The sequence below is a fragment of the Callospermophilus lateralis genome, chromosome 17, assembly GCF_048772815.1.
Source record: "Callospermophilus lateralis isolate mCalLat2 chromosome 17, mCalLat2.hap1, whole genome shotgun sequence".
NCBI classification, from domain to species: Eukaryota; Metazoa; Chordata; class Mammalia; order Rodentia; family Sciuridae; genus Callospermophilus; species Callospermophilus lateralis.
Window position 1 is genome coordinate 58,577,973 of NC_135321.1, and position 71,327 is coordinate 58,649,299.

The window sequence follows — 71,327 nt, forward strand, 5'->3', positions numbered from 1 at the left end:
TTCCTCCCCTGGTGTGATGAACTGGGCTGGGAATGTAGGTCTCTCAGCTTATCCCTCCACCCTCAGGATGTTCCCTCTAGTTTCCCTACATCCCAGCCTCCTTTCTCCATGCCACACTTTTCCATCCATCCCCACTCTCCGGCATCACTCAGTAGAGGAGAACGAAGCTGTCTTCAGAAACACTATTTCCAGGCTTACTTCTAGAAACCTGATTAATGTCAGAGGGGCCTGAAGGCTCAAAAGCAGGTCTCTATCCAACTGAGACAGGGGGGCTCAAAGTTGTCAATAGGTACTTGATAAAAATTTGTGACCCTGATTCTGATGGCATGAAACCTGGGCCCTATGAAGAACCATGGAGTTTGATTGCACATGACAGACCACAAACGACTTCACTTCCAATCACTTTTGTGCATGTCTGAAGTCACGCCATTTCTTCATCTCACAAATGGCACTAAAATTTGGGCTCCTTGCTATTTAAGTATTCTCCTTGGTAAACTTCCACATTTTGTTGATTGGCAAACCATGTGATGTGTAGCCTTCTTTTTTCCTCATTGATTTGTAGGAGAACTGGATTACATTACATTTGGGCCAGTCACACTCAGTATTGGTCAGGCTGGGGTCAGGGTGGGGCCAATACTACATATGGGAGGGTCAGAGCACTGCATGAGTGGGGGGTGGGTCTGTCTTGGGATGAAGTCAGGACTTGCAGCCTGCTGGGTCCCTAGTGAGTTGCGGTCAGAACTGTAGGGGTGAGAGGTATAAAGGTCGGCCTTGTCTTCTCATCAGGAAGCCTATACAGGAAGACCACAGCCATATTGGGGATCAGTTGAATAATATTATCCATCATCATTCTTGAGTGGAGAAAGAAGCTGTCTAGGAAAAAATTGTTTCCAGGCTTATTTCTAGAATTTATTTAATTGCACAGGGGCTTGAAGGCTCAAAAGCAGCTCTCCATCTAAATGAGACAGAAGGGCCCAATGTTCTCAATAAATTGATAAAAAATTGTGCCCCTGTCTGTGGTGGCCTTGGCTGCCACAAATGCCTCACAGTCACTCAGAGTGTTTTGCTTCCATAGCAGGTCCTCCCCAGATGACTCCAATCTGCAGTGCTCAACAGGACTCAACCCTTTGGGACCCTTCAATGGTCCTTAGTGTGGAGTGCAAGGAGCCCCTGCCCTAACCATGCCTAAGCAGACATACTATGGGTATCTTGGAAGGACACTGTGCATGCCTGAGTTCACCTTTTAAATCAAAAGCAGTGGAGAACTGCAGGCACTGCTAGGTGCAGTTGTCAGATGATCTCCAGGGAACTGATGGAAGTGGCTGGCTACTGATCCCATGAAGGCAACATGGCAGTTTTGATCATTAGGAGCTGAGGGTCCCTGACATTCAATCTCAGAACTAGTACCACTAAGATCTGAGAGCCACCAGTTCCTCCTCAGACCTCAGAACTGTGAATACCAAGGGAGATGTATTTGCCTCATTGTTATTTCTCTTCATAGCAGGCCCTCAGATGATTGGTAAGGGAGATGTTTAACAGCCAAAGATCATGGAGGGATACACAGAGAAGATCCCCTAAACCAAGAGAGGCATTTCCCATGGGGTGATGAGTTGGGTTTTGGAATCTTGTCTGTTTTCTCCCAGGATTAGGCGGAGGACTCATCTAAATCTGGAAACAAGACCCAATAGATGGACACTTGTGCACCCTGGGTCCTAGCAACCCCAGTTATCACCTCTCAGTTCTCACTGCATGGAGGTGCACAGAAAACATGGCAGAAGGCAGAAGCTGGAGATTTTTTTTTTCCTACCATAGTGCCTTTATTCCCAGTTACAGTCAAACAAGGTACAGCTTCCCACCCAGGATTGAACATTGTGACCCTCCCCTCTCAGTACCTCCCCCTACCCTCTTTCTACATTTACTATACCCTCCCACTCCCTTCATTTTTCTGAGAACCCACAGGAACTGTCCTATGTGATGAAGAACCTTTGGACCTTCCAAAACAGAATGAAGCAAGGTGAGATCTTGCCTGAGGGGCAGACACCCCAGAGGCCACTGGTCAACAGGACTGTCCTCAGGGCCTCTTCTTCTTTAGGTTGCCTGATGATGTGCACTTCCTCTTCAGAGGCTGTGAGGTTTTAGCCAGCTCCAGATCCACATCTTGCCCTCCAGTGACCTGGAGGGGAGGCCCAGTGCAGGGTGTGTTTTTCATGAAGCATGTGCGTCCAGTGAGAGCACTCTTCATGGCCATGGCACCTGGAGGAGGGTGGGAGCTGAGGAGACCTCTCTGGGGAGGTGGGGCCTGGATTGCTTGATCTACTGAGCACAGGGTTTCTATTGGAGGGGCCTGGCTCTGGGACAGTTCCCAGGGCAGCAGGCGGTGCTGGGAGATAAGGAGGAAATCCAGGCTTTGGAGGTCCTCGTCCACACTGCAGCTATTGGCTGTCTTAAGTGGCTGCCAAGAAGAAGAGGATTTTCTGGGACCCACTACACTTTTGTTCCCCAGGTTTGAGGAGGAGGATCTGCGGTTTGGGGGAGGATGGTTGGAGTGAATGGTCCCCAATGAAGAAGACCCGTGACAGCCTTGGAGGATAGCAGTGTCCTTTGAACCCAGCAACTCTGGCTCGATGGTCCTGCTCCTCTTCATGACCTGGGAAGCCACCTCTGTGGACCTGTCCTCCATGCTGGCCCCTTGATTAGTGTGATGTTTCCGCTTCTCTGCACCTTGTTTTGCAGCTGCCTCGGAAGCTCTTGTGTCCTGTTGGGACATATCATGACCTTGAGGCACCTGCAAAAGTGCTTCTTCACAAGCTGAAGGAGGATATGGGCACTGGCCAACTCTTCTTCATGCATGAAATGGGCCACAGGGATCAGGACAATCATATTTCAGTGGGAAGTGGATCTGTTACTCATCTTGGTCTCATAAAAACACACTGAGTGTCTGCTGGCCACACTCCTGGGCTTCCTTTCTGCTTGATATCCTGAACCCTTTCATGGCTCTCATGTCTCTTTCCTTTTTTTTTCCCCATCGTACATCCTGTATCCTGGAACAGACTCACTCAGGGAGCCATCACAGACAGCATAATGATAACATCCTGTGGGCCACATGAGTAAGGTCCTGTGCCTTCCTCATCTACCTGCTATCCCTTGCTCCCCTCTCCACCTGTGGTAACTCCCTTTCCTGTATACTTGTGTCCCTTTGTCTCATAGTCTGCCATGTATTGCTCTGTGCCTTGGTGTCTGTTCTGAAACCCTGGTAACCCTCGTGTCTCTATCTCCTTGTTCTACCTGGTGTCCTTTTCTTCTTGTCTACCTCTTGTTTCTTCCCAACCCCTGTTATTCCTGGTGTCCCTGCACTTCTTTATCAGGTGTCCTTGCCTCTCTTCTGTATCACCTACCCCTGGTCTACTGGGAGACCTTCCTTCTGCTTTCTACCTGGTCAGTAGTGAGTCCTTCCTGCTGCTCCAGTTCTTTTGTTAGGGCCAAGATATTTACATATGGTTTGGAGGAAAGCATTTCTTGCAGGAAGCGAGGATGAATTATATTCTCTGCCTGGGATGAGAAGGAAGAGAGTGTGAGTGACCTTGGGAGGAAATGGCCCCAAGTCAGGAGGACTTCTAGGAGAAAGAGGAAGCAATAATAATCCCATGCTCATTTGCACCATGGGGTTGTTATATCCCAAGTACCAGCTACACCCATGTATGAGTGCACACGTGTGCATGCACATTCTCTCTCTCTCTCTCTGTCTCTTTCTCTTTCTCTCTCTCTCTCTCTCTCTCTCTCTCTCTCTCTCTCTCTCACACACACACACACACACACGCACAATAAATCTGAGATTCTAAGCCAGGAAACTCAATTCCATGAGTGCCAAAACCTTATATACACCAAGATTGTAGGCCCAGCTCACCTTGTTGACAAAGTTCTCATCAACATAGCTCATGAGACTTGGATCTGGGTATAAATCATCCTGTTGCTCTAGTTCTTCCTCTCCCAAGTTTGCAGCAAGCTCTTCTGTAGACAAGTAGGAGGGCTCCCACGTGGCAAAGTTCGTAGGCCCGAATAGCTCATCCATGATGTCCATGTACTCTTGGATGGCTTCAGGTGGGATCTCCTCGGGCGCCTTGTTCTCAGGCCCTTTGGTCTTGGCCACCTTGTTCCTGCGTGCCTTGGACTTGCGTGCCTTTGTCTCAGGCACCTTGGTCTCTGGTGCCTTGGTTTTGGCCGCTAATGAGCGGGCAGACCATACCTTAGTGTTGGTCTTTCTGGAGGTGCACACTAGGACCGGGAGGACCAGAGTGGTGTGTGAGTGAGGATTCCATGTTCATCCCAAACACTTGGTAGTAGGCAGGGTTCAGGGGTTCAGGGGACCTAACCTGGTATGCCATGCATGAGGACAACCTGACCCAGGAACCGAGGGATATAATAGTGCACCAGATGCAACATCTAGGAGAGTCAAGTGGGAGGACATTTGTAGTGACTGGTATTGCATGCACTCTACCCTACCGGGACCCAAGTCCCAGGCAGATCTTGTGTTGTTTCTTTGGATAGACAAGGAGAGAAAGGAGATCTGTACTTGGCCCAGTCAATACACAGTTCATAGCTGGGTGGCAGGGACCTCAGGTGTTAGGGGCTTTTTTTCTTGTAAGAGGGAATCTCCAATACTGAAGGAAAAGTTCTTATTTGGGACAACAACTTGCCTTGGCCTTTTTCACTGTTTGGACACTATCATGGACTACTGTGTGAATGTGGGTACCCTACCTGGCTGTTGGACAGCCTCAGGGACTGGAGGCCTTCGGATTTCCAGCCTCGGAGTTGCAGGAGGAGGTCGGCACTGGAAGACCCCTGACAACTGCATCCTTGGATCCTCCATCTCCTCTGCAGCCTCAAACTCCATGAACCTTGATGGGATTTGGGTAAGGCAGGCACAGGCTGAGCTGAGAATCAGGTTAGCCATACCAGGCAGGTGCTGGTGTGGGATTCTAGGCGATGGAGTATTCTAAGCTACCAGTCAGGAGCTAGTGGCAGGAATGTGGAGTTGCGTCCTGGAGTAGGTCCGGCCAGTGACAGGAGGGAGCTGCTACAAAGGAAGAACTACAGTTCTCGGGAAACACTACATCAACTAGCACCTTAAGGGAATCAGATCTGAGGGACCCAGGCAGGGCCCCTAGCTGATCCTTGTTCTGGCTCTCTCCTGTTTCTGCCAGGAGGAACGACATCATCAGTTTAGTTGTAGAAACTGGTCAGGGATGTGATTTATATCAGGGAACACCAGAGGTCCTGACCCAATTCAGGGGTACCGAGGCTGGGACCTTGGGCCCTGAAAGGATCACCTGGGAGACCAAATTACAGGCAGAGTCATGTGGAAGTGAAAGCTAAGCTGAGAACATTGGGTTTCTTCCAAGGAGGGTGGGTTCTTCCCTTCCCTTGTTAGAAAGGCTGGGATTACATAGAGCAAAGGCTGTAAGGACCAGAGACATGTCCTGGGGCCACCTGAGGTGGTGGCTGGCCCTGACAATGCACTCCCCACCACCACCCTCTTCTGGAACATCAGGTTGAAGTAGTGGCAACTTTGATGAGTTATAATGGACCTCACCCTAGAAAGAGGTACCAGTTCCCAGGCAGGTGGCCCGAGTGAATCTAGTGCAACTTTTCCCCTCTGCAGAGCCAGCAAAGCAGCAGCAGACCCTCTGGCTGGGCTGGTACCTCCTCCCCATCCTGACCCTGAACCTCAAGGCAGAGTTGGAATCAAGAGTATGGAGCCTGGAGTTTCTGGGATTGTTGCCGAGAGAATGCCCAGGCCTCAAGCTAGAAGGAGCCACTATTTGGAGAGCTAGATGCCTCGGAGCCAAAACATAGGTAGGTGACAGTCTGTACCAGACCTTGCTGTGCAAACCATGATCCCCCATCAGTAGGCTCTGGGCCTTGAAAACTGGCTCACTTTTCTGCAGTCTCATAGAAGACCATCCGATCAAAGTTGCTGGTGCGCTGCCATTCCTGCAAACCCTTCCTCAGGCCCTCTTCCATGGTCATGGTGGGCTCTCGTCGGGACAGAGACCGAAGCACTGGGCTGGAATTCATCAGGATCAGTGTCCACAAGGTCACCCTCCTTTATCAGTAGACCAACAACCTAATTTCCTACCTTTGTTTTATTTGCCCCATGATGTTCAACTCAAAGTATTGACATTGGGACTCCAGGATACTTATACAAAAGTTTAACACCAAGGGCTGCATTGACCAGCATGATTGTGATTGGATTCCTCAAATATGATTGAGGTGTACTATGTGATGAATGTTTTTGTCCCCCAACATTCACCTGTTGAAGCCCTAACCCCCAATGGAATGGTATCTGGACACTGCATTTAGTGCTTAGAAGGTTAGATGAGATCCTGAGGGTGGCGCCTCATGAGGGCATTAGTGTTCTTCTGGGAGAAGGAGGAGACACTGTGAGGACACAGGTGAGCCAGCTGTCTTTTCAAGCAAGGAGAAGAGAGAGCAATCATGGGATTTTAGGTCAGTTACCCTTTACCTGGGAATCCTGACTAAAGAACTGTGAGAAAGGAATGCCTTTTTGATTTTTCACAAATTTTCCATAGCATCATGGTGGCCCAGCTGACTGAAGACAGGGCACAGAATGGCCTGGGAGCAGTTACAAACTGGGGCAAAGTTGAACATGCCCATGCAGTATCCAAAGACAGCTTCCCCTCGAGTGTGACATCACCAGAGGGTCCTGATCAGGAGTTCATGACAATGTGTATGGGTAGCCATAGATTTCTGTGTTGGAGCCAGCACCACTAAACCCACTTGTGGTTGGGATGTCCCTGGTGCTGAGAACAATCAGGTCTATGGTGGAAGGTGAAATGACTGGGGGAGGCATGGAGTCAGAGAGCCAACTTCGATTCCTGGCCCACATTACCCCCAGGAACCTCCTCTGACCTTGAGTCCTCCATGTGATGGTGATGATCATTGGAGACAAAGATTGCCTGCACTCACAGGGCTGTGATAGGCACCGGACATAAGGCACGTTTCATTCCCTGGTCTCAGCTTGTCCCCTCACCCTCAGGACCTTTCGTCCATTCCCCTACATCCCAGCCTCCTCTTTCCAACCCATGCTTTTCCTCCTGACAGAGCTCAAGGGGGAGCCTGAGGAGAACACTCACATGAGGAAGCAGGAAAGTGCTTCCACATCAGGAGTCTGAGGAAGTTGCCTGCGGACCAGGGTCTTGAAGCGCTGCCAGCGCCGGAAGTTCTCATACACGCTGGGAGGTCTGCTGGAGTCATCTAGTGGCACTGCAGCTGGGAAGGTGGGTAGTGTGCCCTCCCCGTACACTGTACCTGGCCATTGGCGTGCATTCATTGGGAACATGATGGGGGCCATCTGGGCAAATGGTCGTGGTGCTGGAGGGTGAAGGCCCAGGTGCCAGTGGATCCCATAGTTTTGAATCCCTCCACTGTCTGAGGCAGGTACAGTGGTCCTCAGGGCAGAAGGTGCTGTGAGGAATGGAGCAGGATGCTCCACACCCCCACAGAAGGCCCCTGGGGCCCTCCAGTTGAGGGGTGTCTGAGTGTGGATAATGTTCTGAATATGAGGAGGCCCCACTGGCCTCAGTTGTGGCCCATGTTTTCCAAAGGTGGACAGCCCTGGCACATATGACTGTCCAGGGTAAGTGGACAGCACTAGAGGGTTACCCTGGGAGATAGGTGCAGTCACCCTTGGTGCCAGGGGCAACTCCCAGAATGGCTGGTGTGTTGGCACAGGGGCAGCTGGAAGAAAGGGTAGGCCCCTGAATGCAGACATGTGGGCACCAGGATTGAAGTTCATGCCTGGTCTCCGTGATGCAGATGCTGTGGAGGCAAAGCAAAGCAGAGAATGGGGGAGGGAAAATGACAGCAGGATTGAGGACCCCCAGTTTCTTACTCAGTGGAAATCTGCGAACAAATGCTCACAGCTCAGGGCCCTTGGAGAGGGAAATTGTGCAGTTTGCAAAAGTCCCTGAGTGAGTTTCATGTTCCGTTCCTTTAGTCGTAGTTCTACCCAGAGAAATCTCATTTTCAGTACACCAGGATTCCCAGTTGACTGTGACACCTCAGCTTTTTCTGATTCTGAGAGGCCCCTTGTGCATCCTTTTCAGACACTCCATTGGCCTCCTAGGTGACTCCCTAGAAATGGATCAACTTGACTCTATTCAGTGGCACCATGCTCCTCCTCATTCTCACCAACAGGAAAGGGACCTTCTCCAGGGCAGATGCCGGGACTTTAGGGTCACTTGTGAAGGTGACAGCTTCTAAACCTATTCCCCCATCACCTCCTCAGCCTTCCTTTTGCTAATACTCCTTCTATACCCCTCCACTTTATTCCTAGGCATCCACACACAAACAAGAAACACCTGATTTAGATCTCTGCCTAGCTAGAGGCTGAGGAATTCTGTAGTTCACCCAGGAGCACATCCTGCCCAGCATGTGGGTGCTTCTCCCAGCACTTCCCACACCAAACACGAATGGGGGACAGATCCTGGCCATCTGTGATCCTAGTGCTCACTGGTTGCTGCCATAATGCAGGGAGCTCCTTTCCCAGGGAAGAGGTCTATGTGATAGACACTGAGTCCCGGAGATCCTCTCCTGGGCTGACCAGCAAAGGTTACTGAGGTTTATGAAGTTGATGGGATGGTGAGGATTGGGGTTTTCCAGAGGTTTTCACAGACACTGGTCATTTTTTTATTGGGCCTGGGAATTAGAGCCATTCTGATGTCCTTTTCTTTTGCACTCCTAATAATGGGAAGGAAAGTGTCCCAGAGACTCAGGCCTGCACCAGCTGCTACCTGTAGCAAGGTTGTTGGGAGCACATTCCTGTTCACCAGGACATTATGCTGAGTGAGGTCAAAGAATGGGAGGTGTACCACACTTCAACACTTGCATGTATCAATCAGGACAGCTGCCTAAGTTCCAATGACAATATGAGTAGAGCCCCTTCCTAACTGTGTGCTAGTCTCCTTCCTGTCTTCAAAAGAACCCAGTCATCTTCAAACGTGATCCTGGAAAATGAAGAACACCCCACATGTGCTCCCTTATCATGGAGTACCAACCAAACCATGAAGATAAGCAAAAGTCTTCTGTGTTGTCTTGAAAACAATGAGCTGAGGCTACACACACAGAGTGTGAAAGTGATAACGATTCAGAAGATCCCCCAGAGGCCCAAATCTATGTTGGCTAAGGTTTTCTGGGTTCCCTGCCCTTCTGGAATCAATGACACCTGCTGTCTGAAAGGAAGGAGAAGTTTTCCTGGGCAGGAAGTCTGTGAGGGACCCTGGACTATGGCAGTTGGAGTGCCCTGCAGCCTCACCCACAGAGACTATATCGCACTGCATCTGTGGTCATTGAGATCCCCATTGGGCAGTTTTCTAGCTAAGAACACTTCTGACCCCTGCCCACTTATGATCTGAGACTCCCAGTCAGTCCCCTCAGAATGATATCCCAGGCAGCTTCCATGTGTCTGAAGAATGGACACAGGGCTCAGCATCTTGACTCCAGGAAGGCCTCACTGGGACCCCATCTGTGACTGCCTAAAAAACCATGCAGTGACCTGTGTCCATTCTACAAGGAATCAATCCCGTGGCCTCTCTCCTTTCTGCTGACCCAGTGTACTTCCCCGGATTAGTCTGGACCTGGGTCTTAGGAGCCCTCCTCCCCATGAGCAGTATCAGTCTTCCCAGGGCTTCCTGGGCCATGTCAAGTGTATTGTCTAAGGCTCTTTCCTTCCCTTACTTCTGTTCAATCAGTTGACCACAGGGTAAGTGCTCCATTCTTACTCCCAAGGGTTTTTGGAGTGACTGCCCTCAGATAACAGACCCCTGACTGTCCAGGCTCACCTCCTTCTGAAGGCCAGGCAGGACACCTGACACAGTGTCTCACAGTCTCCACAGTGGGAAACGTCAGTACAGGACCCAGAGAGTGACCTGTCTGTAACAGATGCTCAGGGTCCAACTGAGCCAAACTGGCCAAAGTTTAAATGTAAACCACAGTGGAATGTTGGATCCAGACATTCTGTAGCGGGGGAGGGGCCAAGGAGAGCTGGCCTGGGTGGAGGGGGGGCTGGGCAGACATTCCAGGAAGAGCTCTAATAGGTATAGAAGAACTTTGAGTTCCCTTCAGGCAATTCAGGGGTGACACAAGTGGTGTGTGCCTCCGGGTCATTTTGAAGTAGTTTCTAAAATCCACAGGAGAGGGGTGTGACAGGTGACCCTCTCTTTCAACAACCAAATTGTCTTTGCTTCCAATGATGGGCAGGACCAGTGAAGCATGGCTCTCCTGAGCCACAAAATCACCGGTATACACAGTCAATACTCTAAAAAACTGTGGGGTATGGATTGTGTTTTACGTATAAAGTGTTTTTTTCTTGTTGTTTTTGTTGGTGATGATTTTTTCTTTCTCCCATCCCTGGCTTGCAAAACACACACTTTGGTGTTCATGAAATATTAACACCTTATTATAAGTCTTTTCAATAAATGGCAGGAGGGGGGCAAACCATGATATTCAGGCACTAAAAAGAAGCTTCTTTCATTCTTTCTTCCCTTGTTATTTCTTTTGAAGCATTGATATAAAATATGCAGTGCAGAAAACTCTGTTCTCATTCCACAGGTTTTTTAAATTTTTTAAAAAATAATCCTACGCTGTAATGAATGCTGGAGACCAGATTTTCAAAGCAAATTTTATTTGCTAAACCAAGGTCGAATTCAGGGCCTTGTATACTCTTGGTCAGTGCTTTGCCACTGAGCTTCAGCCCTTACCCATGCAATCAGTTTGCACTGCTTCAAACTGCTAGACCACAGGTGCTCATATGATAACACTAGTCAAATTCAATTTGTGCAAACTGGCCATGGGAAGGAGCACAGGGTAGAGCGCTTCCTTAGCTTCCAAGGACTGCAGCAGGGTGGTCTCTACTGTAGGCATGAGCAGTTTGTAACTGCGAAGATCACTTTGTCATTTCAGGCGCTCCCACTGAAAGAAGGACCAGCCCAGACGCTCTTTTTGGGGAGCCTTCTTGCCAGAGACACCTTGCAGGCTTCCCTACCCATTTCTTCCTCCTGCAGGGCCACGGGTGTCCCTCCTGCATCCCTGGCGCCTGAGCACATGCTTGGATGGAAGGGCGCGCGCACAGGCTGCCATGCAAAGGCTCCAACGTCCATTGGGGCTCCTGCTGGGAAAGGCACAGGCGCGAGCACAGACAGCAGGTTCCCAAGGCCAGCGGGCCTCCCATGGTGGCATCCAGACTCAGTCCCATAAGCCTCTAGGTACTGGACCCGCGAACCTCTTCTGTTCCCACTATGTCCCTGCCCGTTCCTCTGGCCCCTGTGCCTCGCCAGGCAGCCCAGGCCCGGCCTTGCCTCCCCAGGGATGCAGGCCGCTCACAGCAGGCCTGGCAGTGAGGGGTGAGATGGCCAGTGCGGCGCCCACGTGGAAGCATCCTCCATCCATGTCCCTTGCAGCCTGTGTGAAACCCGGCTCCAGGGCACCTGTTTGGTGCCTGAGAAGCGCGGTCCTGGTCAGCAGGTCTGAGGCTCCTGTAGGTGTCTGACAAAGTGGTGACTGTCATCTTCTTGTTCCGCCTGAAACCTGTGAATGTTGGGGACACTGTCACCTGGCATCCGGGTTGTTAGCTGAAGGATGCTTATTTCCCTGTCCTTAGCAACTTTGCAGAAGGGAACACACTGAGCCAAGTGTGCTGAGTCTGCTGTAGTCACCCCGTGATTGAAGGGTCATCGTAGGTGGGCTGTTGGGGGGCTCGTCTGGACAGAGCACCTAAATGATGATGGGAGAACCGGGTGACCACAAGTCGTGTGCAATAAAGAGAGTCATGTTGTCTTATTAATTTGTGGTGCTTGTATATGGCGGCAGTGAAGTTGATGATATGGTCTCACCTATGCGTTGGTGGGCTGTTGGGGGCCCCTGTGGATATTTCTGGGTGCCAGGAAGTTTTCCATCCGTTTTGATAGGCGTGAGATCACGGGGTGGTTATTTGGGTGAGAACATGAGACGCTGCGCTGGTCCTGGAGGGTTAGTAGGGGTTCAGAGGGCTCTGGTTGTTTTCGCTGTTCCTTTGATGGGGTGGTGGGGTCCCTAATGTGTTGATGTGCATTCGTAATTTGGATCTTGCTCTGTTTCGACTGCCTGACGAGAATGTGGTATGTGTTCAGAAGTGTGGGTCAGATGAAGTGGTGATGGTCATCTTCTTGTTCTGTGTGGATATCGGAGATCAAGGGAAAGTCAGCTCTGGTTTTTGTAATATTTTACTTGTGGTGGTCTTGTACATATATATAGTTTTCCCAAGAACACACCCTGGGGAGTTTGGATACATATGTGTTTGCATATGGGCTATGTTACGGAAGGCATTTGGGTAGTTTTCTCTGCACTTGCAATGTGATTATTATAGTTGGGAAATGGAGGAGGGATATTTGTACATTCTGGACATCATGTTTTGGTACAAGGGATTTTGAATAAATTTCATTTTTATTACCCATGCACATGTACTTGAGTGTGTGAAGGCTGGTCAGTTACTAATTTTGTGGAGCAGTAGGATGAATATATTCATTGTGTGGTGTGCAGATGGCAGGCTTCTGCATTTGGGAAGACAGAGTTATTTCTTCATATTTGGGGTGTGTGAGCTTGTATATGAAGATGAGATACCTATGGAGAGTTACTTGCGTATTGAGTTTGTATTAACTACCCCACCTCAGGTGTGTGTGTGTGTGTGTGTGTGTGTGTGTGTATTTGTCTTGAAGTAGTAGCAATAGTTGTGAAGAGGAAAAATATTTAGGTGTCTGTTAGTAGATATACTTTAGGGACATGGCAATTGATGTCTGATTCCTGGGGCCTTATATGTATGAAGTAGATGAGACCCCCCCGACAGTGAAAGGTAATCTGTTTTAATCAAAGTCCACTGAGTGGATATAGGAATTCCCACCCCATGCCCAAAACAAAAACTTTCACAGTAACATTTAACTGGTGTTTGGCCCAAACTGCTGGGTATTTGTGCCTAGCCAAATCAGTACATGGAATTAACTATTACAGTAACATTGAATAATCTTTTTTATAGAATCCAACATGTCTCAAGGTGGACAAGCAGAAAATTAAGTTTGGCTGAAACAATTTTCAGAGAAGTTCAGGAAAGACAGTTATGATATGTGCCTGAGAAGCAGAGAACTGACTGATAAACTGAACTACTACCACTTGGAGTTGGCTCTCTCTTCCACCCTCTCAAGAAATGTGCTTACCCCTCCCAAAGAGATAACAACCAAAGTGTTCATTCACTGCCAGAGTGTAGTCAGAATCCCATATCTCTGTATGATTCACACCAGTCCACATGTGAGACCCAGTTTGACCTTGCTTAAGTCACAGCTGTGAATTCCAAATACCAGCATACAGTGTTAGGCATATGCATCCTGATGTAGGAAGTATAGAATGAGGTATGTGTTATGATTTGGATCTTAAATATCCACGAAAGGTCTACAAACATTTCCTCATAAGCTTCTGGCAATATTGAGAGGTGATGAAACAGTAGGCGGTGGGTCCTACTGGAAGGAGGTTGCATGGTCGTGGACATGCCCTTGAGGGGGATATTGGGACCCTGGCCTCATGCTGTCTACTTCCCAGCTGCCATGAGGTGAGCAGCATTACTCCAATATGTGATCTCTGCCATGATGTTCTGCCTCCAGGGAGTCTCCAGAACCATGAAGCTGACCAAGTATACATAGAAAGAAATCTCTGAAATGTTCAGTCAAAATAAAGTTTTCTTCCTTGTAATTGGTTTACCTTACATATGCTTTCAAAGCCACAGAAAGATGACTAATGTAATGAGATAGATTAAAGATCAAAATGCCTGCTCTATAACACTCCTTACATATTGCAGGGCAGATAATTTAATGGTATCCTTTAGGAAGTGGAGTTTATTACTCAATTTGACAAGAGTTCTTTCACATTGTTGTTTATCTCAATTTTTGTAGGGCTCTTGGGTTTTTTGTCTGAGAAAACTTTCTGTTGTCATCTTGGATTTTCCTTTTTTTAAGTTTTTTTTTTTTTTTCCTGTAGATGCCGATGGACATGATTTATTTGTTTGTTTGTTTGTTTGATTTACACTTATGGCTCAAACCCAGGGCCTCACACATCCTAGACAAGCACCCTGGCACTGAGCTACAACCCCAGCCCCTTGGCCTTTTCTTAAGTAGACATTGAACAATATGCCCTTATCTTTCTTAGAGTAATTAGGTTTCTCATCCAGAGTCTTGCATCTAGATAATTGGGAATACAAGTGTTGTTTTAAGTCTCAAAGATATTTGAACCCAGACTGGGCACTATTTTGATAAATATTTTCTCACAAACAATTTTCTTAATTCCTACAGTTATTCCTTAATCACTCTCCCTGATTCCATGTCATGCCCATGGTAACCAGAAATAAATTCCACCCCAGAAAGCCACTATTCTATTGAGCAAGTCATTCATGATACAGCCAGTAAACAATATTCACCCTTGTAATTTGAATTAAAACACATATATGTGTATAAGTAGACATATGAATCTATACATACATATGTATATATGTATGTGTGGTATCATATGTGAAGTACAGATAACACTGAAAGTGTAAACAAGAACCACAAGATGTAATAGAGCTTTGTTTCAAGGAATAAGGGAAAGTAAATAAGGAAGAATTGTCAATATACAGAAGAGGGCCCTGAGGCCTAGATTCAGAAGTAAGCACAAAGTGCACTGCTGCAAGAAAATGTGGCCTTCTCCAGGTAGATGTAGGCTGATGTGGTGATGTGCAGAGGGGACATTATTTGGAAGAACTGAAGAACTCTCAGATGAGTAAACCTGCATGAACACTTGTTTGGGCTGCTTACAGAGGAAGTTGTTCTCTTAGTGCCCTTTCTGCATGTTGTTCACCCACTAAGCATTAAAACCTACATATCCTGGTATATATGGGGCAGGAATCAAATTCAGAATTAGCATCAGGAGAGAAGACGTTCTCAAACATCTTAGGCTTCTTTGGATTAAATTTGATGCAATCACAAATAGGCAGAGTACAACTAGCTCCCTTAGTATTAGCAGTTCTGTGGTTGGAGTACCAGTGGCTCTCAGATTATAGCATTAGCAGGCCTCCCCATATGTTCCTGGCACCCTGAGACAGCAACTTTCTATCATGGAAAGCCATCACCAAAGTGCTTCAAAACTTCATACATCTTTAAACCTCTTGAATTCAGTAAAGAGAGATAAGTATTTATGCACTGTTTTATGATGTCTTAATGTGTCATTTCCGTATTACATCATGTGAAATGCAACACTAGACAACCTTTCTCACACTGCACAATTGTCTTTAGAATTCATGAAAATGCAGGGTTGTGAGTTGAAGTTTTATCTCAGAGGTGTGTAGAGCACTCACCTAGCATGCATGAGGCACTGGGTTTGATCCTCAGTACCACATGAAAATAAAATGAAGATATTGTGTCCATCTGTAATTAAAAAATAAATATTCTAAAAAACGCATGTAGCTAGTCAGAAATTGTTTTGCACTTGGAAATTCCATTGGTTCAATTTCACTTTTTCCTGAGTAAAAAATATTTATTGTCTTTATTAATTGGAAGGAGAACCAATACTATTGGTCAAGTTTATGCTAATTGGGGTTTGGAAAAGTTGTGCAGTGGGCATCCCCACTGTGGGCAGGATTTGTTGCAGAAGGATAGCAGATCGGCCTGCCTCAGCTCACTTTGGTTTTGGCCTGCCAGGCTCAGGTCTTCCTGAGGCAGGGGTAGAAGAGTCAAGGTCAATTAGATGGACTTATCAGAGGTTTGAGAGGCATTAGAAAAAATGGTACCAGTGTCAAGAAAGAAATTAATTTTCCGTTCCTTGACAGTCAAGGTCATCCTGGGCTCCTGTACAGAAATAAAACAGTCTGAATAGTTGGAACCTAAGAAGGATTCCCTAGGACCCATCATTCCTATTGTTGGACTGTTTGAAGTGAGGGATTTGTCCACTGGTCTTTGCCTGTGTGCGTATTCTAACCACCTGTGATTCACTTCAGTGACAGGTTAGGGTGTTGGTGGCATTGCTCTGTTTCATGGGCAGTCTTTCTTGTAATGTCCCTCTTGGCCTCAGTTCTAGTCAGCTAAGTTTGGAGCAATACCACTCTGGGGACCTTGTCTACTGGACTTAGCCATCTGTAGGGCTGTCATAAGGGCAGTTCCCTTTCTTTTGTTCTCTCTCTCTCTCTCTCTCTCTCTCTCTCTCTCTCTCTTTCTTTCCTCTCTCTCTCCTCATCTTCTTCCTCCTCCTCCTCTTGGTCATGATTGTAAAACACCCAAGTGGCATTTTTTAAGAGACTATCTAAAGTGTTGTCTCCGTTTTGCAGTTGATTTTGTAATTTTTTCCTAATGATTATGAATTTGTTTTTCAGGTTGTTATGCTGGGGAAACAGGGGACATTGTGGTATATTTCATTAATGCTTCCCTGAGGTTTTCTGAAATGTTTGTGGAAGTTTCTGCATTCTCCAGATTGTTTGGAATAATTTGGAGATTTAGTATGGGTTTTCCTAAAGCCCTGTACCACACAATTCTGAAAGTACTTTCCCTTCCATTGCCCCATGTGACCATCTGTATCCCATTTTTGATCCTCCTAGAGAACTGCCTATTGCTTTGTTGGCTATGTTTCTTCTGAGTCCATTTCGGTTAGAAGGAGAAGGCCTCCTGGGACTTGCACTATATATCATTCATCCCCAGAGGATTCAGCCACCCATAAAGCATCCTAGTGTTCAGTGCTAGAGAGAATTTGGTTCATTAACATCATTATGTCTTTCCAAGGTAGGTCCAAATTTGGTTAATGCCATAAAATATCTCTGTAGATTTATCAAGGTCATCCTGGAATCTTTCTACGTCACTCTTAATTTTTCTCAAGTCTTGCAGAGAAAAGTGACGTGTATTATAATGAGTCTTTTGGGACTCTTTCCTATGACTTGTAGGTATAGGAAGGAGCTGAAGTGCATTCCTCCTGATTTTCTATTTCCTCAGGATGTTGGGGCTCTGTTGGCAAACCCTGAGTAAGGAGGGTATAAGTGCTTAGAAAAAGGCTTTTCTGTATTTGATCCTTCTCTAAGAGAAACTGCTTTCCATTTTAGCCTTTCCTGTTATATTTGCCATTATACTCATACTTAGAGCCAGTAAAGTTCTATTCTATTTGCTGAAAACATTGGTGCTAATATAGCTTGAGAATCTTTGGATTGCATTTTTTTAGTGTAGCCAAAGGTGAAGAATCTAATTTACATTGGTTGCATAATTTTGGGTTGTGTCTTCAGGAAGAAGGAAAAAAAGCTTGTTATGTATAGGGTACCTGGCCACTTTTTTCTCCCTTTTACAATTTATGTTTAAGTGTAAACTGGATTACAGTTTATACTTGCCTCAGGAGGCTATTTTTCCACATCCTCCAGGTGGTATTCAGGCCAAGATGGGCTCAGAAAAATACCAGACACTTCATTAGGGTCTGAGTGTCAAAGAAATACCAATGTTTCAAAATACTTCTTCAGGAGTCGGGTGCCAGGTGGAGTATAACCCATCTAAAAGACAAAGGGGAAGAAGACCTCCTTTGGCATCCCTCCATTGTCATATTGAGGTATCCCTCAGTGCCATGTGGACCTGAAAGCCATGAATGACCACCCTTTGAATCCTGCTAGGTGGAGTAGTTTCTCTTAGCACCACAAAGTACTATGATCCTCAAGACATGTGTGACCACATTCTGAGGCCTTCATAACATATTAGTTGTGCTGACCAATGCATTATTCAAAATTCCTTTCCTGTGTCATTTCCCTCTTAAAAGGAGTGATCTTCTGTTTTTCTGTACTGTTTGGCCATACAATGTGGAGGCAGTATACACAGAGTTACATGTCCTTGAGGATCCTAGTTATTATGCTAAAAGAGAGCCATGTCCCTCTAGGTTAAGTGCCCTAAAGGAGATTCTAGTCTTTCCTAATATATTTGTTATCATACTCATTCTTAGGGCCCTTAAATTCCTGTTGTATTAGCACAAACATGAAATCTAATATGGTTTAAGAGACTTTGAATTGTGGATTGTCATGCTGTGTCTCCTTCTTTTTGGGTTCTGAGCACCAGAATCCCCTCCATGCTGTGGGGAAAAAAAAAGTTTCTTGGCTCTCTCCCCTGGTGGAGGCAAAGTTATCTGAAGTCTAGACTAGGAGAAGGATGAACTGGCAGGGTTCTTCTCTGAACAGGCAGGGTTTGGAAACCCAGAGAATGGGACCTTGGTCCTGAGTGAAGCTCACCAGAGACAGCATGGGATTTGGGTCCTAACAGGTGCACTAAGGATTGAAAATTCCTCAAAACCTCATTCATGTGTTCTATTGAAACAATTGGGGTTGAAATGAGTATAAGAAATCAGAATCTACATGATGTTTACAGCGCATGTGTGAGAGAGACACAGAAAGGAAAAGAAGGGAAGAAAACTGGAGCAATAGACAATGTGGCTCACCCTCTGGGGATTAGTGTCTTACTGTTTTTCAAAGACCTTGGATCAGACTAAGACATTGTGTTAGGATCCAAGATACACCAGGTAAGGGACCCCTTCCCACCATTGAGTCCAGTCAGTCTTAAAGTGGAAAAAAAAGCAAACACTTAATGGATCCATTGATCTGTTGTATTCCTCAGAGAGAGGTTGAAGCTGAGCTTGACCAACATTCCTACTTTAGTGACAAAAGATATTGAACAAGCCTCCTCCAGTAAGTCTGACACTTGTGGCTTCAGACTAGCGGGTGCTCTACTGAATTTTAGATGGGTGACAGACATTAATTATTTTTGAAAGAGAGAGTTATTTCTAAAAGGAGTATAGAACTCCAGAAATGAAGGAGACAGTTTGTTGCTCCATTTCAGTCACCCTCCATAGAAGCCCCAATTTGGGCACAGAAAGAAGAATCTTGATTTTCTACCCCTGTTAGCAGGTGAAACTGGGTTTTTTCTGCTTCCGCTGGCAGGTTAAGTCTCTGTGAAGTGCAGTTTTCTGCAGCTAAGAATTTGTGCTCCTCTCAAAGGTGGGTTATACACTTCTATATAAATGCAGAACCCAGTGGCTCGCCATCAATTCCTTTTCCTGGCATCTTTCTTGCAAATTCAAAGAATGAACTCTGCAGACCAGGAAGAGTGAGTGTAACAGTAGGATTTATTGAAGAACATGTATCGAACTCCTGCAGTGCAAGAGGGGACCTGATAGCTGGCTTTCTCTGACCAAGTGTGCTAGTCTAGGGGTTTATATTGCCCTTGCATCACTGTGATGTGTCCAAGCTTATGCTGGTAAGGCTCTGGAAAAAGACAAATGCTATTGGTCCCAATTTATGCTAACTAGCATTTGGAAAAGCACTAACACTATGATTTAGCCCCAATCTCACTCTGTATTTCCTCACTTTCATTTACTGTATGCTTTGGGAAAAAAGAATTTGAGTCATTGAATTGTGCATGCTTAGTGTTGTGTCAGGAACTTCAGGGCCTGTGTACAGTGTGCTTCTGCAGTGGCCATCACCCATGTGTGTAGGTGGGGATCTTGCAGGGTGATGGATCAGCTTGCCCCAGCTCACCTCAGTTCTTGAATGATGCTCCAACGTAGGTGGTCCATCACTCCCCTGTTTTCTAAAATTGTTATCAGTGATCTGTAGGATGCTTGTCTGGCTTGCCATCTGGGGAGTAATGACAACAGGCAGAATGTATCTTGACTGTGTTGTTAGCTGAAGTTTCAAAGGGGGCCATGACTTCTTTCCCTGGAAAACAAGCCTTGTCCACCTATGCAGGAAGCTTTTTGTGATGCTGAATATTTCTTCAGCCTGGATATCTAGCCTCTTCCACAGGATCAGAAATAAGCTATCTAAGTAAAATGCCATCCCCATTGCCAATTCTAGAAAATTCTATGATGGTTTAAAAGACGGAAGGCTCCAAACATCTCTCTTACATGAGACAGAAGAGAAAGGGCCAACACTTTCCAAGAGGCATTTAAAGAAAACTTTTGGGGCTTGGGTTGTGTCACAGTGATAAAATACTTGCCTAGCATGTGTGAGGTCCAGAGTTCAATAACCTGTACCACCAAAAATACAAAAAGGAAAGAAAAACATTGGTTTCCCTGTCTTTGACATTCATGGCTGTCCCAATTATGTCACTGTGACCTAGAATTATATTTGGTCAAAGTATATTTGAGATCACTCCATCCTTCAATCTCTTTCAATGATACCACCATTTTGAATCTCGTTATCCTTTTTCGGTCTGCTGTATGAGGAGCCTCTTCCTACCCATACCACAGGGAAGTCCCATGGTTTCCTGGAAGGATACTGTGTGTGCTTGAGCCCACCTTGTTTTTCTTTTTAAGTAAATGAGCTTCCTTCCCAATCTCCTTATGCAAAAAGTGCCTGTAACACTTACCCTTGTGGTGCAGCATAACTCCTACTGAGGCCTCAAGTACATTGTTATATTCAACCTATGCATGCCTTTTATCTCAAGTAGAGCAGGTAGAGCTGATTTTACTAAGAACTGGTTACAGGAAAGGCTGCTGGCACTGAAAGCAGACCTGGAAGGTCACCCTGAGGACAGTTATGAAAGAGAATGACAGAGAGCAATGGAGAGCTGCTAAGAGCTACTGGGTCTGGTTGTTGAAAGAGTTCCAGGGAACTCTCAGTAGCTACTCGCTCCTCCTGTCAGAAACACAATGGCAGAGCTGCTCTCACTGGACACTGAGGGTCACTGTCATTCACTCTTAGGGGTGTGAATGCTAAGATCTGGGATATGTTGGCCCTGGAAACTCAGAACGGATAATATTAAGGGAGGTGCACTTTTCCTATTTGTGGATGCTCTCCAGATGGATGTTTGAATCCTCAGCCAATTGGTAACAGAGATGGTTAGGGGACACAGTTCATGAAGGGATGTACAGAGAAGGCCCCTTAAAGTAACTGAGGCTATGTAAACAACATAATGACTGGGTTTCTGTTAAGCTTTTGTTCTGTTTTTCTTCCAGCATCAGTGGAAGGTGCAGGCTAAATATGGAGGCAAGGGCTTGGCCCTGCATCTGTGCACCCTGAGGAATGGAATCTGCAGATACCTCCTCCTTTCAGTCCTCACCCCACAGAGTAGCACAGACACCACAGCAGAAGGCAGCAGCCATGAGAACATTTCTCTACTAAATGCTTTTTCTTCACTCTTGACAGTCAACTCCCGCCATGTATAGCTTTGCCCCAGGTATGCACCTCTCTCCTTCTCCCTTCCCAGTTCCCACCTTTGGCCTTCCTCCTACATTCCCAGTGCCCTCTCCTTGTCCTCCCTTTCCTGAGGACTAGCAGGATCAGTTCTGAATGACAAGGATCTTTGCCCCTTGTGTTGCAGGATGTAGTGAAGGTGAGATCTCACCAAGACCCTGCCTGAGAGGTTGGCTCACCTGATACCTATCCTACTGTCTTCAATGCCTCTTCTTCTTTCTCTGGGGTCTGATGACTGACATTCCTCTCAGATGCTGGGCAATAGGAATCAGCCCCAGAGCCATATGTTTCTTTCCAGAGACCTGGAGATGAGACCCAGAGTAGGATGTCTTTCCTGCATGCATTGGGTGTCAATCTGTAGTTCACTTCATAGATTGGCATCAGGAGGGGGATAGAGATGAGGACTCTTCTTTTGGGCAGAGGAGCCTGTAGTGCTCAGCCTCCAGGGATGAAGGGGCCTTTGTGAAGTCCTGGGTCTGGGACAGTTGCAGCACAGCAGAAGGTGCTGGGAAGCCAGGAGGATGTTCGGGGTATGGAGGGTCATGGTTGTCCTCACTAAACACATCTGCTTTCTCATGTGGCTCCTGTAGGAGAAGTTCTGCTGGGACCCACTGCCCTTCACTGGCCCAGGCTTAGAGAAGAGATTCTGTGGTCCAGGGTAGAGTTGAGGACTGGATGGGACTCATTGAGGAAGACTCACAACAGTGCAGGAAGATACCAGTGTGCTTTCATTATTGGACCTAGGGTTATGTGACCCCTGGTGCGCCAGATCTCCATATAGGACTCATGTTCAGTGCTATCACTATGTCCCTCTATACGTTAGCTGGCAGGTGATTTAGAAGCACTTTCGTTTGGGTACAACATAACTTTCAGGCACCTACACTGATCATTTCTACTTTGAGGGCAATAGTTGCATTTTCACCAGCTACAGAACAGAAATGGCGCATGCTCAGTCTGTATTGGGTATCAGGGTAGACAGAGGGACGTGGGGGATGTGTAAAAATGAACGGGAGGTATCACCTGTCTTGGCGTTAGACTGAAGTTCTGATGGCCATTCTGCTGAGTGAGTCCTTCCTCCTGGTCCAGCTCTTTGGTTAAGGTCAAGATATCCATGTGTAGTCCTATGAAAAGCAACACTTCCAAGAAATGGGGGTGTGGAAATTGAAGCCTGCGCCTGGAGAAGAAGAAATTGTGTGTGGCCTTGGTAGGAAGGGTCCCCAAGCCCAAGACACCTCTGGGACTTGTAGGAAGCATGGATGGTGTCTTCTACTTCACACCATGGAGTTGCTAAGTCAAGACCATGAGCTACCCCACCCACCAGACAAACAGTGCTGAGAATGTAAAGAATAAAACATAATTCCATGAGTCCAGGCTGACATTCCCAAAGTCTTGTAGACACCTGGTTTCCCAGCCCAGCCCACCTTGGTGAAAAAGTCCTCTTGGAGCACAGCTCATCAGTCTAGGGCAGGAGATTTAGATCTTGATACAAATTGTCCCCTTTTAGATGTCACTCCATTTCATTGTCTTCCAGGTTTCCCATGGACTTCGCTATGGCCAAATGTGGGCCTATCCACATGGTGAAGTTGGGAAACCCCACCAGATGTTCATGATGTCCATCTATACAGTTATGACTTCAAGTGTGATCTAGTCAGGAATTTTGGTCTCTGGATACCTGCAGTATTAGACTTCTGGTGGGTGAGCCTCAGGGCCAGTCTTTCTGGAGGTTCACACTAGGACAGAGGGTAAGAGGCTGATGCGTACATGGTTGTTCTAGCTGTGCTCCATCCATTCAGTGAAAGAAAGTGTTTAAGGGATCTACTCTGGTCCAGGATGGCCCTGCACATTCTGACATCAGGAACCATTAGAGGAGACTCTGCACCAGTGGGACAACGTATGTCATGTGGGAGGACATTTTGAGATACCCATATTCGATATACTTGGGCCACATGGACTCATGTCCTAGGCAGACGGTGTGTTGACTCTTTACATAGGCAGGGGGAGAGAAGATAGCACCTTGGAATAGGCTATATCCACTTCAAATCCAAGGGCATCTGGAATCCCAAATGCTCAGGGGCTGTTCCACTGGCAAGAGAAGTGCCCTATTCTGAAAAAATGTTCACATGTGTGCTATCACACCCCATTATCACCATTTTTTTAATCATAAATTTTTATGGGAATGTGTTTAGCTCTCTCTTGCTGCACAATCTCAAAGACTGGAGAATGTGGAAGATTGAGCCTCTATGGGATTGGATGTGTCTGACACTGGAATCTATCATCAACTGAAGCTTTGGGTCCTGTATCTCTTCAGCCTCAAAATCCACAAACCTGACAGGTATGCAAGACATAGGATTATTTTAAAAAAAGATTTCTTATTGGAAAACTCAAGCTGTAGCTTCATAGCAATGAGGAGCTGGTAGCAGGCATGGGGAGTAGTGCTCAGACCATGGGATGGGCTGGTCCCAGGAGGGATTATTTCCCAATGCAGAAACCATTCTGAGTGCTCCTGACATCTCTTAGCACCGGAAGAGAACCATGTGGTCCTTAGTGAACCAGGAACATTCCTTTAAGATCCTCCCACACTTATTCCAGGCTTCTCATGTCCCTGCCCTGAACCACGCAGAAAAGCCAAGCATCAGCATCTGGTCAAAGATATGATTTATGGAAGACAACTCTCTCTCTATTAATGGTGGGGTTAGGACTATATACCAAGAACCCAAGACTCAGGAGAGGTCATGTGAAAGTCCAAGCTGTGCTGAATGTAGTGGAACACCTGGGTTCCCACCCCAACCCACCTTCCAAAGAGGGCTGTATTTCATATGTTTGAATAGTGAGAATTACATGAATTATGATGCCAGAGGTGTGTGTTTGGGGCATCTGAGACACTGGCATTCCATGATCATGTTTTTTGAACTCTAAATCTTTCTGAAACATCAGGGTGTTATTGTGGCATTGTTCATGAGCAGGGGTGATCCATATGCTAGAAGATGGTTTATTTTCCAGGTGGTTGGCCAACCCCAAGGTAGTGAAACTTGTACCCTGTGAACAGACCTCACTGATGGTGGACACCCCCTGAGCTTGCCTGGTTACTGCCCTCCACCCTAACCCTGAACATCCAGGCAGTGGTGGAACTAAGAACATTGAGGCCAGAGCTTCTATAACTATTAGAGAGTGTCTAGCACTCCAGGTAGAGGAAAGTAATGCTTGGAGATGTAAGCAATCAGTGGTTTTCTCTGTGGTGGCAGATGCCCTTCCTGGCTGGGTGATAAGCTCCAACAGAGCCAGCTGTTCAACGCACGTTCCCTAGCACTTAGGCCTAGCCCCAGAGATCTGACACCCTTTCTGCCCTTTCAAAAATCATCTGATCAAAGGTATGCATTGACATTCCTGAAGAGCCCTCCACAATCCCTCCTCCAGATTCATGGTAGGCTCCAGTCCAGATAGGGGCCAAAGCACTGGCCTGGGTTCATCAGGATCAGTCACAAGCCAAAACCCACACTTCACTGCAAGTTGACCTGACCCAACACAGGCCTTGCCTTTGCCTCTTCTGTTCAGTCACTTTGACCACCCCATGTGGGCTCCCTGCATCCAGGACATGCTCTATATACTAGAGAGAACATCAAGTACTATACTGGAATCTGATTTCTCTTGAGTTCTTGATGTTTTTGTGTATTGTGACCTGAAAGTTTTGGCCTGCAGAATGCATGAGTGAATGCCCTAACCTCCATGAGATGGTGGCTTCAGTGGCTCTTAAGATTTTAATGATGTCATCAGGGTAGATTTCCTATGATAGTACTAGTGCCCTTCTAGAAAAAGGAAAAGATGCTAAAGCTCTCTTAGCCCTAGGAGGTCACAGGCAAGGTAGCCATTTTCTCAAGCCTGGAGGGGAAAACTCACTGGACATTAAATCTCACACCATCTTTCTGGGGTTTCCCAAATTCAGAACTGTGAGAGATGAATGCCTGTGGTTTCAACTTCCCATTCTCTAGCAGTACATATGGCAGCCTTATTTGAGTGAGACAGAGTACAGAGTGCCCTGGGGGCAGGGTTAAAGCCTGAGACAATGATGTACATGTCCACGGAGGATTCAAATGGAATGAGTACTCACTCATGTATTCTGCACCACCTCAATTACCTAAACAGAAATTCCTCGGAACAATGTGTTTGGGTGTCCAGAGAGATCTATACTGGTGCCTCCCCCCGTATCTCTGACACTAGCTGTGGTGTTGTCTGCCATGAACAATCAGATCAATGCAAGAAGGTGAAAATACTGAGTGAGGGATAATCATATGGAGTCAGAGAACCAATTCTAAATACTGGCTCACATTACTTCCAGGAACCTCCTGTGACCTTACATCCCCTGAGTGATGGTGATGCTCATTGAGCACCAAGATTGCTGCACTCACAGGATTGTGATGGGCACCTGAGATAAGGCCCATTTCCTCCCCTGGTGTGATGAACTGGGCTGGGAATGTAGGTCTCTCAGCTTATCCCTCCACCCTCAGGATGTTCCCTCTAGTTTCCCTACATCCCACCCTCCTTTCTCCATGCCACACTTTTCCATCCATCCCCACTCTCCAGCATCACTCAGTAGAGGAGAACGAAGCTGTCTTCAGAAACACTATTTCCAGGCTTACTTCTAGAAACCTGATTAATGTCAGAGGGGCCTGAAGGCTCAAAAGCAGGTCTCTATCCAACTGAGACAGGGGGGCTCAAAGTTGTCAATAGGTACTTGATAAAAATTTGTGACCCTGATTCTGATGGCATGAAACCTGGGCCCTATGAAGAACCATGGAGTTTGATTGCACATGACAGACCACAAACGACTTCACTTCCAATCACTTTTGTGCATGTCTGAAGTCACGCCATTTCTTCATCTCACAAATGGCACTAAAATTTGGGCTCCTTGCTATTTAAGTATTCTCCTTGGTAAACTTCCACATTTTGTTGATTGGCAAACCATGTGATGTGTAGCCTTCTTTTTTCCTCATTGCTTTGTAGGAGAACTGGATTACATTACATTTGGGCCAGTCACACTCAGTATTGGTCAGGCTGGGGTCAGGGTGGGGCCAATACTACATATGGGAGGGTCAGAGCACTGCATGAGTGGGGGGTGGGTCTGTCTTGGGATGAAGTCAGGACTTGCAGCCTGCTGGGTCCCTAGTGAGTTGCGGTCAGAACTGTAGGGGGGAGAGGTATAAAGGTCGGCCTTGTCTTCTCATCAGGAAGCCTATACAGGAAGACCACAGCCATATTGGGGATCAGTTGAATAATATTATCCATCATCATTCTTGAGTGGAGAAAGAAGCTGTCTAGGAAAAAATTGTTTCCAGGCTTATTTCTAGAATTTATTTAATTGCACAGGGGCTTGAAGGCTCAAAAGCAGCTCTCCATCTAAATGAGACAGAAGGGCCCAATGTTCTCAATAAATTGATAAAAAATTGTGCCCCTGTCTGTGGTGGCCTTGGCTGCCACAAATGCCTCACAGTCACTCAGAGTGTTTTGCTTCCATAGCAGGTCCTCCCCAGATGACTCCAATCTGCAGTGCTCAACAGGACTCAACCCTTTGGGACCCTTCAATGGTCCTTAGTGTGGAGTGCAAGGAGCCCCTGCCCTAACCATGCCTAAGCAGACATACTATGGGTATCTTGGAAGGACACTGTGCATGCCTGAGTTCACCTTTTAAATCAAAAGCAGTGGAGAACTGCAGGCACTGCTAGGTGCAGTTGTCAGATGATCTCCAGGGAACTGATGGAAGTGGCTGGCTACTGATCCCATGAAGGCAACATGGCAGTTTCGATCATTAGGAGCTGAGGGTCCCTGACATTCAATCTCAGAACTAGTACCACTAAGATCTGAGAGCCACCAGTTCCTCCTCAGACCTCAGAACTGTGAATACCAAGGGAGATGTGCTTTGCCTCATTGTTATTTCTCTTCATAGCAGGCCCTCAGATGATTGGTAAGGGAGATGTTTAATAGCTAAAGATCATGGAGGGATAAACATAGAAGATCCCCTAAACCAAGAGAGGCATTTCCCATGGGGTGATGAGTTGGGTTTTGGAATCTTGTCTGTTTTCTCCCAGGATTAGGCGGAGGACTCATCTAAATCTGGAAACAAGACCCAATAGATGGACACTTGTGCATCCTGGGTTCTAGCAACCCCAGTTATCACCTCTCAGTTCTCACTGCATGGAGGTGCACAGAAAACATGGCAGAAGGCAGAAGCTGGAGATTTTTTTTTCCTACCAAAGTGCCGTTATTCTCAGTTACAGTCAAACAAGGTACAGCTTCCCACCCAGGATTGAACATTGTGACCCTCCCCTCTCAGTACCTCCCCCTACCCTCTTTCTACATTTACTATACCCTCCCACTCCCTTCATTTTTCTGAGAACCCACAGGAACTGTCCTATGTGATGAAGAACCTTTGGACCTTCCAAAACAGAATGAAGCAAGGTGAGATCTTGCCTGAGGGGCAGACACCCCAGAGGCCACTGGTCAACAGGACTGTCCTCAGGGCCTCTTCTTCTTTAGGTTGCCTGATGATGTGCACTTCCTCTTCAGAGGCTGTGAGTTTTTAGCCAGCTCCAGATCCACATCTTGCCCTCCAGTGACCTGGAGGGGAGGCCCAGTGCAGGGTGTGTTTTTCATGAAGCATGTGCGTCCAGTGAGAGCACTCTTCATGGCCATGGCACCTGGAGGAGGGTGGGAGCTGAGGAGACCTCTCTGGGGAGGTGGGGCCTGGATTGCTTGATCTCCTGAGCACAGGGTTTCTATTGGAGGGGCCTGGCTCTGGGACAGTTCCCAGGGCAGCAGGCGGTGCTGGGAGATAAGGAGGAAATCCAGGCTTTGGAGGTCCTCGTCCACACTGCAGCTATTGGCTGTCTTAAGTGGCTGCCCAGAAGAAGTGGCTTTTCTGGGACCCACTACACTTTTGTTCCCCAGGTTTGAGGAGGAGGATCTGCGGTTTGGGGGAGGATGGTTGGAGTGAATGGTCCCCAATGAAGAAGACCCGTGACAGCCTTGGAGGATAGCAGTGTCCTTTGAACCCAGCAACTCTGGCTCGATGGTCCTGCTCCTCTTCATGACCTGGGAAGCCACCTCTGTGGACCAGTCCTCCATGCTGGCCCCTTGATTAGTGTGATGTTTCCGCTTCTCTGCACCTTGTTTTGCAGCTGCCTCGGAAGCTCTTGTGTCCTGTTGGGACATATCATGACCTTGAGGCACCTGCAAAAGTGCTTCTTCACAAGCTGAAGGAGGATATGGGCACTGGCCAACTCTTCTTCATGCATGAAATGGGCCACAGGGATCAGGACAATCATATTTCAGTGGGAAGTGGATCTGTTACTCATCTTGGTCTCATAAAAACACACTGAGTGTCTGCTGGCCACACTCCTGGGCTTCCTTTCTGCTTGATATCCTGAACCCTTTCATGGCTCTCATGTCTCTTTCCTTTTTTTTTTTTTTTTCCCCATCCTACATCCTGTATCCTGGAACAGACTCACTCAGGGAGCCATCACAGACAGCATAATGATAACATCCTGTGGGCCACATGAGTAAGGTCCTGTGCCTTCCTCATCTACCTGCTATCCCTTGCTCCCCTCTCCACCTGTGGTAACTCCCTTTCCTGTATACTTGTGTCCCTTTGTCTCATAGTCTGCCATGTATTGCTCTGTGCCTTGGTGTCTGTTCTGAAACCCTGGTAACCCTCGTGTCTCTATCTCCTTGTTCTAATGGTGCCCTTTTCTTCTTGTCTACCTCTTGTTTCTTCCCAACCCCTGTTATTCCTGGTGTCCCTGCACTTCTTTATCAGGTGTCCTTGCCTCTCTTCTGTATCACCTACCCCTGGTCTACTGGGAGACCTTCCTTCTGCTTTCTACCTGGTCAGTAGTGAGTCCTTTCTGCTGCTCCAGTTCTTTTGTTAGGGCCAAGATATTTACATATGGTTTGGAGGAAAGCATTTCTTGCAGGAAGCGAGGATGAATTATATTCTCTGCCTGGGATGAGAAGGAAGAGAGTGTGAGTGACCTTGGGAGGAAATGGCCCCAAGTCAGGAGGACTTCTAGGAGAAAGAGGAAGCAATAATAATCCCATGCTCATTTGCACCATGGGGTTGTTATATCCCAAGTACCAGCTACACCCATGTATGAGTGCACACGTGTGCATGCACATTCTCTCTCTCTCTCTCTGTCTCTTTCTCTTTCTCTCTCTCTCTCTCTCTCTCTCTCTCTCTCTCTCTCTCTCACACACACACACACACACACACACAATAAATCTGAGATTCTAAGCCAGGAAACTCAATTCCATGAGTGCCAAAACCTTGTATACACCAAGATTGTAGGCCCAGCTCACCTTGTTGACAAAGTTCTCATCAACATAGCTCATGAGACTTGGATCTGGGTATAAATCATCCTGTTGCTCTAGTCCTTCCTCTCCCAAGTTTGCAGCAAGCTCTTCTGTAGACAAGTAGGAGGGCTCCCACGTGGCAAAGTTCGTAGGCCCGAATAGCTCATCCATGATGTCCATGTACTCTTGGATGGCTTCAGGTGGGATCTCCTCGGGCGCCTTGTTCTCAGGCCCTTTGGTCTTGGCCACCTTGTTCCTGCGTGCCTTGGACTTGCGTGCCTTTGTCTCAGGCACCGTGGTCTCTGGTGCCTTGGTTTTGGCCGCTAATGAGCGGGCAGACCATACCTTAGTGTTGGTCTTTCTGGAGTTGCACACTAGGACTGGGAGGACCAGAATGGTGTGTGAGTGGGGATTCCATGTTCATCCCAAACACTTGGTAGTAGGCAGGGTTCAGGGGTTCAGGGGACCTAACCTGGTATGCCATGCATGAGGACAACCTGACCCAGGAACCGAGGGATATAATAGTTCACCAGATGCAACATCTAGGAGAGTCAAGTGGGAGGACATTTGTAGTGACTGGTATTGCATGCACTCTACCCTACCGGGACCCAAGTCCCAGGCAGATCTTGTGTTGTTTCTTTGGATAGACAAGGAGAGAAAGGAGATCTGTACTTGGCCCAGTCAATACACAGTTCATAGCTGGGTGGCAGGGACCTCAGGTGTTAGGGGCTTTTTTTCTTGTAAGAGGGAATCTCCAATACTGAAGGAAAAGTTCTTATTTGGGACAACAACTTGCCTTGGCCTTTTTCACTGTTTGGACACTATCATGGACTACTGTGTGAATGTGGGTACCCTACCTGGCTGTTGGACAGCCTCAGGGATTGGAGGCCTTCGGATTTCCAGCCTCGGAGTTGCAGGAGGAGGTCGGCACTGGAAGACCCCTGACAACTGCATCCTTGGATCCTCCATCTCCTCTGCAGCCTCAAACTCCATGAATTTTGATGGGATTTGGGTAAGGCAGGCACAGGCTGAGCTGAGAATCAGGTTAGCCATACCAGGCAGGTGCTGGTGTGGGATTCTAGGCGATGGAGTATTCTAAGCTACCAGTCAGGAGCTAGTGGCAGGAATGTGGAGTTGCGTCCTGGAGTAGGTCCGGCCAGTGACAGGAGGGAGCTGCTACAGAGGAAGAACTACAGTTCTCGGGAAACACTACATCAACTAGCACCTTAAGGGAATCAGATCTGAGGGACCCAGGCAGGGCCCCTAGCTGATCCTTGTTCTGGCTCTCTCCTGTTTCTGCCAGGAGGAACGACATCATCAGTTTAGTTGTAGAAACTGGTCAGGGATGTGATTTATATCAGGGAACACCAGAGGTCCTGACCCAATTCAGGGGTACCGAGGCTGGGACCTTGGGCCCTGAAAGGATCACCTGGGAGACCAAATTACAGGCAGGGTCATGTGGAAGTGAAAGCTAAGCTGAGAACATTGGGTTTCTTCCAAGGAGGGTGGGTTCTTCCCTTCCCTTGTTAGAAAGGCTGGGATTACATAGAGCAAAGGCAGTAAGGACCAGAGACATGTCCTGGGGCCACCTGAGGTGGTGGCTGGCCCTGAAAATGCACTCCCCACCACCACCCTCTTCTGGAACATCAGGTTGATGTAGTGGCCACTTTGATGAGTTATAATGGACCTCACCCTAGAAAGAGGTACCAGTTCCCAGGCAGGTGGCCCGAGTGAATCTAGTGCAACTTTTCCCCTCTGCAGAGCCAGCAAAGCAGCAGCAGACCCTCTGGCTGGGCTGGTACCTCCTCCCCATCCTGACCCTGAACCTCAAGGCAGAGTTGGAATCAAGAGTATGGAGCCTGGAGTTTCTGGGATTGTTGCCGAGAGAATGCCCAGGCCTCAAGCTAGAAGGAGCCACTATTTGGAGAGCTAGATGCCTCGGAGCCAAAACATAGGTAGGTGACAGTCTGTACCAGACCTTGCTGTGCAAACCATGATCCCCCATCAGTAGGCTCTGGGCCTTGAAAACTGGCTCACTTTTCTGCAGTCTCATAGAAGACCATCCGATCAAAGTTGCTGGTGCGCTGCCATTCCTGCAAACCCTTCCTCAGGCCCTCTTCCATGGTCATGGTGGGCTCTCGTCGGGACAGAGACCGAAGCACTGGGCTGGAATTCATCAGGATCAGTGTCCACAAGGTCACCCTCCTTTATCAGTAGACCAACAACCTAATTTCCTACCTTTGTTTTATTTGCCCCATGATGTTCAACTCAAAGTATTGACATTGGGACTCCAGGATACTTATACAAAAGTTTAACACCAAGGGCTGCATTGACCAGCATGATTGTGATTGGATTCCTCAAATATGATTGAGGTGTACTATGTGATGAATGTTTTTATCCCCCAACATTCACCTGTTGAAGCCCTAACCCCCAATGGAATGGTATCTGGACACTGCATTTAGTGCTTAGAAGGTTAGATGAGATCCTGAGGGTGGCGCCTCATGAGGGCATTAGTGTTCTTCTGGGAGAAGGAGGAGACACTGTGAGGACACAGGTGAGCCAGCTGTCTTTTCAAGCAAGGAGAAGAGAGAGCAATCATGGGATTTTAGGTCAGTTACCCTTTACCTGGGAATCCTGACTAAAGAACTGTGAGAAAGGAATGCCTTTTTGTTTTTTCACAAATTTTCCATAGCATCATGGTGGCCCAGCTGACTGAAGACAGGGCACAGAATGGCCTGGGAGCAGTTACAAACTGGGGCAAAGTTGAACATGCCCATGCAGTATCCAAAGACAGCTTCCCCTCGAGTGTGACATCACCAGAGGGTCCTGATCAGGAGTTCATGACAATGTGTATGGGTAGCCATAGATTTCTGTGTTGGAGCCAGCACCACTAAACCCACTTGTGGTTGGGATGTCCCTGGTGCTGAGAACAATCAGGTCTATGGTGGAAGGTGAAATGACTCGGGGAGGCATGGAGTCAGAGAGCCAACTTCGATTCCTGGCCCACATTACCCCCAGGAACCTCCTCTGACCTTGAGTCCTCCATGTGATGGTGATGATCATTGGAGACAAAGATTGCCTGCACTCACAGGGCTGTGATAGGCACCGGACATAAGGCACGTTTCATTCCCTGGTCTCAGCTTGTCCCCTCACCCTCAGGACCTTTCGTCCAGTTCCCCTCCATCCCAGCCTCCTCTTTCCAACCCATGCTTTTCCTCCTGACAGAGCTCAAGGGGGAGCCTGAGGAGAACACTCACATGAGGAAGCAGGAAAGTGCTTCCACATCAGGAGTCTGAGGAAGGTGCCTGCGGACCAGGGTCTTGAAGCGCTGCCAGCGCCGGAAGTTCTCATACACGCTGGGAGGTCTGCTGGAGTCATCTAGTGGCACTGCAGCTGGGAAGGTGGGTAGTGTGCCCTCCCCGTACACTGTACCTGGCCATTGGCGTGCATTCATTGGGAACATGATGGGGGCCATCTGGGCAAATGGTCGTGGTGCTGGAGGGCGAAGGCCCTGGTGCCAGTGGATCCCATAGTTTTGAATCCCTCCACTGTCTGAGGCAGGTACAGTGGTCCTCAGGGCAGAAGGTGCTGTGAGGAATGGAGCAGGATGCTCCACACCCCCACAGAAGGCCCCTGGGGCCCTCCAGTTGAGGGGTGTCTGAGTGTGGATAATGTTCTGAATATGAGGAGGCCCCACTGGCCTCAGTTGTGGCCCATGTTTTCCAAAGGTGGACAGCCCTGGCACATATGACTGTCCAGGGTAAGTGGACAGCACTAGAGGGTTACCCTGGGAGATAGGTGCAGTCACCCTTGGTGCCAGGGGCAACTCCCAGAATGGCTGGTGTGTTGGCACAGGGGCAGCTGGAAGAAAGGGTAGGCCCCTGAATGCAGACATGTGGGCACCAGGATTGAAGTTCATGCCTGGTCTCCGTGATGCAGATGCTGTGGAGGCAAAGCAAAGCGGAGAATGGGGGAGGGAAAATGACAGCAGGATTGAGGACCCCCAGTTTCTTACTCAGTGGAAATCTGCGAACAAATGCTCACAGCTCAGGGCCCTTGGGCAGGGAAATTGTGCAGTTTGCAAAAGTCCCTGAGTGAATTTCATGTTCCGTTCCTTTAGTCGTAGTTCTACCCAGAGAAATCTCATTTTCAGTACACCAGGATTCCCAGTTGACTGTGACACCTCAGCTTTTTCTGATTCTGAGAGGCCCCTTGTGCATCCTTTTCAGACACTCCATTGGCCTCCTAGGTGACTCCCTAGAAATGGATCAACTTGACTCTATTCAGTGGCACCATGCTCCTCCTCATTCTCACCAACAGGAAAGGGACCTTCTCCAGGGCAGATGCCGGGACTTTAGGGTCACTTGTGAAGGTGACAGCTTCTAAACCTATTCCCCCATCACCTCCTCAGCCTTCCTTTTGCTAATACTCCTTCTATACCCCTCCACTTTATTCCTAGGCATCCACACACAAACAAGAAACACCTGATTTAGATCTCTGCCTAGCTAGAGGCTGAGGAATTCTGTAGTTCACCCAGGAGCACATCCTGCCCAGCATGTGGGTGCTTCTCCCAGCACTTCCCACACCAAACACGAATGGGGGACAGATCCTGGCCATCTGTGATCCTAGTGCTCACTGGTTGCTGCCATAATGCAGGGAGCTCCTTTCCCAGGGAAGAGGTCTATGTGATAGACACTGAGTCCCGGAGATCCTCTCCTGGGCTGACCAGCAAAGGTTACTGAGGTTTATGAAGTTGATGGGATGGTGAGGATTGGGGTTTTCCAGAGGTTTTCACAGACACTGGTCATTTTTTTATTGGGCCTGGGAATTAGAGCCATTCTGATGTCCTTTTCTTTTGCACTCCTAATAATGGGAAGGAAAGTGTCCCAGAGACTCAGGCCTGCACCAGCTGCTACCTGTAGCAAGGTTGTTGGGAGCACATTCCTGTTCACCAGGACATTATGCTGAGTGAGGTCAAAGAATGGGAGGTGTACCACACTTCAACACTTGCATGTATCAATCAGGACAGCTGCCTAAGTTCCAATGACAATATGAGTAGAGCCCCTTCCTAACTGTGTGCTAGTCTCCTTCCTGTCTTTAAAAGAACCCAGTCATCTTCAAACGTGATCCTGGAAAATGAAGAACACCCCACATGTGCTCCCTTATCATGGAGTACCAACCAAACCATGAAGATAAGCAAAAGTCTTCTGTGTTGTCTTGAAAACAATGAGCTGAGGCTACACACACAGAGTGTGAAAGTGATAACGATTCAGAAGATCCCCCAGAGGCCCAAATCTATGTTGGCTAAGGTTTTCTGGGTTCCCTGCCCTTCTGGAATCAATGACACCTGCTGTCTGAAAGGAAGGAGAAGTTTTCCTGGGCAGGAAGTCTGTGAGGGACCCTGGACTATGGCAGTTGGAGTGCCCTGCAGCCTCACCCACAGAGACTATATCGCACTGCATCTGTGGTCATTGAGATCCCCATTGGGCAGTTTTCTAGCTAAGAACACTTCTGACCCCTGCCCACTTATGATCTGAGACTCCCAGTCAGTCCCCTCAGAATGATATCCCAGGCAGCTTCCATGTGTCTGAAGAATGGACACAGGGCTCAGCATCTTGACTCCAGGAAGGCCTCACTGGGACCCCATCTGTGACTGCCTAAAAAACCATGCAGTGACCTGTGTCCATTCTACAAGGAATCAATCCCGTGGCCTCTCTCCTTTCTGCTGACCCAGTGTACTTCCCCGGATTAGTCTGGACCTGGGTCTTAGGAGCCCTCCTCCCCATGAGCAGTATCAGTCTTCCCAGGGCTTCCTGGGCCATGTCAAGTGTATTGTCTAAGGCTCTTTCCTTCCCTTACTTCTGTTCAATCAGTTGACCACAGGGTAAGTGCTCCATTCTTACTCCCAAGGGTTTTTGGAGTGACTGCCCTCAGATAACAGACCCCTGACTGTCCAGGCTCACCTCCTTCTGAAGGCCAGGCAGGACACCTGACACAGTGTCTCACAGTCTCCACAGTGGGAAACGTCAGTACAGGACCCAGAGAGTGACCTGTCTGTAACAGATGCTCAGGGTCCAACTGAGCCAAACTGGCCAAAGTTTAAATGTAAACCACAGTGGAATGTTGGATCCAGACATTCTGTAGCGGGGGAGGGGCCAAGGAGAGCTGGCCTGAGTGGAGGGGGGGCTGGGCAGACATTCCAGGAAGAGCTCTAATAGGTATAGAAGAACTTTGAGTTCCCTTCAGGCAATTCAGTGGTGACACAAGTGGTGTGTGCCTCCAGGTCATTTTGAAGTAGTTTCTAAAATCCACAGGAGAGGGGTGTGACAGGTGACCCTCTCTTTCAACAACCAAATTGTCTTTGCTTCCAATGATGGGCAGGACCAGTGAAGCATGGCTCTCATGAGCCACAAAATCACCAGTATACACAGTCAATAGTCTAAAAAACTGTGGGGTATGGATTGTGTTTTATGTATAAAGTGTTTTTTTCTTGTTGTTTTTGTTGGTGATGATTTTTTTTTTCTCCCATCCCTGGCTTGCAAAACACACACTTTGGTGTTCATGAAATATTAACACCTTATTATAAGTCTTTTCAATAAATGGCAGGAGGGGGGCAAACCATGATATTCAGGCACTAAAAAGAAGCTTCTTTCATTCTTTCTTCCCTTGTTATTTCTTTTGAAGCAGTGATATAAAATATGCAGTGCAGAAAAACTCTGTTCTCATTCCACAGGTTTTTTAAATTTTTTAAAAAATAATCCTACGCTGTAATGAATGCTGGAGACCAGATTTTCAAAGCAAATTTTATTTGCTAAACCAAGGTCGAATTCAGGGCCTTGTATACTCTTGGTCAGTGCTTTGCCACTGAGCTTCAGGCCTTACCCATGCAATCAGTTTGCACTGCTTCAAACTGCTAGACCACAGGTGCTCATATGATAACACTACTCAAATTCAATTTGTGCAAACTGGCCATGGGAAGGAGCACAGGGTAGAGCGCTTCCTTAGCTTCCAAGGACTGCAGCAGGGTGGTCTCTACTGTAGGCATGAGCAGTTTGTAACTGCGAAGATCACTTTGTCATTTCAGGCGCTCCCACTGAAAGAAGGACCAGCCCAGACGCTCTTTTTGGGGAGCCTTCTTGCCAGAGACACCTTGCAGGCTTCCCTACCCATTTCTTCCTCCTGCAGGGCCACGGGTGTCCCTCCTGCATCCCTGGCGCCTGAGCACATGCTTGGATGGAAGGGCGCGCGCACAGGCTGCCATGCAAAGGCTCCAACGTCCATTGGGGCTCCTGCTGGGAAAGGCACAGGCGCAAGCACAGACAGCAGGTTCCCAAGGCCAGCGGGGCTCCCATGGCGGCATCCAGACTCAGTCCCATAAGTCTCTAGGTACTGGACCCGCGAACCTCTTCTGTTCCCACTATGTCCCTGCCCGTTCCTCTGGCCCCTGTGCCTCGCCAGGCAGCCCAGGCCCGGCCTTGCCTCCCCAGGGATGCAGGCCGCTCACAGCAGGCCTGGCAATGAGGGGTGAGATGGCCAGTGCGGCGCCCACGTGGAAGCATCCTCCATCCATGTCCCTTGCAGCCTGTGTGAAACCCGGCTCCAGGGCACCTGTTTGGTGCCTGAGAAGCGCGGTCCTGGTCAGCAGGTCTGAGGCTCCTGTAGGTGTCTGACAAAGTGGTGACTGTCATCTTCTTGTTCCGCCTGAAACCTGTGAATGTTGGGGACACTGTCACCTGGCATCCGGGTTGTTAGCTGAAGGATGCTTATTTCCCTGTCCTTAGCAACTTTGCAGAAGGGAACACACTGAGCCAAGTGTGCTGAGTCTGCTGTAGTCACCCCGTGATTGAAGGGTCATCGTAGGTGGGCTGTTGGGGGGCTCGTCTGGACAGAGCACCTAAATGATGATGGGAGAACCGGGTGACCACAAGTCGTGTGCAATAAAGAGAGTCATGTTGTCTTATTAATTTGTGGTGCTTGTATATGGCGGCAGTGAAGTTGATGATATGGTCTCACCTATGCGTTGGTGGGCTGTTGGGGGCCCCTGTGGATATTTCTGGGTGCCAGGAAGTTTTCCATCCGTTTTGATAGGCGTGAGATCACGGGGTGGTTATTTGGGTGAGAACATGAGACGCTGCGCTGGTCCTGGAGGGTTAGTAGGGGTTCAGAGGGCTCTGGTTGTTTTCGCTGTTCCTTTGATGGGGTGGTGGGGTCCCTAATGTGTTGATGTGCATTCGTAATTTGGATCTTGCTCTGTTTCGACTGCCTGACGAGAATGTGGTATGTGTTCAGAAGTGTGGGTCAGATGAAGTGGTGATGGTCATCTTCTTGTTCTGTGTGGATATCGGAGATCAAGGGAAAGTCAGCTCTGGTTTTTGTAATATTTTACTTGTGGTGGTCTTGTACATATATATAGTTTTCCCAAGAACACACCCTGGGGAGTTTGGATACATATGTGTTTGCATATGGGCTATGTTACGGAAGGCATTTGGGTAGTTTTCTCTGCACTTGCAATGTGATTATTATAGTTGGGAAATGGAGGAGGGATATTTGTACATTCTGGACATCATGTTTTGGTACAAGGGATTTTGAATAAATTTCATTTTTATTACCCATGCACATGTACTTGAGTGTGTGAAGGCTGGTCAGTTACTAATTTTGTGGAGCAGTAGGATGAATATATTCATTGTGTGGTGTGCAGATGGCAGGCTTCTGCATTTGGGAAGACAGAGTTATTTCTTCATATTTGGGGTGTGTGAGCTTGTATATGAAGATGAGATACCTATGGAGAGTTACTTGCGTATTGAGTTTGTATTAACTACCCCACCTCAGGTGTGTGTGTGTGTGTGTGTGTGTGTGTGTGTGTATTTGTCTTGAAGTAGTAGCAATAGTTGTGAAGAGGAAAAATATTTAGGTGTCTGTTAGTAGATATACTTTAGGGACATGGCAATTGATGTCTGATTCCTGGGGCCTTATATGTATGAAGTAGATGAGACCCCCCCGACAGTGAAAGGTAATCTGTTTTAATCAAAGTCCACTGAGTGGATATAGGAATTCCCACCCCATGCCCAAAACAAAAACTTTCACAGTAACATTTAACTGGTGTTTGGCCCAAACTGCTGGGTATTTGTGCCTAGCCAAATCAGTACATGGAATTAACTATTACAGTAACATTGAATAATCTTTTTTATAGAATCCAACATGTCTCAAGGTGGACAAGCAGAAAATTAAGTTTGGCTGAAACAATTTTCAGAGAAGTTCAGGAAAGACAGTTATGATATGTGCCTGAGAAGCAGAGAACTGACTGATAAACTGAACTACTACCACTTGGAGTTGGCTCTCTCTTCCACCCTCTCAAGAAATGTGCTTACACCTCCCAAAGAGATAACAACCAAAGTGTTCATTCACTGCCAGAGTGTAGTCAGAATCCCATATCTCTGTATGATTCACACCAGTCCACATGTGAGACCCAGTTTGACCTTGCTTAAGTCACAGCTGTGAATTCCAAATACCAGCATACAGTGTTAGGCATATGCATCCTGATGTAGGAAGTATAGAATGAGGTATGTGTTGTGATTTGGATCTTAAATATCCACGAAAGGTCTACAAACATTTCCTCATAAGCTTCTGGCAATATTGAGAGGTGATGAAACAGTAGGCGGTGGGTCCTACTGGAAGGAGGTTGCATGGTCGTGGACATGCCCTTGAGGGGGATATTGGGACCCTGGCCTCATGCTGTCTACTTCCCAGCTGCAATGAGGTGAGCAGCATTACTCCAATATGTGATCTCTGCCATGATGTTCTGCCTCCAGGGAGTCTCCAGAACCATGAAGCTGACCAAGTATACATAGAAAGAAATCTCTGAAATGTTCAGTCAAAATAAAGTTTTCTTCCTTGTAATTGGTTTACCTTACATATGCTTTCAAAGCCACAGAAAGATGACTAATGTAATGAGATAGATTAAAGATCAAAATGCCTGCTCTATAACACTCCTTACATATTGCAGGGCAGATAATTTAATGGTATCCTTTAGGAAGTGGAGTTTATTACTCAATTTGACAAGAGTTCTTTCACATTGTTGTTTATCTCAATTTTTGTAGGGCTCTTGGGTTTTTTGTCTGAGAAAACTTTCTGTTGTCATCTTGGATTTTCCTTTTTTTAAGTTTTTTTTTTTTTTTCCTGTAGATGCCGATGGACATGATTTATTTGTTTGTTTGTTTGTTTGATTTACACTTATGGCTCAAACCCAGGGCCTCACACATCCTAGACAAGCACCCTGGCACTGAGCTACAACCCCAGCCCCTTGGCCTTTTCTTAAGTAGACATTGAACAATATGCCCTTATCTTTCTTAGAGTAATTAGGTTTCTCATCCAGAGTCTTGCATCTAGATAATTGGGAATACAAGTGTTGTTTTAAGTCTCAAAGATATTTGAACCCAGACTGGGCACTATTTTGATAAATATTTTCTCACAAACAATTTTCTTAATTCCTACAGTTATTCCTTAATCACTCTCCCTGATTCCATGTCATGCCCATGGTAACCAGAAATAAATTCCACCCCAGAAAGCCACTATTCTATTGAGCAAGTCATTCATGATACAGCCAGTAAACAATATTCACCCTTGTAATTTGAATTAAAACACATATATGTGTATAAGTAGACATATGAATCTATACATACATATGTATATATGTATGTGTGGTATCATATGTGAAGTACAGATAACACTGAAAGTGTAAACAAGAACCACAAGATGTAATAGAGCTTTGTTTCAAGGAATAAGGGAAAGTAAATAAGGAAGAATTGTCAATATACAGAAGAGGGCCCTGAGGCCTAGATTCAGAAGTAAGCACAAAGTGCACTGCTGCAAGAAAATGTGGCCTTCTCCAGGTAGATGTAGGCTGATGTGGTGATGTGCAGAGGGGACATTATTTGGAAGAACTGAAGAACTCTCAGATGAGTAAACCTGCATGAACACTTGTTTGGGCTGCTTACAGAGGAAGTTGTTCTCTTAGTGCCCTTTCTGCATGTTGTTCACCCACTAAGCATTAAAACCTACATATCCTGGTATATATGGGGCAGGAATCAAATTCAGAATTAGCATCAGGAGAGAAGACGTTCTCAAACATCTTAGGCTTCTTTGGATTAAATTTGATGCAATCACAAATAGGCAGAGTACAACTAGCTCCCTTAGTATTAGCAGTTCTGTGGTTGGAGTACCAGTGGCTCTCAGATTGTAGCATTAGCAGGCCTCCCCATATGTTCCTGGCGCCCTGAGACAGCAACTTTCTATCATGGAAAGCCATCACCAAAGTGCTTCAAAACTTCATACATCTTTAAACCTCTTGAATTCAGTAAAGAGAGAAAAGTATTTATGCACTGTTTTATGATATCTTAATGTGTCATTTCCGTATTACACCATGTGAAATGCAACACTAGACAATCTTTCTCACACTGCACAATTGTCTTTAGAATTCATGGAAATGCAGGGTTGTGAGTTGAAGTTTTATCTCAGAGGTGTGTAGAGCACTCACCTAGCATGCATGAGGCACTGGGTTTGATCCTCAGTACCACATGAAAATAAAATGAAGATATTGTGTCCATCTGTAATTAAAAAATAAATATTCTAAAAAACGCATGTAGCTAGTCAGAAATTGTTTTGCACTTGGGAATTCCATTGGTTCAATTTCACTTTTTCCTGAGTAAAAAATATTTATTGTCTTTATTAATTGGAAGGAGAACCAATACTATTGGTCAAGTTTATGCTAATTGGGGTTTGGAAAAGTTGTGCAGTGGGCATCCCCACTGTGGGCAGGATTTGTTGCAGAAGGATAGCAGATCGGCCCTCCTCAGCTCACTTTGGTTTTGGCCTGCCAGGCTCAGGTCTTCCTGAGGCAGGGGTAGAAGAGTCAAGGTCAATTAGATGGACTTATCAGAGGTTTGAGAGGCATTAGAAAAAATGGTACCAGTGTCAAGAAAGAAATTAATTTTCCGTTCCTTGACAGTCAAGGTCATCCTGGGCTCCTGTACAGAAATAAAACAGTCTGAATAGTTGGAACCTAAGAAGGATTCCCTAGGACCCATCATTCCTATTGTTGGACTGTTTGAAGTGAGGGATTTGTCCACTGGTCCTTGCCTGTGTGCGTATTCTAACCACCTGTGATCCACTTCAGTGACAGGTTAGGGTGTTGGTGGCATTGGTCTGTTTCATGGGCAGTCTTTCTTGTAATGTCCCTCTTGGCCTCAGTTCTAGCCAGCTATGTTTGGAGCAATACCACTCTGGGGACCTTGTCTACTGGACTTAGCCATCTGTAGGGCTGTCATGAGGGCAGTTGCCTTTCTTTTGTTCTCTCTCTCTCTCTCTCTCTCTCTCTCTCTCTTTCCTCTCTCTCTCCTCATCTTCTTCCTCCTCCTCCTCTTGGTCGTGATTGTAAAACACCCAAGTGGCATTTTTTAAGAGACTATCTAAAGTGTTGTCTCCGTTTGCAGTTGATTTTGTAATTTTTTCCTAATGATTGAGTTATGAATTTGTTTTTCAGGTTGTTATGCTGGGGAAACAGGGTACATTGTGGTATATTTCATTAATGCTTCCCTGAGGTTTTCTGAAATGTTTGTGGAAGTTTCTGCATTCTCCAGATTGTTTGGAATAATTTGGAGATTTAGTATGGGTTTTCCTAAAGCCCTGTACCACACAATTCTGAAAGTACTTTCCCTTCCATTGCCCCATGTGACCATCTGTATCCCATTTTTGATCCTCCTAGAGAACTGCCTATTGCTTTGTTGGCTATGTTTCTTCTGAGTCCATTTCGGTTAGAAGGAGAAGGCCTCCTGGGACTTGCACTATATATCATTCATCCCCAGAGGATTCAGCCACCCATAAAGCATCCTAGTGTTCAGTGCTAGAGAGAATTTGGTTCATTAACATCATTATGTCTTTCCAAGGTAGGTCCAAATTTGGTTAATGCCATAAAATATCTCTGTATATTTATCAAGGTCATCCTGGAATCTTTCTACGTCACTCTTAATTTTTCTCAAGTCTTGCAGAGAAAAGTGACGTGTATTATAATGAGTCTTTTGGGACTCTTTCCTATGACTTGTAGGTATAGGAAGGAGCTGAAGTGCATTCCTCCTGATTTTCTATTTCCTCAGGATGTTGGGGCTCTGTTGGCAAACCCTGAGTAAGGAGGGTATAAGTGCTTAGAAAAAGGCTTTTCTGTATTTGATCCTTCTCTAAGAGAAACTGCTTTCCATTTTAGTCTTTCCTGTTATATTTGCCATTATACTCATACTTAGAGCCAGTAAAGTTCTATTCTATTTGCTGAAAACATTGGTGCTAATATAGCTTGAGAATCTTGGGTTGCATTTTTTTAGTGTAGCCAAAGGTGAAGAATCTAATTTACATTGGTTGCATAATTTTGGGTTGTGTCTTCAGGAAGAAGGAAAAAAAGCTTGTTATGTATAGGGTACCTGGCCACTTTTTTCTCCCTTTTACAATTTATGTTTAAGTGTAAACTGGATTACAGTTTATACTTGCCTCAGGAGGCTATTTTTCCACATCCTCCAGGTGGTATTCAGGCCAGGATTGGGCTCAGAAAAATACCAGACACTTCATTAGGGTCTGAGTGTCAAAGAAATACCAATGTTTCAAAATACTTCTTCAGGAGTCGGGTGCCAGGTGGAGTATAACCCATCTAAAAGACAAAGGGGAAGAAGACCTCCTTTGGCATCCCTCCATTGTCATATTGAGGTATCCCTCAGTGCCATGTGGACCTGAAAGCCATGGATGACCACCCTTTGAATCCTGCTAGGTGGAGTAGTTTCTCTTAGCACCACAAAGTACTATGATCCTCAAGACATGTGTGACCACATTCTGAGGCCTTCATAACATATTAGTTGTGCTGACCAATGCATTATTCAAAATTCCTTTCCTGTGTCATTTCCCTCTTTTTTTTTTTATTTTTATTTCTGCTTTATTTTCTTCTTAAATTTACATTTTGAAACTCTTCTTTTAAAAACCACTAAAAGTAAATTTACTTTTTCTTCAATAAAAGAATGTATTTTATGTCTTACAGTTTTATCACTAAAACAAGTCTTAATTTCTTTTCACATTCCTTTCATATAAAATTACTTGTATTAATTAGTTAATTAATTAATTAATTAATTAAAACTCTTTTTTTTTTAGTTATGTTTAATTAGATTTTTTTTTTATTGGTTGTTCAAACCCTACAAAGCTCTTGACATATCATATTTCATACATTAGCATACATTAGCTTCAAGTGGGTTATGAACTCCCTTTTTTACCCCAAGTACAGATTGCAGAATCACATGGGTTACACATCCACATTTTTACATAATACCATAATAGTAACTGTTGTATTCTGCTACCTTTCCTATCCTCTACTATCCCCCCTCCCCTCCCCTCCCATCTTCTCTCTCTACCCCCTCTACTGTAATTCATTTCTCACCTTGTTTATTTTCCCATTCCACTTACAACCTCTTATATGTAATTTAGTATAACAATGAGGGTCTCCCTCCGTTTAAAAGGAGTGATCTTCTGTTTTTCTGTACTGTTTTGCCATACAATGTGGAGGCAGTATACACAGAGTTACATGTCCTTGAGGAACCTAGTTATTATGCTAAAAGAGAGCCATGTCCCTCTAGGTTAAGTGCCCTAAAGAAGATTCTAGTCTTTCCTAATATATTTGTTATCATACTCATTCTTAGGGCCCTTAAATTCCTGTTGTATTAGCACAAACATGAAATCTAATATGGTTTAAGAGACTTTGAATTGTGGATTGTCATGCTGTGTCTCCTTCTTCCTGGGTTCTGAGCACCAGAATCCCCTCCATGCTGTGGAAAAAAAAAAAGTTTCTTGACTCTCTCCCCTGGTGGAGGCAAAGTTCCTAATCTGAAGTCTAGACTAGGAGAAGGATGAACTGGCAGGGTTCTTCTCTGAACAGGCAGGGTTTGGAAACCCAGAGATTGGGACCTTGCTCCTGAGTGAAGCTCACCAGAGACAGCATGGGATTTGGGTCCTAACAGGTGCACTAAGGATTGAAAATTCCTCAAAACCTCATTCATGTGTTCTATTGAAACAATTGGGGTTGAAATGAGTATAAGAAATCAGAATCTACATGATGTTTACAGCGCATGTGTGAGACACAGAAAGGAAAAGAAGGGAAGAAAACTGGAGCAATAGACAATGTGGCTCACCCTCTGGGGATTAGTGTCTTACTGTTTTTCAAAGACCTTGGATCAGATTAAGACATTGTGTTAGGATCCAAGATACACCAGGTAAGGGACCCCTTCCCACCATTGAGTCCAGTCAGTCTTAAAGTGGAAAAAAAAGCAAACACTTAATGGATCCATTGATCTGTTGTATTCCTCAGAGAGAGGTTGAAGCTGAGCTTGACCAACATTCCTACTTTAGTGACAAAAGATATTGAACAAGCCTCCTCCAGTAAGTCTGACACTTGTGGCTTCAGACTAGCGGGTGCTCTACTGAATTTTAGATGGGTGACGGACATTAATTATTTTTGAAAGAGAGAGTTATTTCTAAAAGGAGTATAGAACTCCAGAAATGAAGGAGACAGTTTGTTGCTCCATTTCAGTCACCCTCCATAGAAGCCCCAATTTGGGCACAGAAAGAAGAATCTTGATTTTCTACCCCTGTTAGCAGGTGAAACTGGGTTTTTTCTGCTTCCGCTGGCAGGTTAAGTCTCTGTGAAGTGCAGTTTTCTGCAGCTAAGAATTTGTGCTCCTCTCAAAGGTGGGTTATACACTTCTATGTAAATGCAGAACCCAGTGGCTCGCCATCAATTCCTTTTCCTGGCATCTTTCTTGCAAATTCAAAGAATGAACTCTGCAGACCCGGAAGAGTGAGTGTAACAGTAGGATTTATTGAAGAACATGTATCGAACTCCTGCAGTGCAAGAGGGGACCTGATAGCTGGCTTTCTCTGACCAAGTGTGCTAGTCTAGGGGTTTATATTGCCCTTGCATCACTGTGATGTGTCCAAGCTTATGCTGGTAAGGCTCTGGAAAAAGATAAATGCTATTGGTCCCAATTTATGCTAACTGGCATTTGGAAAAGCACTAACACTATGAGTTAGCCCCAATCTCACTCTGTATTTCTTCACTTTCATTTACTGTATGCTTTGGGAAAAGAATTTGAGTCATTGAATTGTGCATGCTTAGTGGTGTGTCAGGAACTTCAGGGCCTGTGTACAGTGTGCTTCTGCAGTGGCCATCACCCATGTGTGTAGGTGGGGATCTTGCAGGGTGATGGATCAGCTTGCCCCAGCTCACCTCAGTTCTTGAATGATGCTCCAACGTAGGTGGTCCATCACTCCCCTGTTTTCTAAAATTGTTATCAGTGATCTGTAGGATGCCTGTCTGGCTTGCCATCTGGGGAGTAATGACAACAGGCAGAATGTATCTTGACTGTGTTGTTAGCTGAAGTTTCAAAGGGGGCCATGACTTCTTTCCCTGGAAACCAAGCCTTGTCCACCTATGCAGGAAGCCCTTTGTAATGCTGAATATTTGTTCAGCCTGGATATCTAGCGTCTTCCAAAGGATCAGAAATAAGCTATCTAAGTAAAATGCCATCCCCATTGCCAATTCTAGAAAATTCTACGATGGTTTAAAAGACGGAAGGCTCCAAACATCTCTCTTACATGAGACAGAAGAGAAAGGGCCAACACTTTCCAAGAGGCATTTAAAGAAAACTTCTGGGGCTTGGATTGTGGCACAGTGATAAAATACTTGCCTAGCATGTGTGAGGTCCAGAGTTCAATAACCTGTACCACCAAAAATACAAAAAGGAAAGAAAAACATTGGTTTCCCTGTCTTTGACATTCATGGCTGACCAAATTATGTCACTGTGACCTAGAATTATATTTGGTCAAAGTATATTTGAGATCACTCCATCCTTCAATCTCTTTCAATGATACCACCATTTTGAATCTCCTTATCCTTTTTCGGTCTGCTGTATGAGGAGCCTCTTCCTACCCAAACCTCAGGGAAGTCCCATGGTTTCCTGGAAGGATACTGTGTGTGCTTGAGCCCACCTTGTTTTTCTTTTTAAGTAAATGAGCTTCCTTCCCAATCTCCTTATGCAAAAAGTGCCTGTAACACTTACCCTTGTGGTGCAGCATAACTCCTACTGAGGCCTCAAGTACATTGTTATATTCAACCTATGCATGCCTTTTATCTCAAGTAGAGCAGGTAGAGCTGATTTTACTAAGAACTGGTTACAGGAAAGGCTGCTGGCACTGAAAGCAGACTTGGAAGGTCACCCTGAGGACAGTTATGAAAGAGAATGACAGAGAGCAATGGAGAGCTGCTAAGAGCTACTGGGTCTGGTTGTTGAAAGAGTTCCAGGGAACTCTTAGTAGCTACTTGCTCCTCCTGTCAGGAACACAATGGCAGAGCTGCTCTCACTGGACACTGAGGGTCACTGTCATTCACTCTTAGGGCTGTGAATGCTAAGATCTGGGATATGTTGGCCCTGGAAACTCAGAACGGATAATATTAAGGGAGGTGCACTTTTCCTATTTGTGGATGCTCTCAAGATGGATGTTTGAATCCTCAGCCAATTGGTAACAGAGATGGTTATGGGACACAGTTCATGAAGGGATGTACAGAGAAGGCCCCTTAAAGTAACTGAGGCTATGTAAACAACATAATGACTGGGTTTCTGTTAAGCTTTTGTTCTGTTTTTCTTCCAGCATCAGTGGAAGGTGCAGGCTAAATAAGGAGGCAAGGGCTTGGCCCTGCATCTGTGCACCCTGAGGAATGGAATCTGCAGATACCTCCTCCTTTCAGTCCTCACCCCACAGAGTAGCACAGACACCACAGCAGAAGGCAGCAGCCATGAGAACATTTCTCTACTAAATGCTTTTTCTTCACTCTTGACAGTCAACTCCCGCCATGTATAGCTTTGCCCCAGGTATGCACCTCTCTCCTTCTCCCTTCCCAGTTCCCACCTTTGGCCTTCCGCCTACATTCCCAGTGCCCTCTCCTTGCCCTCCCTTTCCTGAGGACTAGCAGGATCAGTTCTGAATGACAAGGATCTTTGCCCCTTGTGTTGCAGGATGTAGTGAAGGTGAGATCTCACCAAGACCCTGCCTGAGAGGTTGGCTCACCCGATACCTATCCTACCTACTGTCTTCAATGCCTCTTCTTCTTTCTCTGGGGTCTGATGACTGACATTCCTCTCAGATGCTGGGCAATAGGAATCAGCCCCAGAGCCATATGTTTCTTTCCAGAGACCTGGAGATGAGACCCAGAGTAGGGTGTCTTTCCTGCATGCATTGGGTGTCAATCTGTAGTTCACTTCATAGATTGGCATCAGGAGGGGGATAGAGATGAGGACTCTTCTTTTGGGCAGAGGAGCCTGTAGTGCTCAGCCTCCAGGGATGAAGGGGCCTTTGTGAAGTCCTGGGTCTGGGACAGTTGCAGCACAGCAGAAGGTGCTGGGAAGCCAGGAGGATGTTCGGGGTATGGAGGGTCATGGTTGTCCTCACTAAACACATCTGCTTTCTCATGTGGCTCCTGTAGGAGAAGTTCTGCTGGGACTCACTGCCCTTCACTGGCCCAGGCTTAGAGAAGAGATTCTGTGGTCCAGGGTAGAGTTGAGGACTGGATGGGACCCATTGAGGAAGACTCACAACAGTGCAGGAAGATACCAGTGTGCTTTCATTATAGGACCTAGGGTTATGTGACACCTGGTGGGCCAGATCTCGATATAGGACTCATGTTCAGTGCTATCACTATGTCCCTCTATACCTTGGCTGGCAGTTGATTTCGAAGCACTATAGTCGGGGTACAACATAACTTTCAGGCACCCACACTCATCATTTCTACTTTGAGGGCAATAGTTGCATTTTCACCAGCTACAGAACAGAAATGGCCCATGCTCAGTCTGTATTGGGTATCAGGGTAGACAGAGGGACGTGAGGGATGTGTAAAAATGAACGGGAGGTATCACCTGTCTTGGTGTCAGACTGAAGTTCTGATGGCCATTCTGCTGGGTGAGTCCTTCCCCCTGGTCCAGCTCTATGGTTAAGTTCAAGATATCCATGTGTAGTCCTATGAAAAGCAACACTTCCACGAAATGGGGGTGTGGAAATTGAAGCCTGCGCCTGGAGAAGAAGAAATTGTGTGTGGCCTTGGTAGGAAGGGTCCCCAAGCCCAAGACACCTCTGGGACTTGTAGGAAGCATGGATGGTGTCTTCTGCTTCACACCATGGAGTTGCTAAGTCAAGACCATGAGCTACCCCACCCACCAGACAAACAGTGCTGAGAATGTAAAGAATAAAACATAATTCCATGAGTCCAGGCTGACATTCCCAAAGTCTTGTAGACACCTGGTTTCCCAGCCCAGCCCACCTTGGTGAAAAACTCCTCTTGGAGCACAGCTCATCAGTCTAGGGCAGGAGATTTAGATCTTGATACAAATTGTCCCCTTTTAGATGTCACTCCATTTCATTGTCTTCCAGGTTTCCCATGGACTTCGCTATGGCCAAATGTGGGCCTATCCACATGGTGAAGTTGGGAAACCCCACCAGATGTTCATGATGTCCATCTATACAGTTATGACTTCAAGTGTGATCTAGTCAGGAATTTTGGTCTCTGGATACCTGCAGTATTAGACTTCTGGTGGGTGAGCCTCAGGGCCAGTCTTTCTGGAGGTTCACACTAGGACAGAGGGTAAGAGGCTGATGCGTACATGGTTGTTCTAGCTGTGCTCCATCCATTCAGTGAAAGAAAGTGTTTAAGGGATCTACTCTGGTCCAGGATGGCCCTGCACATTCTGACATCAGGAACCATTAGAGGAGACTCTGCACCAGTGGGACAATGTATGTCATGTGGGAGGACATTTTGAGATACCCATATTCGATATACTTGGGCCACATGGACTCATGTCCTAGGCAGACGGTGTGTTGACTCTTTACATAGGCAGGGGGAGAGAAGATAGCACCTTGGAATAGGCTATATCCACTTCAAATCCAAGGGCATCTGGAATCCCAAATGCTCAGGGGCTGTTCCACTGGCAAGAGAAGTGCCCTATTCTGAAAAAATGTTCACATGTGTGCTATCACACCCCATTATCACCATTTTTTTAATCATAAATTTTTATGGAAATGTGTTTAGCTCTCTCTTGCTGCACAATCTCAAAGACTGGAGAATGTGGAAGATTGAGCCTCTATGGGATTGGATGTGTCTGACACTGGAATCTATCATCAACTGAAGCTTTGGGTCCTCTATCTCTTCAGCCTCAAAATCCACAAACCTGACAGGTATGCAAGACATAGGATTATTTTAAAAAAAGATTTCTTATTGGAAAACTCAAGATGTAGCTTCATAGCAATGAGGAGCTGGTAGCAGGCATGGGGAGTAGTGCTCAGACCATGGGATGGGCTGGTCCCAGGAGGGATTATTTCCCAATGCAGAAACCATTCTGAGTGCTCCTGACATCACTTAGCACCTGAAGAGAACCATGTGGTCCTTAGTGAACCAGGAACATTCCTTTAAGATCCTCCCACACTTATTCCAGGCTTCTCATGTCCCTGCCCTGAACCACGCAGAAAAGCCAAGCATCAGCATCTGGTCAAAGATATGATTTATGGAAGACAACTCTCTCTCTATTAATGGTGGGGTTAGGACTATATACCAAGAACCCAAGACTCAGGAGAGGTCATGTGAAAGTCCAAGCTGTGCTGAATGTAGTGGAACACCTGGGTTCCCACCCCAACCCACCTTCCAAAGAGGGCTGTATTTCATTTGTTTGAATAGTGAGAATTACATGAATTATGATGCCAGAGGTGTGTGCTTGGGGCATCTGAGACACTGGCATTCCATGATCATGTCTTTCGAACTCTAAATATTTCTGAAACATCAGGGTGTTATTGTGGCATTGTTCATGAGCAGGGGTGATCCATATGCTAGAAGATGGTTTATTTTCCAGGTGGTTGGCCAACCCCAAGGTAGTGAAACTTGTACCCTGTGAACAGACCTCACTGATGGTGGACACCCCCTGAGCTTGCCTGGTTACTGCCCTCCACCCTAACCCTGAACATCCAGGCAGTGGTGGAACTAAGAACATTGAGGCCAGAGCTTCTGGAACTATTAGAGAGTGTCTAGCACTCCAGGTAGAGGAAAGTAATGCTTGGAGATGTAAGCAATCAGTGGTTTTCTCTGTGGTGGCAGATGCCCTTCCTGGCTGGGTGATAAGCTCCAACAGAGCCAGCTGTTCAACGCACGTTCCCTAGCACTTAGGCCTAGCCCCAGAGATCTGACACACTTTCCTGCCCTTTCAAAAATCATCTGATCAAAGGTATGCATTGACATTCCTGAAGAGCCCTCCACAATCCCTCCTCCAGATTCATGGTAGGCTCCAGTCCAGATAGGGGCCAAAGCACTGGCCTGGGTTCATCAGGATCAGTCACAATCCAAAACCCACACTTCACTGCAAGTTGACCTGACCCAACACAGGCCTTGCCTTTGCCTCTTCTGTTCAGTCACTTTGACCACCCCATGTGGGCTCCCTGCATCCAGGACATGCTCTATATACTAGAGAGAACATCAAGTACTATACTGGAATCTGATTTCTCTTGAGTTCTTGATGTTTTTGTGTATGGTGACCTGAAAGTTTTGGCCTGCAGAATGCATGAGTGAATGCCCTAACCTCCATGAGATGGTGGCTTCAGTGGCTCTTAAGATTTTAATGATGTCATCAGGGTAGATTTCCTATGATAGTACTAGTGCCCTTCTAGAAAAAGGAAGGGATGCTAAAGCTCTCTTAGCCCTAGGAGGTCACAGGCAAGGTAGCCATTTTCTCAAGCCTGGAGGGGAAAACTCACTGGACATTAAATCTCACACCATCTTTCTGGGGTTTCCCAAATTCAGAACTGTGAGAGATGAATGCCTGTGGTTTCAACTTCCCATTCTCTAGCAGTACATATGGCAGCCTTATTTGAGTGAGACAGAGTACAGAGTGCCCTGGGGGCAGGGTTAAAGCCTGAGACAATGATGTACATGTCCACGGAGGATTCAAATGGAATGAGTACTCACTCATGTATTCTGCACCACCTCAATATCCTAAACAGAAATTCCTCGGAACAATGTGTTTGGGTGTCCAGAGAGATCTATACAGGTGCCTCCCCCCGTATCTCTGACACTAGCTGTGGTGTTGTCTGCCATGAACAATCAGATCAATGCAAGAAGGTGAAAATACTGAGTGAGGGACAATCATATGGAGTCAGAGAACCAATTCTAAATCCTGGCTCACATTACTTCCAGGAACCTCCTGTGACCTTACATCCCCTGAGTGATGGTGATGCTCATTGAGCACCAAGATTGCTGCACTCACAGGATTGTGATGGGCACCTGAGATAAGGCCCATTTCCTCCCCTGGTGTGATGAACTGGGCTGGGAATGTAGGTCTCTCAGCTTATCCCTCCACCCTCAGGATGTTCCCTCTAGTTTCCCTACATCCCAGCCTCCTTTCTCCATGCCACACTTTTCCATCCATCCCCACTCTCCGGCATCACTCAGTAGAGGAGAACGAAGCTGTCTTCAGAAACACTATTTCCAGGCTTACTTCTAGAAACCTGATTAATGTCAGAGGGGCCTGAAGGCTCAAAAGCAGGTCTCTATCCAACTGAGACAGGGGGGCTCAAAGTTGTCAATAGGTACTTGATAAAAATTTGTGACCCTGATTCTGATGGCATGAAACCTGGGCCCTATGAAGAACCATGGAGTTTGATTGCACATGACAGACCACAAACGACTTCACTTCCAATCACTTTTGTGCATGTCTGAAGTCACGCCATTTCTTCATCTCACAAATGGCACTAAAATTTGGGCTCCTTGCTATTTAAGTATTCTCCTTGGTAAACTTCCACATTTTGTTGATTGGCAAACCATGTGATGTGTAGCCTTCTTTTTTCCTCATTGATTTGTAGGAGAACTGGATTACATTACATTTGGGCCAGTCACACTCAGTATTGGTCAGGCTGGGGTCAGGGTGGGGCCAATACTACATATGGGAGGGTCAGAGCACTGCATGAGTGGGGGGTGGGTCTGTCTTGGGATGAAGTCAGGACTTGCAGCCTGCTGGGTCCCTAGTGAGTTGCGGTCAGAACTGTAGGGGTGAGAGGTATAAAGGTCGGCCTTGTCTTCTCATCAGGAAGCCTATACAGGAAGACCACAGCCATATTGGGGATCAGTTGAATAATATTATCCATCATCATTCTTGAGTGGGGAAAGAAGCTCTCTAGGAAAAAATTGTTTCCAGGCTTATTTCTAGAATTTATTTAATTGCACAGGGGCTTGAAGGCTCAAAAGCAGCTCTCCATCTAAATGAGACAGAAGGGCCCAATGTTCTCAATAAATTGATAAAAAATTGTGCCCCTGTCTGTGGTGGCCTTGGCTGCCACAAATGCCTCACAGTCACTCAGAGTGTTTTGCTTCCATAGCAGGTCCTCCCCAGATGACTCCAATCTGCAGTGCTCAACAGGACTCAACCCTTTGGGACCCTTCAATGGTCCTTAGTGTGGAGTGCAAGGAGCCCCTGCCCTAACCATGCCTAAGCAGACATACTATGGGTATCTTGGAAGGACACTGTGCATGCCTGAGTTCACCTTTTAAATCAAAAGCAGTGGAGAACTGCAGGCACTGCTAGGTGCAGTTGTCAGATGATCTCCAGGGAACTGATGGAAGTGGCTGGCTACTGATCCCATGAAGGCAACATGGCAGTTTCGATCATTAGGAGCTGAGGGTCCCTGACATTCAATCTCAGAACTAGTACCACTAAGATCTGAGAGCCACCAGTTCCTCCTCAGACCTCAGAACTGTGAATACCAAGGGAGATGTGCTTTGCCTCATTGTTATTTCTCTTCAAAGCAGGCCCTCAGATGATTGGTAAGGGAGATGTTTAACAGCCAAAGATCATGGAGGGATACACAGAGAAGATCCCCTAAACCAAGAGAGGCATTTCCCATGGGGTGATGAGTTGGGTTTTGGAATCTTGTCTGTTTTCTCCCAGGATTAGGGGGAGGACTCATCTAAATCTGGAAACAAGACCCAATAGATGGACACTTGTGCACCCTGGGTCCTAGCAACCCCAGTTATCACCTCTCAGTTCTCACTGCATGGAGGTGCACAGAAAACATGGCAGTAGGCAGAAGCTGGAGATTTTTTTTTTCCTACCATATTTATTCCCAGTTACAGTCAAACAAGGTACAGCTTCCCACCCAGGATTGAACATTGTGACCCTCCCCTCTCAGTACCTCCCCCTACCCTCTTTCTACATTTACTATACCCTCCCACTCCCTTCATTTTTCTGAGAACCCACAGGAACTGTCCTATGTGATGAAGAACCTTTGGACCTTCCAAAACAGAATGAAGCAAGGTGAGATCTTGCCTGAGGTGCAGACACCCCAGAGGCCACTGGTCAACAGGACTGTCCTCAGGGCCTCTTCTTCTTTAGGTTGCCTGATGATGTGCACTTCCTCTTCAGAGGCTGTGAGGTTTTAGCCAGCTCCAGATCCACATCTTGCCCTCCAGTGACCTGGAGGGGAGGCCCAGTGCAGGGTGTGTTTTTCATGAAGCATGTGCGTCCAGTGAGAGCACTCTTCATGGCCATGGCACCTGGAGGAGGGTGGGAGCTGAGGAGACCTCTCTGGGGAGGTGGGGCCTGGATTGCTTGATCTCCTGAGCACAGGGTTTCTATTGGAGGGGCCTGGCTCTGGGACAGTTCCCAGGGCAGCAGGCGGTGCTGGGAGATAAGGAGGAAATCCAGGCTTTGGAGGTCCTCGTCCACACTGCAGCTATTGGCTGTCTTAAGTGGCTGCCCAGAAGAAGTGGCTTTTCTGGGACCCACTACACTTTTGTTCCCCAGGTTTGAGGAGGAGGATCTGCGGTTTGGGGGAGGATGGTTGGAGTGAATGGTCCCCAATGAAGAAGACCCGTGACAGCCTTGGAGGATAGCAGTGTCCTTTGAACCCAGCAACTCTGGCTCGATGGTCCTGCAACTCTTCATGACCTGGGAAGCCACCTCTGTGGACCAGTCCTCCATGCTGGCCCCTTGATTAGTGTGATGTTTCCGCTTCTCTGCACCTTGTTTTGCAGCTGCCTCGGAAGCTCTTGTGTCCTGTTGGGACATATCATGACCTTGAGGCACCTGCAAAAGTGCTTCTTCACAAGCTGAAGGAGGATATGGGCACTGGCCAACTCTTCTTCATGCATGAAATGGGCCACAGGGATCAGGACAATCATATTTCAGTGGGAAGTGGATCTGTTACTCATCTTGGTCTCATAAAAACACACTGAGTGTCTGCTGGCCACACTCCTGGGCTTCCTTTCTGCTTGATATCCTGAACCCTTTCATGGCTCTCATGTCTCTTTCCTTTTTTTTTTTTCCCATCGTACATCCTGTATCCTGGAACAGACTCACTCAGGGAGCCATCACAGACAGCATAATGATAACATCCTGTGGGCCACATGAGTAAGGTCCTGTGCCTTCCTCATCTACCTGCTATCCCTTGTTCCCCTCTCCACCTGTGGTAACTCCCTTTCCTGTATACTTGTGTCCCTTTGTCTCATAGTCTGCCATGTATTGCTCTGTGCCTTGGTGTCTGTTCTGAAACCCTGGTAACCCTCGTGTCTCTATCTCCTTGTTCTACCTGGTGCCCTTTTCTTCTTGTCTACCTCTTGTTTCTTCCCAACCCCTGTTATTCCTGGTGTCCCTGCACTTCTTTATCAGGTGTCCTTGCCTCTCTTCTGTATCACCTACCCCTGGTCTACTGGGAGACCTTCCTTCTGCTTTCTACCTGGTCAGTAGTGAGTCCTTCCTGCTGCTCCAGTTCTTTTGTTAGGGCCAAGATATTTACATATGGTTTGGAGGAAAGCATTTCTTGCAGGAAGCGAGGATGAATTATATTCTCTGCCTGGGATGAGAAGGAAGAGAGTGTGAGTGACCTTGGGAGGAAATGGCCCCAAGTCAGGAGGACTTCTAGGAGAAAGAGGAAGCAATAATAATCCCATGCTCATTTGCACCATGGGGTTGTTATATCCCAAGTACCAGCTACACCCATGTATGAGTGCACACGTGTGCATGCACATTCTCTCTCTCTCTCTCTGTCTCTTTCTCTTTTTCTCCCTCTCTCTCTCTCTCTCTCTCTCTCTCTCTCACACACACACACACACACACACACACACACACACACACACACAATAAATCTGAGATTCTAAGCCAGGAAACTCAATTCCATGAGTGCCAAAACCTTGTATACACCAAGATTGTAGGCCCAGCTCACCTTGTTGACAAAGTTCTCATCAACATAGCTCATGAGACTTGGATCTGGGTATAAATCATCCTGTTGCTCTAGTTCTTCCTCTCCCAAGTTTGCAGCAAGCTCTTCTGTAGACAAGTAGGAGGGCTCCCACGTGGCAAAGTTCGTAGGCCCGAATAGCTCATCCATGATGTCCATGTACTCTTGGATGGCTTCAGGTGGGATCTCCTCGGGCGCCTTGTTCTCAGGCCCTTTGGTCTTGGCCACCTTGTTCCTGCGTGCCTTGGACTTGCGTGCCTTTGTCTCAGGCACCTTGGTCTCTGGTGCCTTGGTTTTGGCCGCTAATGAGCGGGCAGACCATACCTTAGTGTTGGTCTTTCTGGAGGTGCACACTAGGACAGGGAGGACCAGAGTGGTGTGTGAGTGAGGATTCCATGTTCATCCCAAACACTTGGTAGTAGGCAGGGTTCAGGGGTTCAGGGGACCTAACCTGGTATGCCATGCATGAGGACAACCTGACCCAGGAACCGAGGGATATAATAGTGCACCAGATGCAACATCTAGGAGAGTCAAGTGGGAGGACATTTGTAGTGACTGGTATTGCATGCACTCTACCCTACCGGGACCCAAGTCCCAGGCAGATCTTGTGTTGTTTCTTTGGATAGACAAGGAGAGAAAGGAGATCTGTACCTGGCCCAGTCAATACACAGTTCATAGCTGGGTGGCAGGGACCTCAGGTGTTAGGGGCTTTTTTTTCTTGTAAGAGGGAATCTCCAATACTGAAGGAAAAGTTCTTATTTGGGACAACAACTTGCCTTGGCCTTTTTCACTGTTTGGACACTATCATGGACTACTGTGTGAATGTGGGTACCCTACCTGGCTGTTGGACAGCCTCAGGGACTGGAGGCCTTCGGATTTCCAGCCTCGGAGTTGCAGGAGGAGGTCGGCACTGGAAGACCCCTGACAACTGCATCCTTGGATCCTCCATCTCCTCTGCAGCCTCAAACTCCATGAATTTTGATGGGATTTGGGTAAGGCAGGCACAGGCTGAGCTGAGAATCAGGTTAGCCATACCAGGCAGGTGCTGGTGTGGGATTCTAGGCGATGGAGTATTCTAAGCTACCAGTCAGGAGCTAGTGGCAGGAATGTGGAGTTGCGTCCTGGAGTAGGTCCGGCCAGTGACAGGAGGGAGCTGCTACAGAGGAAGAACTACAGTTCTCGGGAAACACTACATCAACTAGCACCTTAAGGGGAATCAGATCTGAGGGACCCAGGCAGGGCCCCTAGCTGATCCTTGTTCTGGCTCTCTCCTGTTTCTGCCAGGAGGAACGACATCATCAGTTTAGTTGTAGAAACTGGTCAGGGATGTGATTTATATCAGGGAACACCAGAGGTCCTGACCCAATTCAGGGGTACCGAGGCTGGGACCTTGGGCCCTGAAAGGATCACCTGGGAGACCAAATTACAGGCAGGGTCATGTGGAAGTGAAAGCTAAGCTGAGAACATTGGGTTTCTTCCAAGGAGGGTGGGTTCTTCCCTTCCCTTGTTAGAAAGGCTGGGATTACATAGAGCAAAGGCAGTAAGGACCAGAGACATGTCCTGGGGCCACCTGAGGTGGTGGCTGGCCCTGACAATGCACTCCCCACCACCACCCTCTTCTGGAACATCAGGTTGAAGTAGTGGCAACTTTGATGAGTTATAATGGACCTCACCCTAGAAAGAGGTACCAGTTCCCAGGCAGGTGGCCCGAGTGAATCTAGTGCAACTTTTCCCCTCTGCAGAGCCAGCAAAGCAGCAGCAGACCCTCTGGCTGGGCTGGTACCTCCTCCCCATCCTGACCCTGAACCTCAAGGCAGAGTTGGAATCAAGAGTATGGAGCCTGGAGTTTCTGGGATTGTTGCCGAGAGAATGCCCAGGCCTCAAGCTAGAAGGAGCCACTATTTGGAGAGCTAGATGCCTCGGAGCCAAAACATAGGTAGGTGACAGTCTGTACCAGACCTTGCTGTGCAAACCATGATCCCCCATCAGTAGGCTCTGGGCCTTGAAAACTGGCTCACTTTTCTGCAGTCTCATAGAAGACCATCCGATCAAAGTTGCTGGTGCGCTGCCATTCCTGCAAACCCTTCCTCAGGCCCTCTTCCATGGTCATGGTGGGCTCTCGTCGGGACAGAGACCGAAGCACTGGGCTGGAATTCATCAGGATCAGTGTCCACAAGGTCACCCTCCTTTATCAGTAGACCAACAACCTAATTTCCTACCTTTGTTTTATTTGCCCCATGATGTTCAACTCAAAGTATTGACATTGGGACTCCAGGATACTTATACAAAAGTTTAACACCAAGGGCTGCATTGACCAGCATGATTGTGATTGGATTCCTCAAATATGATTGAGGTGTACTATGTGATGAATGTTTTTATCCCCCAACATTCACCTGTTGAAGCCCTAACCCCCAATGGAATGGTATCTGGACACTGCATTTAGTGCTTAGAAGGTTAGATGAGATCCTGAGGGTGGCGCCTCATGAGGGCATTAGTGTTCTTCTGGGAGAAGGAGGAGACACTGTGAGGACACAGGTGAGCCAGCTGTCTTTTCAAGCAAGGAGAAGAGAGAGCAATCATGGGATTTTAGGTCAGTTACCCTTTACCTGGGAATCCTGACTAAAGAACTGTGAGAAAGGAATGCCTTTTTGTTTTTTCACAAATTTTCCATAGCATCATGGTGGCCCAGCTGACTGAAGACAGGGCACAGAATGGCCTGGGAGCAGTTACAAACTGGGGCAAAGTTGAACATGCCCATGCAGTATCCAAAGACAGCTTCCCCTCGAGTGTGACATCACCAGAGGGTCCTGATCAGGAGTTCATGACAATGTGTATGGGTAGCCATAGATTTCTGTGTTGGAGCCAGCACCACTAAACCCACTTGTGGTTGGGATGTCCCTGGTGCTGAGAACAATCAGGTCTATAGTGGAAGGTGAAATGACTCGGGGAGGCATGGAGTCAGACAGCCAACTTCGATTCCTGGCCCACATTACCCCCAGGAACCTCCTCTGACCTTGAGTCCTCCATGTGATGGTGATGATCATTGGAGACAAAGATTGCCTGCACTCACAGGGCTGTGATAGGCACCGGACATAAGGCACGTTTCATTCCCTGGTCTCAGCTTGTCCCCTCACCCTCAGGACCTTTCGTCCAGTTCCCCTCCATCCCAGCCTCCTCTTTCCAACCCATGCTTTTCCTCCTGACAGAGCTCAAGGGGGAGCCTGAGGAGAACACTCACATGAGGAAGCAGGAAAGTGCTTCCACATCAGGAGTCTGAGGAAGGTGCCTGCGGACCAGGGTCTTGAAGCGCTGCCAGCGCCGGAAGTTCTCATACACGCTGGGAGGTCTGCTGGAGTCATCTAGTGGCACTGCAGCTGGGAAGGTGGGTAGTGTGCCCTCCCCGTACACTGTACCTGGCCATTGGCGTGCATTCATTGGGAACATGATGGGGGCCATCTGGGCAAATGGTCGTGGTGCTGGAGGGTGAAGGCCCAGGTGCCAGTGGATCCCATAGTTTTGAATCCCTCCACTGTCTGAGGCAGGTACAGTGGTCCTCAGGGCAGAAGGTGCTGTGAGGAATGGAGCAGGATGCTCCACACCCCCACAGAAGGCCCCTGGGGCCCTCCAGTTGAGGGGTGTCTGAGTGTGGATAATGTTCTGAATATGAGGAGGCCCCACTGGCCTCAGTTGTGGCCCATGTTTTCCATAGGTGGACAGCCCTGGCACATATGACTGTCCAGGGTAAGTGGACAGCACTAGAGGGTTACCCTGGGAGATAGGTGCAGTCACCCTTGGTGCCAGGGGCAACTCCCAGAATGGCTGGTGTGTTGGCACAGGGGCAGCTGGAGAAAGGGTAGGCCCCTGAATGCAGACATGTGGGCACCAGGATTGAAGTTCATGCCTGGTCTCCGTGATGCAGATGCTGTGGAGGCAAAGCAAAGCGGAGAATGGGGGAGGGAAAATGACAGCAGGATTGAGGACCCCCAGTTTCTTACTCAGTGGAAATCTGCGAACAAATGCTCACAGCTCAGGGCCCTTGGGCAGGGAAATTGTGCAGTTTGCAAAAGTCCCTGAGTGAATTTCATGTTCCGTTCCTTTAGTCGTAGTTCTACCCAGAGAAATCTCATTTTCAGTACACCAGGATTCCCAGTTGACTGTGACACCTCATCTTTTTCTGATTCTGAGAGGCCCCTTGTGCATCCTTTTCAGACACTCCATTGGCCTCCTAGGTGACTCCCTAGAAATGGATCAACTTGACTCTATTCAGTGGCACCATGCTCCTCCTCATTCTCACCAACAGGAAAGGGACCTTCTCCAGGGCAGATGCCGGGACTTTAGGGTCACTTGTGAAGGTGACAGCTTCTAAACCTATTCCCCCATCACCTCCTCAGCCTTCCTTTTGCTAATACTCCTTCTATACCCCTCCACTTTATTCCTAGGCATCCACACACAAACAAGAAACACCTGATTTAGATCTCTGCCTAGCTGGAGGCTGAGGAATTCTGTAGTTCACCCAGGAGCACATCCTGCCCAGCATGTGGGTGCTTCTCCCAGCACTTCCCACACCAAACACGAATGGGGGACAGATCCTGGCCATCTGTGATCCTAGTGCTCACTGGTTGCTGCCATAATGCAGGGAGCTCCTTTCCCAGGGAAGAGGTCTATGTGATAGACACTGAGTCCCGGAGATCCTCTCCTGGGCTGACCAGCAAAGGTTACTGAGGTTTATGAAGTTGATGGGATGGTGAGGATTGGGGTTTTCCAGAGGTTTTCACAGACACTGGTCATTTTTTTATTGGGCCTGGGAATTAGAGCCATTCTGATGTCCTTTTCTTTTGCACTCCTAATAATGGGAAGGAAAGTGTCCCAGAGACTCAGGCCTGCACCAGCTGCTACCTGTAGCAAGGTTGTTGGGAGCACATTCCTGTTCACCAGGACATTATGCTGAGTGAGGTCAAAGAATGGGAGGTGTACCACACTTCAACACTTGCATGTATCAATCAGGACAGCTGCCTAAGTTCCAATGACAATATGAGTAGAGCCCCTTCCTAACTGTGTGCTAGTCTCCTTCCTGTCTTCAAAAGAACCCAGTCATCTTCAAACGTGATCCTGGAAAATGAAGAACACCCCACATGTGCTCCCTTATCATGGAGTACCAACCAAACCATGAAGATAAGCAAAAGTCTTCTGTGTTGTCTTGAAAACAATGAGCTGAGGCTACACACACAGAGTGTGAAAGTGATAACGATTCAGAAGATCCCCCAGAGGCCCAAATCTATGTTGGCTAAGGTTTTCTGGGTTCCCTGCCCTTCTGGAATCAATGACACCTGCTGTCTGAAAGGAAGGAGAAGTTTTCCTGGGCAGGAAGTCTGTGAGGGACCCTGGACTATGGCAGTTGGAGTGCCCTGCAGCCTCACCCACAGAGACTATATCGCACTGCATCTGTGGTCATTGAGATCCCCATTGGGCAGTTTTCTAGCTAAAAACACTTCTGACCCCTGCCCACTTATGATCTGAGACTCCCAGTCAGTCCCCTCAGAATGATATCCCAGGCAGCTTCCATGTGTCTGAAGAATGGACACAGGGCTCAGCATCTTGACTCCAGGAAGGCCTCACTGGGACCCCATCTGTGACTGCCTAAAAAACCATGCAGTGACCTGTGTCCATTCTACAAGGAATCAATCCCGTGGCCTCTCTCCTTTCTGCTGACCCAGTGTACTTCCCCGGATTAGTCTGGACCTGGGTCTTAGGAGCCCTCCTCCCCATGAGCAGTATCAGTCTTCCCAGGGCTTCCTGGGCCATGTCAAGTGTATTGTCTAAGGCTCTTTCCTTCCCTTACTTCTGTTCAATCAGTTGACCACAGGGTAAGTGCTCCATTCTTACTCCCAAGGGTTTTTGGAGTGACTGCCCTCAGATAACAGACCCCTGACTGTCCAGGCTCACCTCCTTCTGAAGGCCAGGCAGGACACCTGACACAGTGTCTCACAGTCTCCACAGTGGGAAACGTCAGTACAGGACCCAGAGAGTGACCTGTCTGTAACAGATGCTCAGGGTCCAACTGAGCCAAACTGGCCAAAGTTTAAATGTAAACCACAGTGGAATGTTGGATCCAGACATTCTGTAGCGGGGGAGGGGCCAAGGAGAGCTGGCCTGGGTGGAGGGGGGGCTGGGCAGACATTCCAGGAAGAGCTCTAATAGGTATAGAAGAACTTTGAGTTCCCTTCAGGCAATTCAGTGGTGACACAAGTGGTGTGTGCCTCCAGGTCATTTTGAAGTAGTTTCTAAAATCCACAGGAGAGGGGTGTGACAGGTGACCCTCTCTTTCAACAACCAAATTGTCTTTGCTTCCAATGATGGGCAGGACCAGTGAAGCATGGCTCTCATGAGCCACAAAATCACCAGTATGCACAGTCAATACTCTAAAAAACTGTGGGGTATGGATTGTGTTTTATGTATAAAGTGTTTTTTTCTTGTTGTTTTTGTTGGTGATGATTTTTTTTTCTCCCATCCCTGGCTTGCAAAACACACACTTCGGTGTTCATGAAATATTAACACCTTATTATAAGTATTTTCAATAAATGGCAGGAGGGGGGCAAACCATGATATTCAGGCACTAAAAAGAAGCTTCTTTCATTCTTTCTTCCCTTGTTATTTCTTTTGAAGCAGTGATATAAAATATGCAGTGCAGAAAAACTCTGTTCTCATTCCACAGGTTTTTTGAATTTTTTAAAAAATAATCCTACGCTGTAATGAATGCTGGAGACCAGATTTTCAAAGCAAATTTTATTTGCTAAACCAAGGTCGAATTCAGGGCCTTGTATACTCTTGGTCAGTGCTTTGCCACTGAGCTTCAGCCCTTACCCATGCAATCAGTTTGCACTGCTTCAAACTGCTAGACCACAGGTGCTCATATGATAACACTAGTCAAATTCAATTTGTGCAAACTGGCCATGGGAAGGAGCACAGGGTAGAGCGCTTCCTTAGCTTCCAAGGACTGCAGCAGGGTGGTCTCTACTGTAGGCATGAGCAGTTTGTAACTGCGAAGATCACTTTGTCATTTCAGGCGCTCCCACTGAAAGAAGGACCAGCCCAGACGCTCTTTTTGGGGAGCCTTCTTGCCAGAGACACCTTGCAGGCTTCCCTACCCATTTCTTCCTCCTGCAGGGCCACGGGTGTCCCTCCTGCATCCCTGGCGCCTGAGCACATGCTTGGATGGAAGGGCGCGCGCACAGGCTGCCATGCAAAGGCTCCAACGTCCATTGGGGCTCCTGCTGGGAAAGGCACAGGCGCGAGCACAGACAGCAGGTTCCCAAGGCCAGCGGGGCTCCCATGGCGGCATCCAGACTCAGTCCCATAAGCCTCTAGGTACTGGACCCGCGAACCTCTTCTGTTCCCACTATGTCCCTGCCCGTTCCTCTGGCCCCTGTGCCTCGCCAGGCAGCCCAGGCCCGGCCTTGCCTCCCCAGGGATGCAGGCCGCTCACAGCAGGCCTGGCAGTGAGGGGTGAGATGGCCAGTGCGGCGCCCACGTGGAAGCATCCTCCATCCATGTCCCTTGCAGCCTGTGTGAAACCTGGCTCCAGGGCACCTGTTTGGTGCCTGAGAAGCGCGGTCCTGGTCAGCAGGTCTGAGGCTCCTGTAGGTGTCTGACAAAGTGGTGACTGTCATCTTCTTGTTCCGCCTGAAACCTGTGAATGTTGGGGACACTGTCACCTGGCATCCGGGTTGTTAGCTGAAGGATGCTTATTTCCCTGTCCTTAGCAACTTTGCAGAAGGGAACACACTGAGCCAAGTGTGCTGAGTCTGCTGTAGTCACCCCGTGATTGAAGGGCCATCGTAGGTGGGCTGTTGGGGGGCTCGTGAGGACAGAGCACCTAAATGATGATGGGAGAACCGGGTGACCACAAGTCGTGTGCAATAAAGAGAGTCATGTTGTCTTATTAATTTGTGGTGCTTGTATATGGCAGCAGTGAAGTTGATGATATGGTCTCACCTATGCGTTGGTGGGCTGTTGGGGGCCCCTGTGGATATTTCTGGGTGCCAGGAAGTTTTCCATCCATTTTGATAGGCGTGAGATCACGGGGTGGTTATTTGGGTGAGAACATGAGACGCTGCGCTGGTCCTGGAGGGTTAGTAGGGGTTCAGAGGGCTCTGGTTGTTTTCGCTGTTCCTTTGATGGGGTGGTGGGGTCCCTAATGTGTTGATGTGCATTCGTAATTTGGATCTTGCTCTGTTTCGACTGCCTGACGAGAATGTGGTATGTGTTCAGAAGTGTGGGTCAGATGAAGTGGTGATGGTCATCTTCTTGTTCTGTGTGGATATCGGAGATCAAGGGAAAGTCAGCTCTGGTTTTTGTAATATTTTACTTGTGGTGGTCTTGTATATATATATAGTTTTCCCACGAACACACCCTGGGGAGTTTGGATACATATGTGTTTGCATATGGGCTATGTTAAGGAAGGCACTTGGGTAGTTTTCTCTGCACTTGCAATGTGATTATTATAGTTGGGAAATGGAGGAGGGATATTTGTACATTCTGGACATCATGTTTTGGTACAAGGGATTTTGAATAAATTTCATTTTTATTACCCATGCACATGTACTTGAGTGTGTGAAGGCTGGTCAGTTACTAATTTTGTGGAGCAGTAGGATGAATATATTCATTGTGTGGTGTGCAGATGGCAGGCTTCTGCATTTGGGAAGACAGAGTTATTTCTTCATATTTGGGGTGTGTGAGCTTGTATATGAAGATGAGATACCTATGGAGAGTTACTTGCGTATTGAGTTTGTATTAACTACCCCACCTCAGGTGTGTGTGTGTGTGTGTGTGTGTGTGTGTGTGTGTGTTTGTCTTGAAGTAGTAGCAATAGTTGTGAAGAGGAAAAATATTTAGGTGTCTGTTAGTAGATATACTTAAGGGACATGGCAATTGATGTCTGATTCCTGGGGCCTTATATGTATGAAGTAGATGAGACCCCCCCGACAGTGAAAGGTTATCTGTTTTAATCAAAGTCCACTGAGTGGATATAGGAATTCCCACCCCATGCCCAAAACAAAAACTTTCACAGTAACATTTAACTGGTGTTTGGCCCAAACTGCTGGGTATTTGTGCCTAGCCAAATCAGTACATGGAATTAACTATTACAGTAACATTGAATAATCTTTTTTATAGAATCCAACATGTCTCAAGGTGGACAAGCAGAAAATTAAGTTTGGCTGAAACAATTTTCAGAGAAGTTCAGGAAAGACAGTTATGATATGTGCCTGAGAAGCAGAGAACCGCCTGATAAACTGAACTACTACCACTTGGAGTTGGCTCTCTCTTCCACCCTCTCATGAAATGTGCTTACCCCTCCCAAAGAGATAACAACCAAAGTGTTCATTCACTGCCAGAGTGTAGTCAGAATCCCATATCTCTGTATGATTCACACCAGTCCACATGTGAGACCCAGTTTGACCTTGCTTAAGTCACAGCTGTGAATTCCAAATACCAGCATACAGTGTTAGGCATATGCATCCTGATGTAGGAAGTATAGAATGAGGTATGTGTTGTGATTTGGATCTTAAATATCCACGAAAGGTCTACAAACATTTCCTCATAAGCTTCTGGCAATATTGAGAGGTGATGAAACAGTAGGCGGTGGGTCCTACTGGAAGGAGGTTGCATGGTTGTGGACATGCCCTTGAGGGGGATATTGGGACCCTGGCCTCATGCTGTCTACTTCCCAGCTGCCATGAGGTGAGCAGCATTACTGCAATATGTGATCTCTGCCATGATGTTCTGCCTCCAGGGAGTCTCCAGAACCATGAAGCTGACCAAGTATACATAGAAAGAAATCTCTGAAATGTTCAGTCAAAATAAAGTTTTCTTCCTTGTAATTGGTTTACCTTACATATGCTTTGAAAGCCACAGAAAGATGACTAATGTAATGAGATAGATTAAAGATCAAAATGCCTGCTCTATAACACTCCTTACATATTGCAGGGCAGATAATTTAATGGTATCCTTTAGGAAGTGGAGTTTATTACTCAATTTGACAAGAGTTCTTTCACATTGTTGTTTATCTCAATTTTTGTAGGGCTCTTGGGTCTTTTGTCTGAGAAAACTTTCTGTTGTCATCTTGGATTTTCCTTTTTTTAAGTTTTTTTTTTTTTTTTTCCTGTAGATGCCGATGGACATGATTTATTTGTTTGTTTGTTTGTTTGATTTACACTTATGGCTCAAACCCAGGGCCTCACACATCCTAGACAAGCACCCTGGCACTGAGCTACAACCCCAGCCCCTTGGCCTTTTCTTAAGTAGACATTGAACAATATGCCCTTATCTTTCTTAGAGTAATTAGGTTTCTCATCCAGAGTCTTGCATCTAGATAATTGGGAATACAAGTGTTGTTTTAAGTCTCAAAGATATTTGAACCCAGACTGGGCACTATTTTGATAAATATTTTCTCACAAACAATTTTCTTAATTCCTACAGTTATTCCTTAATCACTCTCCCTGATTCCATGTCATGCCCATGGTAACCAGAAATAAATTCCACCCCAGAAAGCCACTATTCTATTGAGCAAGTCATTCATGATACAGCCAGTAAACAATATTCACCCTTGTAATTTGAATTAAAACACATATATGTGTATAAGTAGACATATGAATCTATACATACATATGTATATATGTATGTGTGGTATCATATGTGAAGTACAGATAACACTGAAAGTGTAAACAAGAACCACAAGATGTAATAGAGCTTTGTTTCAAGGAATAAGGGAAAGTAAATAAGGAAGAATTGTCAATATACAGAAGAGGGCCCTGAGGCCTAGATTCAGAAGTAAGCACAAAGTGCACTGCTGCAAGAAAATGTGGCCTCCTCCAGGTAGATGTAGGCTGATGTGGTGATGTGCAGAGGGGACATTATTTGGAAGAACTGAAGAACTCTCAGATGAGTAAACCTGCATGAACACTTGTTTGGGCTGCTTACAGAGGAAGTTGTTCTCTTAGTGCCCTTTCTGCATGTTGTTCACCCACTAAGCATTAAAACCTACATATCCTGGTATATATGGGGCAGGAATGAAATTCAGAATTAGCATCAGGAGAGAAGACGTTCTCAAACATCTTAGGCTTCTTTGGATTAAATTAGATGCAATCACAAATAGGCAGAGTACAACTAGCTCCCTTAGTATTAGCAGTTCTGTGGTTGGAGTACCAGTGGCTCTCAGATTGTAGCATTAGCAGGCCTCCCCATATGTTCCTGGCACCCTGAGACAGCAACTTTCTATCATGGAAAGCCATCACCAAAGTGCTTCAAAACTTCATACATCTTTAAACCTCTTGAATTCAGTAAAGAGAGAAAAGTATTTATGCACTGTTTTATGATATCTTAATGTGTCATTTCCGTATTACACCATGTGAAATGCAACACTAGACAATCTTTCTCACACTGCACAATTGTCTTTAGAATTCATGGAAATGCAGGGTTGTGAGTTGAAGTTTTATCTCAGAGGTGTGTAGAGCACTCACCTAGCATGCATGAGGCACTGGGTTTGATCCTCAGTACCACATGAAAATAAAATGAAGATATTGTGTCCATCTGTAATTAAAAAATAAATATTCTAAAAAACGCATGTAGCTAGTCAGAAATTGTTTTGCACTTGGGAATTCCATTGGTTCAATTTCACTTTTTCCTGAGTAAAAAATATTTATTGTCTTTATTAATTGGAAGGAGAACCAATACTATTGGTCAAGTTTATGCTAATTGTGGTTTGGAAAAGTTGTGCAGTGGGCATCCCCACTGTGGGCAGGATTTGTTGCAGAAGGATAGCAGATCGGCCCTCCTCAGCTCACTTTGGTTTTGGCCTGCCAGGCTCAGGTCTTCCTGAGGCAGGGGTAGAAGAGTCAAGGTCAATTAGATGGACTTATCAGAGGTTTGAGAGGCATTAGAAAAAATGGTACCAGTGTCAAGAAAGAAATTAATTTTCCGTTCCTTGACAGTCAAGGTCATCCTGGGCTCCTGTACAGAAATAAAACAGTCTGAATAGTTGGAACCTAAGAAGGATTCCCTAGGACCCATCATTCCTATTGTTGGACTGTTTGAAGTGAGGGATTTGTCCACTGGTCCTTGCCTGTGTGCGTATTCTAACCACCTGTGATCCACTTCAGTGACAGGTTAGGGTGTTGGTGGCATTGGTCTGTTTCATGGGCAGTCTTTCTTGTAATGTCCCTCTTGGCCTCAGTTCTAGCCAGCTATGTTTGGAGCAATACCACTCTGGGGACCTTGTCTACTGGACTTAGCCATCTGTAGGGCTGTCATAAGGGCAGTTGCCTTTCTTTTGTTCTCTCTCTCTCTCTCTCTCTCTCTCTCTCTCTCTCTCTCTCTTTCCTCTCTCTCTCCTCATCTTCTTCCTCCTCCTCCTCTTGGTCATGATTGTAAAACACCCAAGTGGCATTTTTTAAGAGACTATCTAAAGTGTTGTCTCCGTTTGCAGTTGATTTTTTAATTTTTTCCTAATGATTGAGTTATGAATTTGTTTTTCAGGTTGTTATGCTGGGGAAACAGGGGACATTGTGGTATATTTCATTAATGCTTCCCTGAGGTTTTCTGAAATGTTTGTGGAAGTTTCTGCATTCTCCAGATTGTTTGGAATAATTTGGAGATTTAGTATGGGTTTTCCTAAAGCCCTGTACCACACAATTCTGAAAGTACTTTCCCTTCCATTGCCCCATGTGACCATCTGTATCCCATTTTTGATCCTCCTAGAGAACTGCCTATTGCTTTGTTGGCTATGTTTCTTCTGAGTCCATTTCGGTTAGAAGGAGAAGGCCTCCTGGGACTTGCACTATATATCATTCATCCCCAGAGGATTCAGCCACCCATAAAGCATCCTAGTGTTCAGTGCTAGAGAGAATTTGGTTCATTAACATCATTATGTCTTTCCAAGGTAGGTCCAAATTTGGTTAATGCCATAAAATATCTCTGTATATTTATCAAGGTCATCCTGGAATCTTTCTACGTCACTCTTAATTTTTCTCAAGTCTTGCAGAGAAAAGTGACGTGTATTATAATGAGTCTTTTGGGACTCTTTCCTATGACTTGTAGGTATAGGAAGGAGCTGAAGTGCATTCCTCCTGATTTTCTATTTCCTCAGGATGTTGGGGCTCTGTTGGCAAACCCTGAGTAAGGAGGGTATAAGTGCTTAGAAAAAGGCTTTTCTGTATTTGATTCTTCTCTAAGAGAAACTGCTTTCCATTTTAGCCTTTCCTGTTATATTTGCCATTATACTCATACTTAGAGCCAGTAAAGTTCTATTCTATTTGCTGAAAACATTGGTGCTAATATAGCTTGAGAATCTTTGGATTGCATTTTTTTAGTGTAGCCAAAGGTGAAGAATCTAATTTACATTGGTTGCATAATTTTGGGTTGTGTCTTCAGGAAGAAGGAAAAAAAGCTTGTTATGTATAGGGTACCTGGCCACTTTTTTCTCCCTTTTACAATTTATGTTTAAGTGTAAACTGGATTACAGTTTATACTTGCCTCAGGAGGCTATTTTTCCACATCCTCCAGGTGGTATTCAGGCCAAGATTGGGCTCAGAAAAATACCAGACACTTCATTAGGGTCTGAGTGTCAAAGAAATACCAATGTTTCAAAATACTTCTTCAGGAGTCGGGTGCCAGGTGGAGTATAACCCATCTAAAAGACAAAGGGGAAGAAGACCTCCTTGGGCATCCCTCCAGTGTCATATTGAGGTATCCCTCAGTGCCATGTGGACCTGAAAGCCATGGATGACCACCCTTTGAATCCTGCTAGGTGGAGTAGTTTCTCTTAGCACCACAAAGTACTATGATCCTCAAGACATGTGTGACCACATTCTGAGGCCTTCATAACATATTAGTTGTGCTGACCAATGCATTATTCAAAATTCCTTTCCTGTGTCATTTCCCTCTTTTTTTTTTATTTTTATTTCTGCTTTATTTTCTTCTTAAATTTACATTTTGAAACTCTTCTTTTAAAAACCACTAAAAGTAAATTTACTTTTTCTTCAATAAAAGAATGTATTTTATGTCTTACAGTTTTATCACTAAAACAAGTCTTAATTTCTTTTCACATTCCTTTCATATAAAATTACTTGTATTAATTAGTTAATTAATTAATTAATTAATTAAAACTCTTTTTTTTTTTAGTTATGTTTAATTAGATTTTTTTTTTATTGGTTGTTCAAACCCTACAAAGCTCTTGACATATCATATTTCATACATTAGCATACATTAGCTTCAAGTGGGTTATGAACTCCCTTTTTTACCCCAAGTACAGATTGCAGAATCACATGGGTTACACATCCACATTTTTACATAATACCATAATAGTAACTGTTGTATTCTGCTACCTTTCCTATCCTCTACTATCCCCCCTCCCCTCCCCTCCCATCTTCTCTCTCTACCCCCTCTACTGTAATTCATTTCTCACCTTGTTTATTTTCCCATTCCACTTACAACCTCTTATATGTAATTTAGTATAACAATGAGGGTCTCCCTCCGTTTAAAAGGAGTGATCTTCTGTTTTTCTGTACTGTTTTGCCATACAATGTGGAGGCAGTATACACAGAGTTACATGTCCTTGAGGAACCTAGTTATTATGCTAAAAGAGAGCCATGTCCCTCTAGGTTAAGTGCCCTAAAGAAGATTCTAGTCTTTCCTAATATATTTGTTATCATACTCATTCTTAGGGCCCTTAAATTCCTGTTGTATTAGCACAAACATGAAATCTAATATGGTTTAAGAGACTTTGAATTGTGGATTGTCATGCTGTGTCTCCTTCTTCCTGGGTTCTGAGCACCAGAACCCCTCCATGCTGTGGGGAAAAAAAAAGTTTCTTGACTCTCTCCCCTGGTGGAGGCAAAGTTCCTAATCTGAAGTCTAGACTAGGAGAAGGATGAACTGGCAGGGTTCTTCTCTGAACAGGCAGGGTTTGGAAACCCAGAGATTGGGACCTTGCTCCTGAGTGAAGCTCACCAGAGACAGCATGGGATTTGGGTCCTAACAGGTGCACTAAGGATTGAAAATTCCTCAAAACCTCATTCATGTGTTCTATTGAAACAATTGGGGTTGAAATGAGTATAAGAAATCAGAATCTACATGATGTTTACAGCGCATGTGTGAGAGAGACACAGAAAGGAAAAGAAGGGAAGAAAACTGGAGCAATAGACAATGTGGCTCACCCTCTGGGGATTAGTGTCTTACTGTTTTTCAAAGACCTTGGATCAGATTAAGACATTGTGTTAGGATCCAAGATACACCAGGTAAGGGACCCCTTCCCACCATTGAGTCCAGTCAGTCTTAAAGTGGAAAAAAAAGCAAACACTTAATGGATCCATTGATCTGTTGT

At 46.4% G+C, this 71,327-nt stretch overlaps 2 protein-coding genes across 2 annotated transcripts; both read right to left on the reverse strand.

The window, feature by feature from the left end:
• Positions 1-2,071: 2,071 nt before the first annotated feature.
• LOC143638108 (NUT family member 2D-like) lies at positions 2,072-11,466 on the reverse strand. Its single transcript, XM_077105619.1, has 6 exons — positions 11,401-11,466; positions 7,155-7,684; positions 5,936-6,064; positions 4,756-4,895; positions 3,905-4,221; positions 2,072-2,452 (listed from the first exon to the last, which is right to left on the reverse strand). Exons 1-6 carry the CDS (start codon positions 11,464-11,466, stop codon positions 2,072-2,074), a joined length of 1,563 nt encoding a protein of 520 aa, XP_076961734.1.
• A 16,315-nt stretch (positions 11,467-27,781) lies between these two features.
• LOC143382670 (NUT family member 2D-like) lies at positions 27,782-37,184 on the reverse strand. The gene is made up of 6 exons (XM_077105620.1): positions 37,119-37,184; positions 32,872-33,401; positions 31,655-31,780; positions 30,472-30,614; positions 29,621-29,994; positions 27,782-27,883 (listed from the first exon to the last, which is right to left on the reverse strand). The coding sequence occupies exons 1-6, from the start codon at positions 37,182-37,184 to the stop codon at positions 27,782-27,784; spliced, it is 1,341 nt and encodes a 446-aa protein (XP_076961735.1).
• Between the last annotated feature and the right edge of the window lie 34,143 nt (positions 37,185-71,327).

Bases quoted from the DNA above. Each gene is read 5' to 3' on its own strand.
- LOC143638108 (XM_077105619.1), bottom strand. From the start codon at position 11,466: ATGGATGGAGGATGCTTCCACGTGGGCGCCGCACTGGCCATCTCACCC. The intron at 4,222-4,755 runs GTAGGGTACCCA...CCCGCTCATTAG, and splicing joins TGAGGCTGTCCAACAGCCAG to CGGCCAAAACCAAGGCACCA. The intron at 2,453-3,904 runs GTGAGCTGGGCC...TCTTCTTGGCAG, and splicing joins ATGAGAACTTTGTCAACAAG to CCACTTAAGACAGCCAATAG.
- LOC143382670 (XM_077105620.1), bottom strand. From the start codon at position 37,184: ATGGATGGAGGATGCTTCCACGTGGGCGCCGCACTGGCCATCTCACCC. The intron at 29,995-30,471 runs GTAGGGTACCCA...TGGTCCTCCCAG, and splicing joins TGAGGCTGTCCAACAGCCAG to TCCTAGTGTGCAACTCCAGA. The intron at 27,884-29,620 runs GTGAGCTGGGCC...CCTCCCCTCCAG, and splicing joins ATGAGAACTTTGTCAACAAG to GTCACTGGAGGGCAAGATGT.